Genomic DNA, 71,402 nt, shown 5'->3' on the forward strand with positions numbered 1-71,402 from the left:
TCCATTGCTATCACTATCCCTCCTTTTACTTTCCCTTGTTTTAAATCTGCCCAAACCACATACATAACCCAGGAAGATTGCTGCTCAGCTCCCAGTACTCCATAAATCAAATTTGAAATATTTGCTTTCTAGTTCATCTAACAGAGAAGAAAGATGATGGAGTATAGTCATTATGAGGGTGTACTTTGGAATCAGATCTGAGTAAATATCCTATGGGAATAATTTACAAGTTCCATGATCATGGGCCTCATTGTGCCTCAGTTTCCTCATCTATAAACAAGATTAGTCACTTCTCCCTCAAGGGATTCTTTCAAGGGTTAAATGAGAGGTACTGTCAGGCTATTACATAGTGCCTTGCATATAGCAAAGGCTTGAAATATGCATTTTATACATATAATTATCATAACCACAGCATAGAAGTGATCTTTGTGAATTAGTTCATTACATTCTTGCTATTTACTAATGAAGTTAATGGGGTTAAGAGGATGTTATTTTGCCTAGCAGGATTGCACACTGGTTTGAATGCTTCCCCTTCCCCCAAAATTTCATGTCCACCTGGAACCTCAGAACATGAACTTGTTCAGAAATAGGGTCTTTCAAATGTAACAAGTTGAGATAAGGTCATACTAGATTAGGGTAAGTTCTAAATTCAATGTGACAGTTGTCCTCGTAAGTCCTTGTAAGAAGCGAGGCCATATAAAGACACCAAGACATAGAGGCAGCAGCATGTGTGAAGACAGCAGAGTTGGGGTGATGCTGCTAAGGAACCCCAAGGCTTGCTGAGAACCACCAGAAGCTAAGAGGCTGGGCTGGACCTTCCCCTACGGCCCCTAAAAGGAACCAACCTTGTCAACACTTTGGTTTCAGATTCCCACCCTTCAATAGACAGGGAGAATAAATTTCAATGGACAGGGAGAATATTGTTTTAAGCCCTCCATGTTGTCATTTGTTACAGCAATCCTACAAAACCAACACAGGTTGTCATACAGGGAGAACTTGCATTTTTACTTTTTAATCATTGACTTTCCCAATCAGCAAATAAACATTTATGGAACATTTAGGAAGTCTTCCTACTTGTAAAAAAAAATTGACATGATTCATATTTAGCACTTCTTACTAAGCTGTTGCTTGACCCACGGTTGGTATTTCGTAAATATTTATTGGCAAGTTGATAAAAATAACATATGAAAATGGTATGGTGTTGCCGCGGACCAGCACGCAGTAGACGATGAGGCCACCTCAGGGTTGAGAGAAGCGTGCAGGGTGGTCAGGGCGTCGGTGAAAGAAATGACAAACAGACACACTTCAAGAGTGAAAATCTGAGTGTAATTTTCTTTGAGTTTGTGACCAGTATATATGTTTTCCAAAAGCACAGGAATGAATATCAAAGAAATTAGCTTGCTCATGGGCTCAGTCTATCACCATCAGGGAGGTGATCTACATAACAAACAATGACCATTATAGAAGAAAGGAGGAAGTTTAGAAAGACAGATAAGGGATTAAAGTTTGTAGTTCTAGAAAGACGGGAAAAGATTTTTAGCATTCTTGTAGTGGTTCTTGGTGGTCGTTATCTTTTGATACGCTTCTGCCTTTTCAGGGAACTTCCGCTGCACTTCCTCTGCTTCAGGCTGTTCTCCCCCCGCGAGCTGGTTGCCCAGCCGGATCTAGGGACCTTGGCGAAAGCCATTCCTAAAGATCACTGCGGGGGGAGGTGCAGCAGGTAGGGTTTTGCTGTTCTTCCCCTGCGCGCTGGTTGCCCAGCCGGACCTAGGGCTGGTTAGCCCTAAAGGTCACTGCAGGGGGAGGTGCAGCATGGTGTGTTATACAAATGTAAGATTTTATTTTTTTAAAGATTTATTTATTTATGCATACAATAACTAGGGTGTGGGCCAGAGGTGCAGGGGGTGAGAGGATTCACCAGAGACGGAGTGGGGAGCAGAACAGGAGGATCTTCTGAAATACACTGCTGAGGAGAGCAGCAAGCGAGAGAGGAGAAGTCTGCTGTGCCATGTGGTCCAACTCCCTGGCCAGGGATCGAACTCATGCTGCAGTGGCTGGTGATAGCTTGATAGTGTTGACTTTAACCCCTGTGCCACCAGGGAGGCCCCAAATGTAAAATTTTATTATGAGATTATGAGCCCACTTTCTACCTCTGTGGATAACTTTATACAGACTTTAAATTTATTTATTGCAGAATCACATTTTATATATTGAAGAATCACAAAACTCCAGAACTTTCTCTTGGTGGTGGCTACACTCTGGTCTCCTGGGGTTCAGAAGTCCTGCCTGTTCACTTCCTTCAGGAGTGATGAATTAAAAGGAAAGCAATCTGAATACCCTCAGGACACTGAATCCTACAAAGCAGGATGATCTCATTCTTGCTGGGCCCTCCCACATTCTGGAATGGGCGGTAGGAAACCCAGGGAGTCAGGGGGGCTGGCGGGTTCTGTAAAGGAAGTGGGTAATAGAGCACAGCTCATACCTGGTCAGGGGGGAGTAGAGTGAGTGATGGTGGGTTAACAGCTACAAAGGGAAGCAGGAGGGGGAGGGAGGAGCTGATTCACTAGGACAACTTGGAGTGACTCAGAATGTCTGCAGAAAATAGCCTGCTCTCCCACATCTGCCTCATTGTCAGGCAATGAGGTGCTTCCTCATTGCACACCCATAGGCCGGGCAAAAGGGAGGAGGAGGAAATGGGATTTTTCAAATCCATGGGCCAATTCAAGCACCTAACACTCTTGTGTTTTTAACCATGTTAGGTATCTTCTTTCAAGTCAGCAGTTATTGAGCACCTACTATATGTCTGGCCCTTCACCTTGCCCTGCAGATGGCTAGTCTGCTGAACACAGGGAAAGATGTCTCTCGGAAATTCCATATTTTCTACTTGGTTACTTCAAAAGCACTCGTGCTGCTGCTGAGTGAGCACTTAGTACAGTCTTGTCCCTCATTGATGGATGATCTTCTACAATGCCCGGGGGCAAGCAGGTGGATGGAGGGTATGGAGCTTATTTCTGGCTGGGTTTGCAGACATCTAGGCCCACTCTCTGGACAGCCCTCCTTGTAAGAATTAGGTGTGTGTATGGGGCCTCCCCGGTGGCGCAGTGGTTGAGCGCTGGGTTGCGAAGCTGCCCGCGGCCTCTGCAGCGCCGGTTCGATCCCCGGCTGCTCCCCGGCCACCGGAGGAGGGTCCCACATGGCGCGCAGACCTCTCCTGCCACCCGCTGCTCCCCTCAGCAGTGTACTTCGGTCCTTCTGCCTGCTCTGCTCCCCGCTCTGGCTCTGGTGAATTCTCCCACCCTCCCGTGCTTCTGACTGTACCCAGTGCATGTATAAACAAAACAAACAAACAAATAAATAAATAAAAAAAGCATGCCTCTATTAAAAAAAAAAAAAAAAAAAAAAAAAGAATTAGGTGTGTGGTGGGGAGAACATGGGACAAAATCTTTTGGAGTCCCACAATTTTGTTGGCTATTCTTTCTTTACCTTTTGCTAGCTCTAGACCTCACTTGATTTCTCTGAATTTCTAACTTCTCACCTATAAAGTGAGTGCAATGATGTTTAAAAGGTTAAGGTAGATTTACCATGCAGTGGTAAAGATTAAATTTCATTGTTTCATATCATTACATGAAAGCGTAAGAGGGTGGTCCCCAGGAAAAGGGGAGGATTCCAGATTCCCTCCACCCAGGGAAGGGTGGAGTTGAGCAGGGAAGAGAAAAAGAAGCTGGAAAAGAGACTAAAGATGGAAGGAGCAGGATGGAGAAACAGGAGACCTGAAGGAGGCACGTGGAGCAGAGACATGTGAAGAAGTTGCACTGGCTTTTTTGGTCATGGACTGGTTGAAAGAGATGTGGGTGAGATATCCATGGGGAGACTACCAATAGCAGCTTTTATCTTGATTTTGATTTTGCTCTTTTCCTCCCAGGCTTGTCTAGTTGTTTCTGACCCTTTTCTATGAGTCCCTGTTGGTAGGTGCTTCAGACTTGAGGCAGGTTTTCACACCATTTTGGGGGCCAACCTGTTTGGCTAGATTTTTACCCATGAAGGGATGGGTAACTTCAGGTGCTTGATTTGGAAACTATATTCTTTGTCTCTTCTGTATCACACACTAATTGTATTAAAGTTCCTTTCCATTAAAGGTTTTATGCTTGTCTTGATGCGGTGAATGGCAGAACCTATTTAGTGCAGGCAGGTTTGGGGGTTCTGGGGTGGCCCTCTCCCTGTCCTGTAACAAAAGTACCTAGCACAGTGATGGCATGAGGCATATGGCTTTTCTTCCCTCAAATCTCTCTATAATTGCAGACTAACCACATCCCACCACTATACTATACAGACCTGAAGTCAGGACTGTATCTGCCTAGAGGACTGTGTCTGTCTAGGTGAGAACTAGGACCCTAATATTGTCTTAGATAATAATCATTGTTAAAATTAGGAGGGCCTCCCCAGTGGCACAATGGGTTGAGCACAGTGCTGAGAAGCTGTCCACAGCCTCTGCAGCACACATTCGTTTCCCAGACAGCCAGGGAGATTCCCACATGGCCTGGCAGACCTCTCCTGTCTTGCCCACTGCTCCCCTCAGCAGTGCTTTCAGTCTGTCTGCCTGTCCTGCTCCCCACTCTGTCTCTGGTGAATCCTCTCACCCTCCTGCGCCTCTGACCTGTACCCCAGGTATTGCATAAATAACAAATAAATCTTTAAAAAAATAAATAAAATTAGGAATAACGTATTTAAAGCTTGTAACACATTGTTTATGCACTATAGCTGTATGATAAGTATTCTATTTTAAATGTGGTTATTATTATCTTAGCCAGTTGAATCAGTCTGCGAGCTGGAGCACAGTCTACCTGACCTGAGTCTAGAACCCTTGACTTCAGGAGGAATGCAAGCAGGGGTGTATGCGCTCCCTCCCTTGGGTTATTTGGTTCTGGAATGGATTGCCTGCAGCAGCAAGGTCTGCATTCTTGTGTTCACTAGCAGGGACAGGCATTTCTCGCACCCTCTACACTGTCCTTTGTTCCAGCTTCGCTGCAAACGCTATTGTTCCACTCTCCAACTGGCCAAGGACACACACACAAAGCCCCCTCATCTCAGTGAGCACCACGTGGAAAAACCTTGACACCCAAATTTTCAATTATTCCAATTTTCTCAAGAGGGCAGGTCGGTCTGGGTACTGCTCCCCGGGTGCCACCCGGTGTCCCCAGGGGCTCCAGAGCCGCTCTTCGCCTCCTGCGCGCACCGTGAACAAGAAGGGAGTCTGGGGGCCCCCCTCTGCGCCCCAGTGCCTCGGGCACCACACCCGCAGCGCCCCAGAAAGAGCAGGGAAGCCACGTTCTACCTGCCTTCCACGCTGACTCTAAGCTAGACACCAATTTATTTCTTCCCGAACACCACCGCGGATGGAGTGAAATGTCAACGTGCCCACCCATCAGCGCGGCCCCCCGAAGCCCGCCCCGCGGGGAAAGCGCGACGCGCCCGCCGGGTCCAGCCCAGACCCCGCGCAAGACGGGGACAGCGGCGGGCGGCTGGGTGGGGGGGGCGGGAGGGAGCTTCCCGGCGGAAGTGACGCGCGCCCATCCCCGCTCGGCTCTCCCCAAACAAAAGGGATCTTGGGGCCCCGGGAGGAGCCTGAATGACATTGGAGAAGCCCCACCCCCCGCCGGCGCGGATTGGCGCAGGCGCTGGGCAGGCGCGGTGGCGATTGGCCCTGGGGAGTGCCCATCTCGCCGCGGCGGCGGGGGCGGGGCCGCGCGGGGCCGGGGATGCGCGGGCGGCGGAGGCGGCGGGCGGCGGGAGCGGACCCGGAGCCGGGAGAGGTAGGAGCCGCGGGGCGGGTGGGCGCTGGCCCGAGGCCGGTGCGCGAGGGACAGCGAGGGCAGAGCCGGCGCCGTGCCCCGCCGCGGTCCCAGCGGCCCCCCGCGCCCGTCCCTGAGGGGGCGGGGCCGTGTCCGCGCCCCGGGGGTTCCCTGAGGAGGCGGCTCGTCCCGCCGGTCCCCGCTGCCTCGGCGCCCCTCAGTCCCCCGCCCGGCGCGGGCCCTGCCCACCTGACACCCCACTCCCAGGCCCCCGGCCGGCGCCTCCGCCTGGGGGAGGGCCCCCGGGTCCCCATTCCATGGGCTGTCGCCCCCACCCCCATTGTGCACCCCGCGGGGCCAGACACCCCTCCCGACACCTGTCCCTGCTCGCTCGGGGGCGCCGGAGCCGGGTTCCTCGGGAGGTGAAATCGGGGTGTTCCAAAAAAGAGGGATGGGGGCGAGGCAGGAATCAAAGACCCAAGCCAGACAGCCAGGTCCACCCACGGCCCCAGCGGGCCCCCCTTCTTCGGTCCCCCCACCCCACCATCCCATCCCCATCCCCACCCCCACCCCCAGTCCGCAGCCTCGTCCCTGCAGCCCCTCAGAGCTGTTCTGTTGGGGGGCCTGGAACTGCCCTACTTCAGATGCTTTTAAGCTGGAGGAAGGAGAAATAGTTGCTCTCTTCACCCCACCCCCCCAATACCCATTGTACCCCCACTCTGTTCTTTGGGGGAGAAACCAACTTGTAAGGGTTTTTCAGATCTGAGTTGCTTTTCATTTTTGCTTTTGTTTCTTGCCCGAAACTTGATGGAAAACCATCCTTTTTGTATTTTGCAGTGAGGTGGGTGTGTTGGCTCTCTGCAGAGTTGACCTGTGTGGGTTGGAATGCCTGTATATTGTTTGACTGTCTGTGAATAACAGCATTTTTCAGATGAAGTGGTATAGATAAGTAAAGAAAGGACCTTAGATTAGGAATGAGTGCCTCCCGGTCTAGGGTGCGCTGGTCTGCTGCTCAGAGAGACTGCAGTTAACCTTGAAGGTACAGTTCTGTTGAAACAAAAGACAGGAAAGGAAGTGTTTGAAGAAAATCCAGGATCCGTTGTTGTCTAGGTTTATGATTAATCTGGTCCTGTGGCCTTTGATTGCTCGCAGGCCTTGATTTGCTCTTCCCGGAGAAGCTGATGCTTATAGGATGTTGTCGGTTGGTATTAAAAGATCAACCTCATCTATCAAAATTTAGGGGATGAAAAGTAAGGACAAGTTTTGAACCTCAGAGATAAGGATGAATAAAAGCAAGGTTAACTCCAGCTGTTCACACGTGTGAGTACCACAGTGTCTCTAGAGTGTGCGCACAAAGACTTTGTCCAGTTGGCCTTCGTTTCAGCAACAACAAAATATTGATGACTTTGCCCTGATATCAATGACATTGAATCCCCAGTGATCATCTGTTGTTAGCACTTCCATATATTAAAATTCGCCAAGTGTTTTAGCTTTGTTTCTTTGGTTTTCAACCTGAAGAGTGTCTTGCTGCTGTTAGCTGTGGATAGCTGCAAGGGGTTAGAATCACAGAGGGCAGTTGGAATAGCTGTTGTCTTTTACCTTCCTGATTAGACTTCCTGTAGGTGGTTGCTTTTGAATAGTTGAACTCAGAAGTTTTCAGAGCCATTCTTGCTGCTTACAGATCTGCTCAGTGATTGTTTCCAGAGCTCCTATAAAAAGCACAAAGAAGAAACTGTGTGGAGGGTCTCCGCAGCAAACACAAAGTGTATTGCCATAGGAGGGTAAAACATGGGCCCCAGCAATAGCAGCAGAAAAAAACTAAAAGCAGAACAGGAAATCCCAAGAAGATATATCTTATTACATGAGTGAGGAATAGAAAATAAAACAAGGTAAGAGACTATGGAAACCAAAGTGCCAGGACCTTACTGAGCAGAGAGGAAAAACCAAATACTGCTCTTTGATTACTTGGCGCAGTAAGCAAGGCACACGTTTGGGTCTTGGAAATCTTTCCTCTAACTTTTTCAACACCTGTTTGGTCATCTTACATGAATAAAACATTGTCTACAGAGCATGTTTTATCTTAATATTCTAGTCTAGCTCATTAAATTATATAAATTTAATTAAATTCCATGGGAGCAGGTAGTAACCCCACTGTATAGTTTGACTTAATGGGTGTATGTTAAATTTAGTTTGAAGCTATCATCTTAGGATAGATTAGAAAGATAATGTATGGATAAGACATAGCATATCTTGTTAGTATAAACAGTCTTCTTTCTGTTTTGATTTTACCTTATTTTCCCTATCTGATAGCTAAAACTCCAATATCTTAAATGACTGAAATATTTAATTTACTATCAGAAAAGTATCTGCTGGTTAGACATGTAATTTTGCTATAATGAAATTTAAACCAGACTTATAAATGTTATCAGTGCTAGTCATTTTAGGATTTAATTTTTCTAAGAATCTGACCCTGATAGGAATGAAGTGAATGTAGAAGAACACACTAGAAACTTCTAGATTGTTTGCTATTTTCTGTTTAAGAGTGGTTTCTAAGTGTTTCGTTTTAACAAGTTACTGATCTACTTTGGGATTTTCTTTAATAAACTTTTGGTTGAGTTTGTGCTTTTCTAAACTAGCAATAAATTCATAAACGGGCACGAACAGCGTTGGGTCCTGAATGGAATCATACAGACTGAGTACAGTGGGCATAATGTGCTTCATCCACGATAGATTTGTGTCTTGGCAGAATTAGGTTTGCAGTGCTACCAGTTAATTTGCAGAACAGGATTGGAATTTTTGGCTTTTTTGAATAGAGCAGGAGGTGTTTCTAGGGGTTGCCACTGAACAAGTATTTGGTGGTATGAGTTGAGAAGTAGAGATTTATTTTAGAGGAAATCTGCCCATCTGTGGTGATTGACCCTAGAAATGGCTTGTCAGCCTATTTCTAAGGCCCATTTTTTCTTATTTCCTGAATTTTTGCTTCTAATAACTAAAAGTCAAGTCTCCCAAGTTTTAGTTCAAAGCCTTTCAGTGAGAAAATGGCCTATTTGTCGTGTGGTAATTTACAGCACAGGCTTTACAAGCAAACCTTGGTTTGTTCTCCAGGGCAAGAGCAATATTCTGTCTTCATCATGTTCTAGTTTCCTCAGTTGTGACATAGAAAAAACTTTTAGAGTTTTTGTGTCTAAGGATTATATGAACTAATCTATATCTAAATCACAAAACAAGGTACCTAGCTTGTAAGAAATAACTGATAATGTGTAGGTCTGCTGCCACAAATATTAGCAGCTGTGCATATGAATTTTAAAAGTATCCATTTCAAGTTATTGGTTTGTTTTGTTTTACATTTATCAATGGAGCTAAGAATTTTTTTTTTTTTAAGATTTATTTATTTGTTTATACAAGTACTGGGTATAGTCAGAAGCGCGGGAGGGCGAGAGAATTCACCAGAGCCAGAGCAGGGAGCAGAGCAGGCAGAAGGACCGAAGTATACTGCTGAGGGGAGCAGCGGGCGGCAGGAGAGGTCTGCGCACCATGCGGGACCCTCCTCTGGTGGCCTGGGAGCAGCCGGGGTTCGAACTGGCGCTACAGAGGCTGCGGGCAGCTTTGCAACCCAGCGCTCAACCGCTGCGCCACCAGGGAGGCCCTAGAGCTAAGATTCTTAAGTTGAGAGGAGCAAAGCTTGCTTATGTCCTGCCCTCAGACACCTGATAGAGTGATTTCTTAAGAGACCATGTGTTCTGTCTTATAGTGTGTTTTGTAATGTCATGCAAATCATCTTTCTTGAATTTTTTGACTGAAAAAAAAGACAAGGGACTCAACCATCTGATGCCTTCTTTCTAAATTACCAGTTGCTCCACTCCAAACTCCACTATCTTAAGTACCTCCATCCTGAGTGTGATATAAATGGTTTTGAGGCATTAAGACTATTAAAAGTGATTTTTGTGTTTTAAAGACAACTCTCCTACTACTCCAAAAATAAGGAGCAATCATAGGAACAATATAAATGGGTAAGATGAAGCCCTGTGCAGGGAGTTAGGATTGGAGCTGGGGTTGTCGAAAACAGGGGTTTGTGGGTTGAGGAAAACTGGGCTACAAGCTGGCATTGAAGTAAACAAAGAATGCCATAAATCGTAAATCATTCCTCCCTGCAGCCTACTTCCAAACTCTGTATTTCAGGTACAAAGCCAAAGCTTCCAATCTAAATGTATCTTTTGCTTCTAAATGAATCCTTTCTGACTTCTGGAGTCACAGAGACTATAATCCTTAATTGTTAGCTGAGTTTAAAGAGTATAATCCTTAATTGTTACTGAGTTCGATAGAAACTAGAAAGGAAAATAGAAATGCATGTGACGAAGTTAGAGACAAGACTCCTTCCCTGAGCCTCAGGAAGCATCTGCATAGATCTTCTGTGCAAAGCCGCTGGGAAGACTGGACTCAGGTGTACTCTGGGGTGGCTCAAAGGGAGCGCCCATGAGGAAGAAGCACAGAACAAACAAGAAGGATGTGTTGTTTTAACGAGACGTGCACTGTAAGTTTCAAAGGAAAGGAGAATGAAGGGTAACTGATAGGTAAGTTGTAGGAAAAAGGGGGAAGCACTAGCTTTGGTTTTTTATGGGGAGAGTGGTGCCCCAGTACTTAATTTCTACTGATTAGTACTTTTTTGTCACAGCCCATTTTACATGAGTAACAACAGAACCAATCTGGTTTTTAACTGATTAATACTTGAGGCTACCAAAATGATCTGATCATTCCCTCTTGTTCTTAAACTGAAGGCACAGAAGAAATTTTCTGAAAAGGCTGTAAAGACTTTAAGACTTTGGGAGTCTAAAGACTCCTTAACCTTTTGCCATCACCATGCCGACTGACTCTCGACATGTTCCTCTTAGGGGTTTAATTACTTCTCATTCAGCATGTCTCACGTCACAGTCATTATTTCCCCCCGAAAATCAGTTCCTTTTCTAACATCCCTGTTTCTGTTAATGGCATCTCCATTCTGGTCCATCTTAAATCCCCAGCTGGTCTGGGATGATTTCCCCCTTACTGAATGGAACGATTACCAAGTTACTGTAAGTTCCTTCTAAAGTCTCTTCCATTAGTCATTTTTTTTTCCATTCTTCTTGCCACCATGCTAGTTCACACTTACTGCCTCCTGCCTCTACTGTTCAAGTTTGCTTCCAACTGCCCGCCCCTTCTGCTTCCAGTTTCTCTACAGTCACATCAGTTCTGTAGTGCTGGCTTAACCTTCCTAAAACGGTGCTTTCATTACGATACTCGCCTCTTTAAAATGTTTAATGGCTTCTCATTTCCTAAAAGATAAAGTCCAGTTTTGTTGGCTGTAATTTAAGGAAGCCACTTTCTTTGAGCATCCCTTTGAACCAGACTGCTTGGGTGGCGCTAAATTTAATCAAGTTGAGTAAGAGAGTATTTGTCAGCAGGAGCTCAGAGTCTTGTGAGAGAGAACACAGAAATGTAAACAGATGAACTGATACATCAGAACATGTTTCTGCTCCTGGGTTTTGAATGTAAATACATATCCATTATGCATTTAATAGAGCACAAAAAATAACTGATGTTTTTAAAAAAAATCATTTCTCAGTCTTGATTAAAAGCTTTAGAATACTCCGTCGAAGCAAAGGCATACTTACACTTGTCTGCTAAAGTCGCAGAAAGCTGGTGTAGGCAGAAGAATGTCCTCCTGTTGGCCCAAGTAACCTGCAGGTGTTGAAGCCTGAGCAGCTCTGTCCCTAAGCCAGCTTTCCCAGCACCGGCCAGGCCATCTCCTCCTTGGGGCAGGTTGGCCTGTCAAGTCAGAAGAAGTGCATGTGTTTTCATTTCTAAATTAGACATGTGAATGATAACTCATGACAACTCAAGAAAATGTCAATTTGTTGGAAAAAGGAAAATGTCGTTATCCAAGCAGAGGAAGCCAAACGTGTTCTCCAGGGAGAAGTAGGAAAGCCAGCCAGTCACCTACTCATTTAAACTGCACAGAGGCTTCCATGAAATTTTTGTAGTTCAAGGAGAGTAAGTTATGGGCTATGCTGAGACACAGCTGCTCTGGTCTTCTGGGGAGTCTCCTCCACCCAGATAGAATCAAGGGCTTCATTCTACATTAACACTTTGAAGGTTTTTTTTTTTTAAGGATTTACTTATTTATGTATACAAGAGCTGGGGTACAGGCCAGAGGTGTGTGTGGGGGAGTAAGAGGATTCACCAGAGTGGGGAACAGAACAGGTAGACTGACTGAAATATACTGCTGAGGAGAACAGTGGGCAAGTCAGGAGGGGTCTGCTGCGCCATGTGGGTAGCTCCCTGGCCAGGGATCGAACTCGTGCTGCAGAGGTTGCGGATAGCTTCATAGGTTGTGTCTTAACCCCTTGCACCACAAGGGAGGCCCAACGCTTGAAGGGTTTTTATATCCCAAGCTGCCTATAGAATTATGGTCCAGTAATCATTTTATAGGATATACAATGTATATGTCATTGTTCCCTCATTGTGGTATTTTACAAATCATGGAAAAGCAATAATTTAGGGGGAGGATGGACAGATAAGATGATCAATAACATGTTTCAGTGAAATTATGTTAATATTTCATTTAAAGTGAATAAATTAGCCCACTGACAAAATACTTGCAATAGTTCATACTTCTGATAATTTTCTGACATTAAAAGGTGTCTTTGCCTATTTTAATAAAAAATATTAATGTAAGAACTGTCATTCGTTTTCATTAACAGACATTCCAGTTGCTTAACTAGTGTAGTTCTGGTTTGGTCTTGACTCAGATGAAAATACTTGAAAGGGTGTAAACAGATAGCCGAGTAGACAGACCTGTTTTTAATAGCGCTGTGCTAAATGTCCTCATTTTGGGGGAGAGATGTTTGAATGTTTGTTTGTGGGCATGAGGCAACTTCCTCCTTCTCTCCAGTATGCATATAAATCTTGTCAAGACAGAGGAGAGACAATGAGAGAAACAGGAATATACACCTAATGAGAGACACACCACACATACACAGACACACCAGAGGTGCTGGAGTCTTGTTTGAGCTAAACAAAACAAAAACCTGATACCCATCACAGTGTCCAGGAAAGTGGATTAGACATCTTAAAAAGACATGAGTTTTACTACTTAACTATTTAACCGTGCTTTTCAGTAGTGCACACAACTCTGGCCTCAGTTTTCCTCTGTAAAATGATTTCTGGAGTCCCTTTCAGCTTTGGACTCACATTTTTAGCTGAGATTTTTTCCCCATGCAATCCCAAAGGCTGATAAAATGAGATCAGATGGAAACAGTAGTTACTAAGGAAGCTTTTGAAGTCATTACCTGGACTCAAATCCATTTCTGCTAAATACTAGCTGTGAGATTTGCAGCAAGTTATTCTGCCTCTCTGCCTTAGTTTTCCCATCTGTAAAGTGTGTGTGTGGGGGGGGTGATGCTTTGCTGTTGTTATCTCAAAATAATTTAATTATCAGGAAAATGGGGACAAGGATAATGATGAAGTCATTGGTAATGGTTATGGCATTTCTCACCTAAGGTGGTGAGAATTTAATTAATACATGTTCACTGCCTGGAACATCAATGAATTTCGCCTTTTCCATTATTACTTTTATTGCTTGAATTCTTAGAAAAGTATGCCATAAAACTGAGGTGGTGGTATGTTGATAAGATCAGTTATCTCATTATTTCTATAACTAAACAAATTCAGAACATCTGGTATGCTGGAATCTGCCTTGAGTGGAGTACTATTTGACTAGATTCCTGGATGTATATGAAGGGTTGACTTTATTTTTTTTTTTTTTTTTTTTTTTTTTATAGAGGCATGCTTTATTTTATTTTATTTTACTGTTTGTACATGCACTGGGTACAGTCTGCCTGCTGAGTGGATGTACTCCTGTGGTGCAGATAGAGGTCACGGGCAGCTTCGCAACCCAGCGCTCAACCGCTGCGCCACCGGGGAGGCCCTGAAGGGTTGACTTTAAAGAGTACTAGCTTTATTATAGAACTGCTTTCTTGAGATCTCTTTCTAAAGTCTGTAATTGACAGTAGTAGATAAACAGGTACCTCCATCCATTTGCACTATTGTAATTTCTTTGTGCTGTATTCATGACATTTCATGACCCTGAAATTTAAAATTTCTGAAACTTCACAATCTTCAAGACTGCTTCAAAACCATGCTCTTCTATATAGCAGGATCTATCGTGTTTGTGTCCAGATTTCCTCTGCTTATAAGGATACCAGTCATATTAGGTCAGGACCCACTAATGACCTCATTTTTACTTAATTGCCTCTTTAAAAAGCCTGTCTTCAAACACAGTCACATTCTGAGGTGTAAGGGATTAGGATTCAACATGTGAATTTTGAGGGGACGTAATAAAATACTATAACATGTAGACACATGAGAATCCTAGTCCAGTAATATCTTTTACTTTCAGCTGAAAGAAGGTTGATTGGACATTTATAGTGAAGTTATATTGTTAAGTATTGTAGAACTCAGAAAAATGAGTTCATTTTTGTACCTTGGTTTTTGAATCTTTATAAATAATGACAAAAAAAAAAACCCTTTTTGTTAAGTGTACAAAAGATCTACTTTCATGATCAGGAAATTATTTTCTAATAGTATTTTATATGTTTTTATTCCCTAACCTAATCCTAAAATGCCAAAGTGGGGTATAGTTTGGAATGTTGTCACGCTTTTACCCCAAATGCATAAACAGCCCTTCTGAAAAACCAGAAGTGCCAGAGAGTAAGGAAACTGGAATCTTTTGAGAGAGTCAAGGTAATGAATCAACACCTTCCACCTGATGTAGGTTGCTTTGAAATACATTTTTTAAATAGCAGTGCACTTTTATCCATAGATTTAGTATTTGTGTGATTTTTTTAATTCCATATGTACTGGTTTTTTTTTTTTTTTTTAAAGATTTATTTATTTATTTCATTTTATTTATTTATACATGCACTGGGTACAGTCAGAAGTGCGGGAGGGTGAGAGAATTCACCAGAGCCAGAGCGGGGAGCAGAGCAGGCAGAAGGACCGAAGTACACTGCTGAGGGGAGCAGCAGGCGGCAGGAGAGGTCTGCGCGCCATGTGGGACCCTCCTCCAGTGGCCTGGGAGCAGCCTGGGATCGAACCGGCGCTGCAGAGGCTGCGGGCAGCTTCGCAACCCAGCGCTCAACCGCTGCGCCACCGGGGAGGCCCTGTACTGGGTTTTTAAGGAAGTAAATTATGTAGTGGAAAACAGTCAAAAACACCCATTTTATGTCAGAGGTGGCTCTCTGAATTTTAAGAATTAACTGACCTCTTGTATTTTGGTTCTGCTTATATGTATATGAAAGTGTCTTTATGTAATTGGAGCAAATTTGCTTTATATGTTTGCTCATGTCATTACCAATACTAAAAACTTACTGAATGACCTGAAATCACAGTTATAGCCAATAAAAGTGTAAATTTCTTAAATTTAACATCGGAGTGTATAATAAAGAAGTGATTTTTATCCAATTTTGCAAGAGTGATCTTGTGGGTAGCAGTTATTTTTCATAGCTAGTTGATTTTTTAATTTTTGCCAGACTTTTTTTTTTAAGATTTATTTATTCATTTATGCATAGAAGAACTGGGGGGTAAGCCAGAGGTGCGGGGTGGGGGGGTGGCGGGTGAGAGTATTCACCAGAGATAGAGTGGGAAGCAGAACAGGCAGATTGACCGAAGTACACTGCTGAGGGGAGCAACAGGTGAGACAGGAGAGGTCTGCTGTGCCATGTGGGTTAGCTCACCTGCCAGGGATCTAACTCAGGCAGCAGCAGTGATAGTATGACAGCTATCACCCCTAGGCCACCCAAGTTGGAATACTTAGGGCGTCCTTGGGGAGGAGGCCCCCAGGTTGATTTTTAAAAAATATATATGTAGTTTAAAAAATATATATATATGTAGGTTTTTTTTTTTTTTAGTTGTTTCTGTATCAGGAAATATCTAAGACTTATCTGAAAATGGTGCTTACCCTCTTCATATGCTCTATCACCTACCACTTAGAAAGAAATAAAGCCTTTAGTTCTATATGCGTAAGACATACACACCCCAGATACGAGATAGACAGGTACCTTGTTTGTACCCCACCCTGCCCTACTGCCTACATAGTTACAGAAGCTGTTTGGGGTGTTTCTTTTTCTGCCACCTAATCTTTATGTGGCAAAAGGCAACAATGCCTTCTGTCATGTACAATTTATTTAGAGTTCCAGATTCTAGAACTTAAGAAGGAAAAGGCACAACCAGAAACAGAATGAGTGGAACTTGAGTATTACCAGAGAAGGAAAAAGGTTGGAATAAAATGGATAGAACCCAGCCCGCAGCCACAGACTTCCTAGGCAGAATCAATAGGGCCATTTAGGAGTTGGGGGAGGTGCCCTTCTTGATACTCGTAACTCTTGTGACTGTTGGTTGGCACACGAAAGTTTCTTTTAGGAAAGACTTATTCTATCCTGGTCGTTGGCACTGGCTGGCCTGCCTTGGTAGGAAGTGGCATGTAAATAGACAAAAGGTTTGAAATCACTTAGTGACAACCTAAAAATAAATTTTGTACTTAAGTTATAAACAGGCTTATTTTTAAGAGTATAAAACATGAACAATTTTAAATATGTACAAAATTTATTTGTATGCATTTTTAATTGAGAAAATTGTTAAGTTTAATATAGCTACAGCTTGTTATTCCACAGTGTATGATGTGTCCAGACACATTGTCTACAAGTGGTTTTTATTTCAAATTTATAGACTGTAGCATTCCTTAGACAGAAATATCTGTGTCTAAACTCTAAGGAAAGTTGGGTCTTAGAGAGTCTAATAGAAGGAATGAGCTGAGCATCTGGTTGAAATGATCTTGTCTTTCAGAGTTACTTAATGGATGATGACAATGACAAGTAACAGCTCATTTAGAAAATAAGGAGAGAATGAATCTGTAGACTACAGTATGTGCGGCTGAAAATCTGGCAGTCACATTTATGATCAGGAAAATGATGCTAGAAATAGCCTTTTTTTTTTAAATCTTAAGCCACCTAGTTTATATATTGAGCAGAAATTGCTGGAGGAACTTATTTAATGATTTGCCTATGATGGTTCTATATTTTTATTACTACCTGCACAACAAACTCACTTCCTCCCCTAAATGGAGAGATTCCTGAGTAGTTAAATGATTGAGTCTCGGTTGAATGAAACAAGCACTTATTGCAGCAGTGTTTCTCTTTTGACGCTGGCCCTATTTGCCTGTTAGGTTTTAGCTATTCAATAGGTTTTCAGACTTGGTGCCTTAGAATACAAGACAAAAAAAATGTTTCATCAACTAAAATTTAAAACCTATCTTTACGAAAAAGGGTTTTCTGAGTCTTATCCACTGTTGGGAAAACATGAACCAGAATTTGCATGTAATTCAACATTTACTATTTGAAAATAAATGGGGAAAAGTAGAAGTGAGGGAGGAATAATCAGTCTTAGTGATCAGAGTTGAGATGGAGACAGGGTGATTGATTGATTGACTAGCAGGAGATGTAGGGATGAGGATTTCTCTTACATGATTTTGACAGTTTGAAAGTTCAGTTCTAATTATGTATTTTTCTGAGCTCATTGTGCATAAGCCATGGGGATGTGATTCAAGCAAATGGGTTATCACCGATTCAGGTAAAGTCAGCCTCTTGTGACGTTTATAAGTTAGTCCCTGAGAGGCAGCAGGCAAAGTCAAAGAGATTTTGAAAGGCCTCACCTTTCCTGATTATAATTATACAAGGAAAGTCAAATTCCTGGTAATTTTTCTATATTGCTTAGCTTCAAGTTGAAGAAGTGGCTATTTTCTCCTTTCTTGTCTGTATCAACCTACAGCTGTCTGGCCTCATCAGCTCTTGACAGTTGACATTCATGGGATTTGCCAAATTATTTATAGTATGAGCACATAGACAATAAATTTCTTATTATTTTGCAGCCTTGGACACTTTTCCATCATGCTGACGGCATTTTAGATACATTTGTCAATTTTCCCAAATTTTAACTGAAGAAAACCTAAAGAGTTTGAAGATAAAGTGTGACCAACTGGTTATCAGGTCAGTATCACTCCAATCCCCATTTCCACCCCCAGGAATGCCACTGCCATTCTAGAACATAATGCAATTTTTACTAACTTTCATTTATATTTTAGACAACAGTGTATTACAGTTGTGTATTGATTAGATTCAAATGCTGAGTTTTAATATTTGCAGAGAAAGGTTATTGAAATATGCACAGTTGTTAGTTTTGTTATTGTTGTTTTTCTCCTAACATTTCACACCCTTGTTTCATTTATTTTTTTAGACCTTTTGGTTTTTGAATTACACAACTATATCCCATTTTCTCCTCTTGTGCCATATTTGTTATTTACTGTATTCTTTTCATGTAGATACTAAGCTAAATGAATTAGTATATATTATTACAGTGTTGCAGATATAAAAATTGAAAATGGTTTACAGATGTAGAGGTAACAGGAATACTGTTCTTTATGTCATTGACAAAGACTGGAATTTTTTTTTTTTTTTGCTTATGCCAGTCTTCTTTATAATTAAAGTGACTCTAAAGATTGTTTCCATTTTACTTTTACGAGAATGTATTTCACAACAGATCAAGGACTGATTTAGGGACAGTCTCTTAGATTTTTATATATTTACCTCTTTTATTTAATTGGATTCTTTAACAAATAGTTTTACCCACAGAACCTTAGAATGGAACCAAGAAGGATGTCAGAGCTTTTCTAGTTTATTTTATTTTACCTGTGCCAAAGCCATCAGGTAAATTTTTTCTCAAGTCTGTTGGGTGGCAGAGCTGAGCCTGAAATTCTGCTCTCCTCACTTCCATGCTGTTATGTTTTACTCACATCACACAGCTTGTTCAAGCCACAGTTTTAGATACCTAAATAAGAATATTTAAGGACTATAAAATGCTGAATGAAAACGAATAACATGTGCGAACATACCATGTTAGCTCTACTCCGCCCTCCTAGCTCGGCTTGCTCAGCACAGTCGGCGTTTGTGGAGTCCTTTACTGTGGACTGCTGTTCTGCTTAACATGTTGTGAGGCGAGGAGGGGGCATAAAACACTGGCACTTCCCCTTGCCATATAATCTCTCTGAAAGAGATAAAAACACAAAACCATCAAGGAAAGGGGATAGGGTTTCATCTAAGAAACTGGTAGTTTCTACTCAACTACTTGTTTAAATTCCTCACCATTCTTCACCCCAAGACACTGTCCATTCTTCATTTGTGGGCCCCAGCTGCAAAAGGACAGCTGGAGGTGTGTCTGAGGTCCCTGATCTCGACTGTCCCCACTTTGGTACTGCCTTTCTTAGAATTAATTTGGAAAATGAGAGAGGGTAGTAGTTACCGATAATTAAACCTTGTTTAGCCTGTGTCAGGAACTTGGTTGCACCCCTGTGAGTAGAAACCATCCCCCTTTCACAGATAAGAAAACTGAGAATGGGCCTCCCCGGTGGCGCAGCGGTTGAGCGCTGGGTTGCGAAGCTGCCCGCGGCCTCTGCAGCGCCAGTTCGATCCCTGGCTGCTCCCCGGCCACCGGAGGAGGGTCCCACATGGCGCGCAGACCTCTCCTGCCGCCCACTGCTCCCTTCAGCAGTGTACTTCGGTCCTTCTGCCTGCTCTGCTCTGGTGAATTCTCTCACCCTCCCATGCTTCTGACTGTACCCAGTGCTTGCATAAATAAATAAATAAATAAATATTTTTAAAAAAAAGAGAATTGAAGCAATAAAGAATCACTTATAAAAAAAAAAAAGAAAGAAAGAAAACTGAGAATGGGCCTCCCCTCGTAGCGCAGTGGTTGAGCACTGGGCTGTGAAGCGCGACAGACCTCTCCTGCCACGCCCACTGCTCCCCCAGCAGTGTATTTCGTCAGTCTGCCTGCTCTGCTCCCCGCTCTGGCTCTGGTGAATTCTCTCACCCTCCTGCACTTCTGACTGTACCCAGTGCTTGTATAAATAAATAAATAAATCTTTAAAAAAAAAAAAAGAAAGAAAACAGAATAGAAAACTTACCCAAGGTCACATCCACTAAGATGTCCCACAAACTATACATCTTCTAGCTACAGCCATATCTGTGTCTTCCTACTACATCCGTGCACCAGCTGCATCTGTGTGATGCAAAGCCATGCACTCTCTCTAATATACTACCTTATATTGCGTATAACTTTATATCAGGTTTGTTGTTTAGGTATTTTTAGGATAATGATGAGGTAGCTCTCTAATAGTGAAATGTGAGTCACTTAATAGTGGCTAAAATTCTCTAGTTAGAAAGTTAGCAGTTAGAGCTGAAGTTTCATATTGAACTTATTTTACTTTTGGCAAAAGATTTGTACAGCACGTCCTGAGCACAGTAACAGCAGAGTGCAGTGAAGGTTTTCCTCACTGAAAGGCAGTAGCTCTGGGAGGGATCAATGACTCTTTTGTGCGCCTCCTAAAATTTAATGCTCTCATAGAGTTGGGAATTACTAGAGGATGTGTGAACAGGCCGTGTGGTAAACTCACTTGAAAGAAAACTATATGAGCGCAGCAATTTGGAAGTAAAAAGTGGGAGAGGGAAAACAGTATTTGCTCTACTTTGGAAGTCATAAAATGTATCTTACCATACAGGCTGGTCTCTCTTCTATCAATGTGAGGTTTGTGAGAAGTTAATCTATGGAGTTATGCCAAGCAGTTTGCCATTTAACCTATTTCAGAAGATACATGGTCTTCTAGAAATGTGAACTTGTTAAATCAAATTCAATTTGCAGTAGCCAGGCCCATTAAGATGTTTAAACAATATATTTTAAGAAGTCATTCAAAAACATGTAAGTCCATTTTACTACATGAAATATAAATATTGTGATAGATGTACTCTGTGGAGAATTTAAAAAGAAAAATTTCTTCCCTACTCCCACTGAACATTATCTTTGCTTAAATTTCATTTCCCTAACTTCAGAGGGATGCCAGGATGTTTTACATATGGTTTTGGAATTTGATTATTTAAAACTGGGAAATCTTTCCATAGTCTAACAATTTCTAGGGAGCAAATTAATGGCTAAGTCCTTCTGCTACCTTCTAGGATGTCTGAAAATATGCTTGAGGGAAAAATTAATGAAAAAGTGTTTTTTGTGAGTGGTCGTGAAATCAATAATTAAAGTGAATTTTATTTTCCTTAATGCTTGGTTTGTGACTAGCATCAGAAAATTCTTGTTTTCCTATTTAATAGTAATCTGTCCTTTGTTAAAACATTTTATTCCATAGTTGTTGCTCCTCTTTATCTGTCTCACTTTTTCTTTAATAATATCAAATTAGGGCCTCCCCGGTGGCGCAGCAATTGAGCGCTGGGCTGCGAAGCTGCCCGCAGCCTCTGCAGCGCCGAATCAATCCCCAGCCACCGGGTGAGGGTCCCACATGGTGCGCAGACCTCTCCTGCCGCCCGCTGCTCCCCTCAGCAGTGTACTTCGGTCCTTCTGCCTGCTCTGCTCTTTGCTCTGACTCTGGTGAATTCTCTCACCCTCCCGTGCTTCTGACTGTACCCATTGCTTGCATGCATGCATAAATAAATTGTAAAAAATAATATAATATCAAATTAACTCTGTTTTCTGAAGACTGACTGTCTTTTGTCTTTGCTTTAGGCTTTCAGGATGAATCTGGAAAAACTCAGCAAGCCTGAGCTCCTAACACTCTTCAGTATTCTTGAAGGGGAGCTCGAAGCAAGGGACCTTGTTATCGAAGCTTTAAAGGTATTTTTAGGAAATAAAGATTGTTTGGGTAGTCTTTTCTTGGATTACTCTGAAATCATAACTGTGATTAAAAATAAAATCTAAACCTAGTAGATCTATATGCTGTTAAATTAATGTGACATTAATTGCTGTTTTGAGGCATACAGAAAAAGACTGACATTTCTGCCTCAGGGTAGTTTATCAATGAAAACTATTGCTTTTTTTTTGTTTTTCCTTTGTAGCTTGCACTGTCTGATAAGTAATTTCCATTGGTTTCATTTCTCCAGAGTGTGAGACATTTCACTTCCTATATGGGGGGGACGGAGTCTGGCTTATTTTCTTCCTTTTCCTGCTTTCCACCGTCTGGTCTTACATGGCTTCTCTCAGGATCGTTTGTTTATGTTTGACACATGCCTAGGCACTAATGTTAAAATTCACTACTTGAGTCTTTGCCTGTCATGCCACGAAGCATCACACTGACCTCGGTCAAGTCATTCAGCATGTCTGGAATAAAGCTTCCTTATCTCTAATAAGAATAAATGTTTAGTAACTAGCACTTGTGTTAACACTTCACAATTTGCATGGCATTGCAAATATGCCCAGCATCTTGCCCTTTATTTGTGTCCTATCAGTACATATCACGTCCAGTCATTGGTGGCTGTCATTTGAATGAATGTCTCTGGTGTGCCCTCCACAGTGTTTAATTTTGTAATGACTCTCCTGTCAGCAGATATTACAGTGTGCACTCTGGATGGTGACTCATTTCTGCCACATCCACAGACCTTCCCCTTTTGTTATTATTGATGGTTTCTCTTCCTTTCCCTGAGTGTTCTGAAAATTATTGTTTTCCATAACCCCATCCCACTATTACCAGCAGTCCTAACCTGTTTAAACTCGGGTCATTCTCTCATTTCTTATCCCACGTATATCTAATCAATGAAAAGAGAAGAAAAAGGATTGGGGAGAGTTTTAGCTCTCCCCTAATCCTCACTCCTAATGTTACTGGTTTCCCCACTTCATTGCCCTGTCCTCCTCTGAGACCTCTGACTCTCCTCTCCTTTGGGGCAATCAGCTTAGAACTGCCTAGGCTGAACCAAGAACTTTGTAGTGATTCCTTTTAGAACTCAGAAAACATTTTCCAGGAGTAGCAGCATTATCCGTAGCAATCAGATTTTATAAAACTACGATAGTTTGGCAATGTGTTAAGTAGACTCATCTGAGGATCTATCCCTATTTGCACAAGGACACCAGGAAGCAGCTTCCCATCAATATCACAGTTGACTTATCCAAACACTTAGAGACCTCAACCCACTCGTAGTTGGGCTAGGCACAGGGGATGACTGCCTCTCATGCAAAAGCCAAAGAGTGAATGACCCTTTTTTCACTTTGCTTTTCAGCCTTAGAAACCCTACAAGTCTGTAAAACTTTGTGTGTCTATTTTGCTAATCCTATCCTTAAGCACCCAGCAAAGTGCCTAGCATATAGCTGCTCAGTAAATATTTGAACAGATGAAATGAGTGTGTCATTGTGGTGTGTTGTTTTACAAGACTGCCATAATATTTCAAAGTGAATGTTGTAAATCATGAAATCTCACAGCCTGTTCTCGCGTGCTGCGCTTACTGCCGTCGGGTTTAATGGTAACAGATGCTTAGGTGCTGTTGCACATGTTTTCCTAAAATATTTTTTTTCTGCATGAATCCAATTTTAGTAACTTTAGGCAGTTTCTGACAAGTTGAAAGAGCAGCTTGAGATCAAGAGCTATAATTAAGAGAGCATTTTGATATAAGATACCCTTCAGAATCAGGCACAAGTGTTGTATTTAGTTTGCATACAGCCTGTAGGTGATAGTCATCTTCTGCGGCTTAAGCTAATATGCAGTTTAGGTGAAATGAATAGCTTCTCCAGAAGTGATACATCTTTAGACAGTCTATTGTTAGATAAAATAAGTAGCAGCTGGGATCAAAATTGTTTCACTCCTTGGAGAAAACCAACTGCTCTACCAGATCCTCAAAATTAAAATGAAATTTTGTTTTATCTGTGGAGTGGTTTTTTGTTTTTTCGTGTATTTGGTTTTTTTTTTTTTGTTGTTGTTGTTATTGTTGCTATCTTTGTTTTGGTTCTGTAGGATATCAAGATTTTCCTACAATATTTCTATAGCTCTATTGGGCTTCTTGGACTAATGTCACTGCCTGTTAATTTTCTTCCTTTTAGTTTACTTTTTTAAAATTCATGGGTAGTAGGCTGAAAAGGGTTTTTGGTCTTTGTCCTAAATAACTTTGTTTTTTCCTATCTGTTTAAGTGAAAAAAGCCTTATCTTTTTTCCTCCTTGCCTTCAAAATAGAATTTTTTTCTTAGTTATAAAATCTATTTCAACCTTGCATCTCTAAACAAAACCATATGGTTCGCTGTTGCTGCATATAAATAAATAAATATCACATTGGCAAGGATTGGGTCTGTATAGTGATATTTTATAAAGTCCTCATAGTCTGTAAGTAGATCCTACCTATGGAACTGTAATTATAAAAGAGCTTCATTCGTTTTCCAGAAGTTCTGCAAAGTGCCAGGTTACAATTGTACCCTTCTAGAGACCCCACAATTAGGTTCTTTTTCTCCCCAGTATATAAAAACCTCCTCATTCTTCTACTGCAGCCAAGATATGTTTGGCATGGAACCAGCAGAGCCAATAGAAAATAAATATAATACTCAGTCTTCTGATTATTTGAAGTCTAATTGTTATAGAAGCCATTTACACTGTCTTTGGTCCTAACTGTGTTATAGTGAAGATATTCTTTATGAAAGTCTTTCCCTTTGACCATTCTATTGTCGTGAATGAGAACACCACAGGAATCCCCTCTATAGAGAAAGTTACATTGCTCAGGAACTGTCCTGGGGGGGGTTAGGGTGGAACCACACAGTTCAAGAAGAGAGCCTCCTTACTTTCAAGCACATCAAGGAGATGGTTTTCTCTGATACACCAAAGGAAGATCAGGGAACCTTAATCAAAAGCCATTTTTTAAAAGTTGGAAAATAGACTTGATTGCTAGTAAAAGTTAGTTTATATTTGAGTCTTCCACATTGGATATATTCTGTCCACATGTCTTAGATCTGATGCAAAGTCACTTTTAGCTATGACTAAGAACTTACCCTGTATTTAATAGCATCATTTTATTTTAAAGCATTCTTTAAATTGCTTCTACAGTAATAAATGGTAAAATATTACAGTTTTCTTGTAGAATTAGCTTAAGGAGTCTTGAATTCCTTTTCACTGATGCCTTAACCATAAAACAGGTATAACTCTTTTAAAGTCTAGGATAGAATTTTGTTGATTTTGGCCAAAGGCCATTGCAGAATTCCCTAAGCAAAATTTGCAGACAAAAATGTTGAAGACAAGAGTAAGTTAGAAATATATTTAGCATATGAGACTGTAATATGTCACGGTATTCATTTAACTATTATGAATTTTTTAAGTAGTCAGGGTTAAAAATAAAAAAAGTCTAACCATTACATATGTCTGTGTTGAAACAATAAATGATTTACTTTTGCTAAAATATTCTTAAAATAATTGTAAGGGTCTTATGAATGCCAAATATAAAAAACAAAAGCGATCATGGAAGGAAGGTACTGTGGCACAAGAAAATCACAAGTACTAGTTCACTATAAGTCAAACTTGACGTCTGCTTTTGCTCATGTTTTTGTGCCTCTTAGGGAAGCAGATTATTATAAAGGCTGGTCTGAAATAAGGAAGATAAAATTCAATTTAGCAGTCACCATATGGCATCCTATACTAGGAAGCCTGTCAGGAGTGTTTACATTAAAAGACAAAAATCAGGTATTAACTTACTTAATAGATTGGTGAATATACTTAAATGGGCTCAAAGTTTAAGCATTCTTTGGCACCCACTAGTCTGAATCTAATAGTTCTTTGGCCAAAAATGATCCCATTTGGATAGGTTATTTTTAGGATAGAAGTAGGATCTTTGGTAAAGGTCACATGAACATAAGTTTGATTTCTGCCTGGATAAGAACTGGGATATTAGGAAGTAATCAGAGCCTTATTTGGGGAATTGAATTATAAGCTTTTTAGTTTTCCATTCAGGACATTTACTATGAAATATCTTCTAGAAGGAATTAATCAGTAGCCATTTTTAGCCATATTTTGCTGTGTTTTTTACAGCAAAAAATAGCTGGTTTTTATATTCCTATTTTCTGAGTAAATATAAGCCTACCTTTAAAAAAACAGAAAGATAGGGGGCCTCCCTGGTGGCGCAAGGGGTTAAGATGCAACCTATGAAGCTGTCCGCAGCCACTACAGCACAAGTTCGATCCCCAGCCAGCCAGGGAGCATCCCATATGGCACAGCAGACCTCTCCTGACTCGCCTGCTGCTCCCCTCAGCAGTGTACTTTGGTCATTCTGCCTGTTCTGTTCCTCACTCTGTCTCCGGTGAATCCTCTTACCACCCCCCCCCCACTCCTGTGGCCTGTACCCAAGCTCTTCTATGTATGCATAAATAAATAAATCTTTTAAAAAAAAAAAACAAAAAAACAGAAAGATAGGGCCTCCCCGGTGGCGCAGCAGTTGAGCACTGGGTTGCAAAGCTGCCCACCGGTTCAATCCCCGGCCGCAGGGTGAGGGTCCCGCATGGCACGCAGACCTCTCCTGCTGCCCACTGCTCCCCTCAGCAGTGTGCTTAATCAGTCTGCCTGTTCTGTTCCCCACTCTGGCTCTGGTGAATTCTCTCACCCTCCTGTGCTTCTGACTGTACCCAGTGCTTGTATAAATAAATAAATAAATCTTTAAAAAAAAATTAGAAAGATAATTACTAGGTAGTCTACAAAACTATTACTTAGAATATTCAATTAAGTGTAGCTGTTAGGAGAATGAATTTTCAAATCAGACCAACCTAGATTTGGACTCTCATGTATTGTTGCATGGTCTACGTTATCTGTAAAACAGTTTATTCTCTGTGCAGATTAAATGAAATAGCAAATGCTAATCAAGGTGTTCAGTGCTCTTTTTACTGTCAGTGTTAGAACATCCATTTAGTACCAGAGGTATACTCATAAAGCAAGAAATACTGATAATATACTGTCTCCTGTAAGAAAGATGAATCTTTAAATCCTATCAGGTGATTTACCCTTTAGCTTATTTTCCTTATGGGAAATGATGCTTTTGAGTGTCACCACTGCCCCCCTCCCCCACCCCCACACACAACCAAAAACATATATTTTGAAACAGCTCAGGAGGGTTAAGTGTGTACTCTAGGGCATGGAACAGATGTTATGTTATCTTCCCCATTCTCTCCCTATAATGAAAACAGGAAGTACAGGGACAATGTGGAAGCTTTTTTAGTACAATTGATTTTTTCCATTGACTTCTTGGTGTAGTTCTCTATTGTTTGATTTGGCATATTATATTTTGTTTTTTAACAGCATTATTGCTGTATAACTGACAAACAATAAGCTGCATGTATTTAATATGCACATATTTGATGTATACAGATTGATATTTTAATATGTATTCCCCCATGAAACCATTACTATAATCAAGGTCTGGCCTCCCCGGTGGCGCAGCGGTTGAGCGCTGGGTTGCGAAGCTGCCCGCAGCCTCTGCAGAGCCGGTTCGATCCCCGGCTGCTCCCCGGCCACCGTTGGAGGGTCCCGCATGGCGCGCAGACCTCTCCTGCCGCCCACTGTTCCCCGCAGCAGTGTACCTCGGTCCTTCTGCCTGCTCTGCTCCCCGCTCTGGCTCTGGTGAATTCTCTCACCCTCCTGCGCTTCTGACTGTACCCAGTGCTTGTATAAATAAATAAATAAATCTTTAAAAAAAAATAAATCTTAAAAAAAAACAAAACAAAACATGGTCACCCCCCAAATTTTCTTGTATCCCCTTTGTAGCCCATTCCTTAACCTTCTCCACTCTTACCTACTTTCCCCCCAAAACCCAAACCGCTGATCTACCAGACATTAGTTTACATTTCCTGATACTTTATGTAAGTGAAATACACAGAATGCATCTTTTTTTTCTTTTTTCTTTGGCATCTGGGTGGGAGGTTCCTTGTTCTTTCGTGAATCTCAAGTGATTCATCCATGAATTGCTGTATTGGCAGTTCATTCCTATTATTACTGAGCAGTATTCCATTATATGTGTGAACGGTGATTCGTTTTTTCCCTTCATCTCACTGTTTCCAGTTTTAAATAATTATAGCTAAAGCCACTATGAATGTTCATATACAGGACTTTGTATGGGCATTTGCTTTCATTTATTTTGGATCAATGCCTAGGAGAGGAATGGCATTTACATGGTAGGTGTTTAACTTATTAAGAAATAGCCAAACTGTTTTCCAAAGTAGCTGTGCCATGTTATATTCCCACCAGCGTGTGTAAGAGTTCCAGTTGCTCCACATCCTCACCAACACTGGGTGTGGCCAGTCTTTTTTAGTCTTTTAATAGGTGTATAATAGCTTGTTGCAGTTTTAATTTGTTTTTTCCTATTAACTAATGATGTTGAGTATCTTTTCATGTGCTAATTTACCATCCATGTTGTTTTCTTTGATGAAGTATTTAATTTTTTTTGCCCATTTTTTAAATTGAGTTGTTTTCTTACTAGTGAATTTTCAGTATTCCTTTTTATCTGCCTACAAGTCCATTGCTAGATATATGCCATGCGGATATTTTCTTCCAGTCTGTGGCTCAACATTTCATTCTCTTAACTATCTTTCAAGGAGCAAGTTTTTCATTTTGATGCAGTTGTGTATTTGATTGCATAGGTGACGTATACAATCATACACTGATGACATTAAACGCTTGATCAAGATTTCTTTCATGAACTTTGCTTTTAGTGTCCCTTATTTAAAAAAAAAAAATCATTGCCAAACCAACTGAAAAAAAGTTTTCTCCTATGTTTTTTCTATAAGTTTTATAGTTTTAAATTTTACCCATCAATCTGTGATACAACTGAATTTTGTTATGAATCAAAATCTCCCCTTTTTTTGTATATGGACATCTATTTGTTCTAACACCATTTGTTGAAGGCTGTCCTTCCACGGTAGAATGGCCTTTTATACTTTTATCACAATCAGTTTTCTGTATATTTGTTGGTTTATTTCTGAACTCTGTTCCATTCCATTCACCTGTTGGTCTACATTGATCTCAATACCAGATTGTCTTGATTACTGTTGCCGTCTAATAAATTAAAAGTTCGGGTTGTGTTCATCTTCCAACTTGTATTGTTTTGCTTATTCATAGACCTTGGCATTTCCAAATGAATTTTAGAATCAGCTTGTCATTTTCTCCAAAAATCCTACTGGAATTCTGTTTGAGATTTTCATTGAATGTGTAAATGAATTTGGGAAGAGTTGATATCCTAATATTATATTACACTTGTTATTTATCTTTTTGTAGGACTCTCAGCAGCGCTTTGTTGTTTTCAATATACATGGCTTTCATATTGTTTGTCAGATTTGCCACCAAGTGTTTCATATATTTTATGATCTTACAAATGGTATTGTGTTTAAATATTATTTTCCGATATATGGAAATTAAATTGATTTTAAAGATTGATCTTGCAGCCTTGCTAAACTCACTAGTTCTGCTACCTACTTTATAAATTCCATTGGATTTTGTACTATCTTGTCTGCAAATAAAGACAGTTTTAAGCTTTCTAATCTGAATTTCTTTTATTTCTTTTCCTTGCCATATTGTGTTGACTAAAACATCCATGCAATGTCAGATAGATAATGGTGAAGATATTTTTGTCTTGTTCCTGATCTTAAGAGAAAAACAGTCTTTCATCGTAAGATAGGATGGTGGTTATAGGTTTTTCACAGATGTTTGTCATCAGATTGAGGAAGTTTTCTCTTATTTATAGTTTGTTGTGAGTTTTTATCAGAAATGGCTATTGGATTTTGTCATCTGCTTTTTCTGTATCTATGGAGAGCATAGGTATTGTTCTATGCCTTTTTTCCCAAAAAGGAAAAAAAAAGTCTTTTTGACTTCTTAGATCACATAGAATTATACGGAGTAGCTTTTTCCACTTTGTTCTGCTACTTTTTAGAAACTGGAATTCTGTATTTTAATTTTGTAAATTTTGCCACGTAGAATTTAGTAATTATTTCCTCAATGGTAAAACTTAATTAACTGTTCTTTAAAGCCAATTTTATTCTTTGTCTTTATTAATTTTAATAGTTTACTGGCTTCTTATGATAAATAAAGTTTTCCAAAGAGGAAGAAACAAACATGTAAATTTTTTCACATTGTGATATAATATTATTGCATCTTTCCTAAGAGTGAAATATTGACTATATGAAACAAGTTCAAAAATTATCTTATTTTTGACTTCACTCACCTTTTATTTAAGAAATTTTTATAATAATAAAAAAAATTATAAAAAAATAAAAAAAAAATTAAAAAAAAATTATCTTATTGTTTTAAACCATTTAAATTTACTCTAGCATATCAGTCTTATCACCAGCCAGGAAATAGACATGAAAATGTAGCGTTCCTGTATTATTTCCTAGAAAGCATTATTTTTCTCATCATTAATTTCGACCACTGAAGATCATTCATTTTAAAAGGGGCTTTTGTTTTTGGTTAATACCTCCTCTATCTGAACCTGCTCCAGAGTCAGTTTTTGCAGAATAGGAAACTTAGTACTACTTCTCTGTTTTGCTTTTTTTTTATAAAAAAAAAAAGAAAGAAAGAAAAGATTTATTTATTTATTTATACAAGCACTGGGTACAGTCAGAAGTGCGGAAGGGTGAGAGAATTCACCCGAGCCAGAGCAGGGAGCAGAGCAGGCAGAAGGACCAAAGTACACTGCTGAGGGGAGTAGCGGGCAGCAGGAGAGGGCTGAGCACCATGTGGGACCCGGGGATCAAACCGGCACTGCAGAGGCTGCGGACAGCTTCGCAACCCAGCACTCAACCGCTGCGCCACCTGGGAGGCCATTCTCTGTTATGCTTTTGATAACAGTGTTGATTCCTTTTTTTTGCTACTCTCAGGACACCATTCATGGAAGAAAGTTGTTAAATTTTGAGCAGTTTTTTGTAAAAATCTATTTCCAAAGAAACATTTTCCTTAAGTTACTTCCAGTCACCCCCAAATAGTCCTGTGATAACATAGTTACATATTAATCTAGTTCTATAACCTTGTAATAAGTATGAAATCATTCTTTATAAAAAATAAACCCTCAGTTAATGGCCTTATGAATTGGCTGTCACATCCACACGATGGACTATTATGTTTTAAAATACCATGCATTGCATATGAACAAATTTTAGTGACATGGTAACGTTTACAAGCAGGTTGTGACATGAAATGTCCTTTAATCTCAGTTAGAAATATATACATAGAAAAAAGACTCAAGCAAATAGATCAAAATTTGAAGTTTGCTAATAGTAGTTATCCCTGGAAAATGGAATAATGTGTGCATTTTAATATCTTTCTTCAAAATTTTGTATTATATGTAAATTACTTATAAATCAGAAGTACTTTTTAAGCAGCAATAATCTTGTCCAACTGATTGTTCAAGTTCCTTTTTATTAACACTGCTGTCCTAAGGAGATAATTTAGGATAATTTAGGAAAAGATATAAGAGTTGAATTAGAGTTAAAGGTTTCCCTTTTGTTCTTCCTGATAATAAGTTAATATTGTTCTGTTCCAACCCACCCTAAATAACCTCACTGTGCTTAAAAAACCAACCTGAAATCCCAAATTACCCAATAAAAAGATCAGAGTTCAGGGAAAGAAAGTTTTTTCCAATCAAACTAGAATCTTAAAGAAGTAGCTTTCAGCATTTTTGAAATGCATTTCACTGTTTTGCCATAATCCAGGACACACATACACACCCACATACCAGCTATTAACTGAAACAAAAATTTCACTGAAATGTATTCTAATTTCATTTACTGTACTATAATAATTATACTATACCGCATTACTTTTTCTTTTGTACTTTATTTTTCTTCAAATGCTGGTTGTGACCCCACTAACCTATTGTCATGATCTACTGATGGGCTATGACCCACAGTTTGAAAAGCACTGGTATAAAGCATGTAACTTAATTTGCTACGTCGGTCTAGATTTCACCTTTGATTCATCTTGCTCGATCCTGACACCAGACAACAATATTTGGGTGCATTCCTGAAAAAATTTCAAAAGAATTTTGCTAAGCTGTGGCATTATGAACTGTCCCTCCAAAGCTTATTCCTTCAAAAAAAAAAAAAAAGCTAGCATTTTGTATAGCTCTCTCTAGTTTTCAAAACAGTTTCTGCATGTGACATCTTGTTAAATTCCATCTTTGTGAAATAGTTACTATAACTCCCATTTTTGCACAGATACTGGAGCTTATTTTGTGTGACTCCAAATATTATTTTTCAGATAAATTGTGCTTAGCTAAATGAACTATAGACTCTGACCCAAAAAGGTAAAATACATGTTTTTCAAAAGATCTGTACTGGCGAAGGTGAAAAGAAACTCACTCATGGTTATCTTCAACTTTTTAAGGGGAGTTTAAAAAGTTTAACTATGTAGAATGATAACATCTGTCAAATAGGTGCAATATCAGTTAGGTAAAGTAATTCTACTTCTAGAAATGTATGCCACACATATACTTAGGCCTATCCAATAAAGTTTATGAGTAAGGATATTTATTGCAGCATTGTTTATAGAAGTAAAATGCTAGAGTACCTTGCATGTCTATTAGGATTCTGGCCAATTGATATGACATGATTGACAGTGGAATACTATGCAACCATTAATGAGGATGAGAGAGAGATCGTTCTGTATAATTATCTTAAAAATAAGATACAGAACAGAGTGCATAGTAAAACAAAACAGAAACAGTACTAAGCTGCAGCTGGTGAGGCCAGAGATAACATCTCTCGCTGCCTTCCCCTTGCCTTGGTCCCCTTGAGAATGGTAGCAGCTCCCGAAATGGCCTGTCCTGGGTAGGGAGGAACTGAAATCAGTGAGAGGGAATTACCAGATTCAGTGGCACCATAATCTGCAGAAAACAGCCAAAAGAAGCAGGAAAGGCTGGTCCTCTGTGTGTGCTGTTCATAAATTGCGTCGTTATTAAAAAGTCTGCCTTCTTAAGTGATTATGCATCTTTATTCCCTTATAAAAAGCATTGAGCCCCATGTACAGTAGCTAACTCTTTAAAATAACTGTCTGGTATCAGATTGGCTGTATAATCTTTTGTTAAACATCATCATTCACGTTAGAAAGTGTGGCATGTAGGGGTTCAAGAGTGAAAGTACCGGAAAAATAAGCATATTTCTCATTTTTAAGCGGCAGCTTCCTGTAGGGTCTGTTTTCCTTATCTCTTTGAGGAAAGAAAGGGGAAATTCAGCTTGTAAAATGCTACCTACTTAGGGAACACACAGTTCCCTGGCAGTTGGGGAAGGACTTCAGAAAAGGTTACAGCAGGGGGAATTTCATTGCACTTATTCAGCCTGAAACTAAAACATATAAAAAAAAAAAAAGGAAACAGCTTATTCCTGTTATTTTGACTTCCTCTTATTGTGTCTTCCATGCATGTGTTAGCCTTGTGATTTGAGATTAATCAGAAGTTATTTCTATTTCTTTCACAAAGAGAAGAGATGACAAGGAGGGCACTTCCAAAATTAAAGCCTGTGGCCCATCACAGTATTTTAGTTCAACCAGCTATAAGAATGATTTGAAAGATAAGAAGCCATCTTGTATGCCTGCAGAAAATCCTTACAGAAGTGGGGCATTGCAGAAGGAAGCTGCAAATGTTATTATATAGGGAATTACTTCCTCAGCAAAGCATAGTAATGTAGATTGGCCACCAAACTACTGTCCACCAAACTACAGGATGCTCTTTGCAGTATTGTTTAATACTATTCTAAATGTCTACCTATAAAATACAGCTGTATAAAATGGGTACCTCCTTAATATAGACTATCACATAATTACTTTTTTTAAAAAAGAGTTATTCTGGGCCTCCCCTGCCCTGGTGGCACAGTGGTTGAGTGCTGGTTGCCTCTGCAGTGCCAGTTCGATCCCTGGCCACCGGCAAGAGTCCCACCCAAAAAAAAAAAATTATTCCCTTATTGTAAGATTTTTACTTAGTTTGCGTAGAACTGGGGTATAGGCCAGAGGTACAGGAGGTGAGAGGAGTGGGGAGCAGAACAGGCAGAGCTACTGAAATATACTGCTTAGGGAAGCAGCAGGCGAGACAGGAAAGGTCTGCTCCGCCATGTGGGTCAGCTCCCTGGCCGGGGATCGAACTCAGGCAAGGCCATTGTGATGGGCCCTTGTGCTGAGACTTAACCCCTAGGCCATCAAGGTGGCCTACTTTTTTTTTTTTTAACAAGGGAAAAAGCTATGTCATGACTTAGAAAGATCTCTAAGACCTCAAGTGAAAACAAGTTGTAAAACCATTTCATAGAGTAATCATATCTTTGTAATTTTATGGTTACCCATACATACACACAGAGATGCACAAGTGTATATGCTGCAAAGAGGCCTGGGAGGATTCCCATCAGGCGAAGAACTTTTAGAAAGGAAAGAGCAATGAGGTTGTATTTCAGAAGCATTTCAGCTTTTGCTATAAAGTTAAAATTTTTGTGAGAAAATAATTTACTAGTGGTAAAATTAAAAATTATATTTGTAAGAAATACATCTGAGCAATGGCATGACAAGGAGTTAAGAACACGTTGACTTTTTTTTTTACTATCTTCGAGGTAGTTTGGACCTCTCACATCAATCTTTGTTAGTCCTAAATATAGTTAAGCAGTGGAGCAAGCAGAAGCATGCCTGGGCAGACTTAAGTTTGTTACTTTCATAGCCCTGATTTTATCCCAAAAGAGTGTAGGTAAGTTTCTCACTAATTTTCAAATTCTGGTATTATACAGGATACCTAAAAGTTACTCTTTCAAAGCAGATTCTTTCACAGGTCATGGACCCAAACTCAGGCTGACAGCGTATGTGTGGGTTCCTACATTATTAAAATTTCAAGAAATTTTATTATCCTAATAGGAGCCCACAAACCTTCAAGTTATTTTCCTTTCTGCAGTTTCACCTATGCGGTTCCTATTTCATTGTTTAAACAGTAACAAAAAGTATTTTCTGCCTCGGAGTGCCAACTCTATTCAGTAAGATAGATAGGCATCACTTCAAAAAAAATTTTTAATCAAATTCAGTACCTAAAACGTTTTGTGTCAACAAAAACTGGTAGAAATGAGTATGTGATTATGTTTATTAAAAAGTGTCTGTTCTTACTGATTGGAAACTTCATACCCAGAGCATCTCATAATAGTATGCCAAGTAAATTCTTGCAGAATTGCATAATGTGAGTGTTCTTTTTCTCTGTCTGTACAGAATTTGTGATAATACAAGAATGTATCTATTCATTCTGATAAGCATTCTGGATTATAAAGATTTTTCTGTTTTATGTCTGTTTTTTGTTTTTGTTTTTTCATTAAATGTAAACTCCAGAAGGGACAGGTACTTAATTTTGTTCAGCACTGTACACCAAATACCTAGAATCTAGTAAGTTTTTCATGAATATTTATCACATGAGAGATTAAGTTCAGGCCCTGTAAGTCTGACTTGAAGGCACGCAAGGCTCAAAACAGTTGGTCATTTATTAGTTCTTATTTTTGAGAAGAGAGGCTTAACTGTAGTAATATAATTTCATAACTTTTGCTGTTGTTAGTAATTCCCTACTCAGTGACATTATTTACATTTCATCCTGTGCTAAGAACAATTTGTTCTTCGGTCAGGAAATCATTACTTTCGTTTCCAAATTTGTAGTGTAAAAGATACCAAATCATGGAGAAATGTACCTTTGTTCACTTGTCTTTGTACCTTTAAAAAAAATCAGTGTCAATCGAAACTAATCATCTTAATAGTTTTCAACTAACATTTTATCTCAGCACCCTTTCTATCAAATTGGGATGAGGTCATTTGCATTCCCTGGCTGCTTAATGGGAACTTTGTGAGCATCAGAGAAAATAGTTTTTTTGAGCTTTTTTTTAAGAATACAGCAGGGCCTCCCTGGTGGTGCAGGGATTAAGATGCAATTTTTGAAGCAATCCACAACCACTGCAGCACAAGTTCGATTCCTGGCCGGCCAGGGAGAAACTCACATGGCGGGACAGACCTCTCCTGTCTCGCCCGCTGCTCCCCTCAGCAGTGTATTTCAGTCAGTCTGCCTGTTCTGTTCCCTGCTCTGTCTCTGGTGAATCCTCTTACCCCCCACATCTCTGGCCTGTATCCCAATTCTTGTATAAAAATAAATAAATCTTTAAAAAAAAAGAATACAGCATTGTCTTTCTTCATCTGTCTGCATACCTACAAATATTATGATTTCCCAAACTTTTCAGTTGAGAATCTCTATGGGCCTCTGCCTGAAGTACCTGTGTCCTCTCTGTCAGAATGTATTTGCTTATTTCATTTCTCCAGTGATTTTTTAATTTTGTTTCACAAAATCTTCATCATCCCACCCCTTTCTGTTTGCTTTCCAGACTGTAACTCTGAATTCTTTTCTCTCTACAGTCTTCCTTTCAGTCCCTTGTACTTCCTTTCTTGGTAGTATCGTGCATCCGGGGGACAAATGATTGTCTTTTTCACATCAGCCCTAGAAATCATTAGAGGAAAGGAGTGAAGAAAGTCCTAGAGGCTTAGAATAGAGCCCGCTTGCTTATTGCTTATGGGACTAAAATGGGAGAAGGGTCTTGGTTATTCTTTCTTGAGGCTGGTGACACTTAAAGTTTCCTCATGGTGTTGCCATTCTTAAGCATAAAATGGAAGGGCTCATGTATCTCGGAACAAAGGCCATTCCTGTGCCCCCGTCCAGGCCTGTTTGTTCCCCTGAAGTTGGAATTAGTGGTGGAAGTGCTCAGCGGCTCCACCTCGCCGTCTATCCAGGCCCTTACTGTAGTGATGAACATTGTCAGTTCACATTTAAAGTGATCAAATTAAATGCCCTGTCATTATAGCTTGCCTTTTACTTCGTGGTCTTGCTTTACCCCCCCCCCCATTAGATTTTCTGAAGAGAAATAGTGCGTCCCTAACTTAAGTTCAGATTTATCTGTACGGAAAAAGACAAAACTTGCAAGCTGACCATAGATCCAAGGCATCCAGCAGGGAAGGGGGGGCAATGGGGGTCAAAATAGGGGAGAGAAGAGCACCAGGGACTGTGGTGATGGGCCCTAGGGCCTAGGGCGGTGGGAGAGCTACAAGGACTAAACCTGAGGGGAGAAATCAATTATTGTACAAAAATAAACAACAATGTAAGAAAATAAATTTTAAAAATTAAAATTGATTTAAAAATTGCAAAAAACAAGTTTTCTGTACAACTGCTCTTTGATCCTGGATAGCTGGCTATCATGTCCACTCAAGGCTTGCAGTAACAGTAGAAGTTGCCACCTTTTCATCTGACCTGTGACGTGGACTTGTTCTTAGCATGTCCTGATAGTTGTCCTGTTCTCCCTTCAGTCAGTGGGGTGCATAATTAGCATTCTTGCAGATTCCTTTTTCTTCCTATCCTGACAGTAAAATTACCCACATACCCTTGGGTGCCCCCCCAAACTTCTATTCCTGTTTACTTGATAAACTTTTTTTTTAATTTAAATTTTATTTTTATGTTCCCCATACAATTACAACCCCCTTATTTTGACCCCAGTCCCTCCTTTCCCCGCCCCCCACCCCCCATAAAGTGTCTCTGGTTCATAATTGTTTGTTGATTTTGATATTTTCTTTCTTATAGTTATTCTTTTTCCTGGTTCCTTATTTAGGTTTTCTAGATTCCTGCTATGAGTGAGACCATCCGGTATTTTTCTTTTTCTTTCTGGCTTATTTCGCTGAGCATGATCCCTTCCAGCGCCATCCATGTTGCTGCAAACTGCATGTGTTTATCTGTTTTGAATGCTGAGTAATATTCCATGGTGTATATGTACCACATCTTCTTGTTCAACATCACTTGTAATCAGGGAAATGCAAATCAAAACTACCATGAGATACCATCTCACACCAGTGAGAATGGCACATATTAAAAAAACTAGCAACAACAAATGTTGGCGAGGATGTGGAGAAAAAGGAACTCTCCTGCACTGTTGGTGGGAGTACAAACTGGTCCAGCCACTATGGAGAGCTGCATGGAGATTTCTTGACCTAAACATAGAGCTTCCATATGATCCAGCAACTCCACTCCTAGGTATTTACCCAAAGGACACAAGCATCAATTCCAAAGAGCACCTGCACCCCTATGTTTATAGCAGCACTGTTTACAATAGCTAAGCTTTAGAAACAACCCAAATGCCCAAAAATAGATGACTGGATCAAGAAGATGTGGTCCATATACACCATGGAATATTACTCAGCATTCAAAAAAAAAAAGATAAACTTTTAATTATAAGCATTTTCTACATCTCAGCCAGGCAAAAGACCTTCCTTCCAGGGCCTTACACTTGAGCAGCTAGTTTCTTGCTGTGTCCCCTCCAGGGTCAGTTTCTATGTAACTTTAGAATCTTGCTTTAAACAGATTTTTAGAGTTAATGTGCAGCCCACAATCATACAGCTTTTCAAACCCTCCCTCCATAGAATCCCCTAACTGGAGGAAAAGGAAGCTAACCCTTTCCAATCTTGTTTGGTGAGCTCTTTTCTGATATTTTAACCTTGAAGTTAAGTTTCATACAATGTCATTCTTACCGAATGAAAGACACCGAGCACATCCCTAATAAAGAAGCTTTTCAAGGACCTCTCTGGTGGCACAAGAGGGTAAGACACAACCTATGAAGCTGTCTGCAGCCACTGCAGCATAAGTTCGAGCCCCGACCAGGGAGGTACCCACATGGCGCAGCAGACCTCGCCTGACTTGCCCACTGCTCCCCTCAGCAGTCAGTATATTTTAGTCAATTCACCTGTTCTGTTCCCCACTCTGTCTCTGGTGAATCCTCTCACCCCCCACACTCTGGCCTGTACCCCAGTTCTTGTATGCATAAATAAATAAATCTTTGAAAAAGAAAAGAAGAAGCTTTTCAAGTTCGTAGAGTCATTTAACGTATCACACAGTTATAGTCTCTGCAGGCTGGGTCTCCTTGCGTAATAGTTCACAGTTTGGGGATTGGGTGCCCCCCTCAACCTAGTGGCGTTTCCTGTGATTCATTAAAGTCCTGAGAGTCTCGTTTGTCTGCCAGAACCCGCCCACTTCCAGGGCTGGCCTTTTCCTTCCTATTACTTATAAGGTCTGAGTCTTAGAAAGTTCTGATCAAATAAATTGTACTCGATGTTCCTCTAAACATTAATGATGTTGTTTAGAAAGCATTTCAGTCAGCAGAGGCTGCTTACTCATTGCTGCTGTTAGGCCTTAAACTTATCTGGCAAATTTTAAGTTCCTTAAGAGCTAGTCCAATCTTATCCCCCATATCACCCATGCCACTTTTCAGACTTTTCCAATGCTATTTTGGTTATCTAACCCTGATAACACAGAGATGTTTCGTTTTTGATTTTTTACATTTTGGGTATTTGACTTCCGGTTTGTAGAGTTTTATGACATTTGTTGGTTCAAAACAAAACAGTCATGCTGATGGCTTATCATTTCTTTTAGAATTTACATATTATAGCTTAAACTGAAATGATAGATTTGGTTGGGCATTTTAGTCTAGTGTTTTTCAGACTAGTTCTAGTGTTTTTCATGGTGGAAAACTATATTGTGATCTGGGAGCACACCAAAGCATGTACACATACACACGTCTGTGTTTTTTTTTTTTTTAGATTTATTTATGCATACAAGAGCTGGGGTACAGGCCAGAGATGCGGGGGGTGAGAGGATTCACCAGAGACAGAGTGGGGAGCAGAACACGTGGACTGACTGAAATACACTGCTGAGGGGAGCAGCAGGTGAGACAGGAGAGGTCTGCTGCGCCATGTGGGTTGCTACCTGGCCGGCCAGGGATCGAACTCGTGCTGCAGAGGCTGCAGATTGCTTCATAGTGTGGCACTTAACCCCTTGGACCACCACCACGTCTGTGTTCTTATGCCAGAAGAAGAGTTTCTAGAAACAGTACTTGCCTTACAACCTTCAGTGCTCTGTGATGTTTTCTGTTCTGCTCCATTTCATCTTTTAAGTTTGCTGTTCAAGATTACCTAAGTTGACATTCATTCCTACAAACTCCTAGGGATTATCTGTTTATGTATTATTCATTCATCTAACATAATCAGCACTTACAATATGCTACTTACTTTTCTCCTTTACTTCACTGACTTTTTGACCTTGGGAAAGTTACGTGTTAATATTCAATTTCTTGTGTAAAATAGAGATATAGTGATGTTTGACTCATGAGGAATGTTGTTCATACCGCCTTTGTTGTTTGTTATTAAAACACTACTTGGTTTTGAATTTCCCATCTGGTTATGAAACACTATATAGAAAGCATATACTAGATACATAAAACTTAAATTTTCCTTTAGCTCATTTATATATGTACCTATATGTATGTATGTACACTTTGAAACTAGAGGTATAATTTAGATATAGTGAAATGAAATGCACCGATCTTAGTTGTTGGATTCAGTCAGTCTAGACAAATGCACAGTCATTTGGCCTACACCCACATCAAGATACAGAAGATCCTCATCACCCTAGAAAGTTTTCTGCCCCTTCCCGGTTAATCATCTCCCTATCCCCAGAGACAACTGCTGTTCTGATTTTGTTCACCATAGATTAGTTTTATGTGTTAAAGTGTTTCTAGTAGCAGTAGAGGGTAGCTTATTGTTTTAATTTACATCTTCCTGATCACTCATGAGTTGAGCACTTTTTCGTGTGCTTTTTGGCCATTCAAAAGGTCTGTGCTCTGTTACCTGTACGTCTATGATCCACTCCTGTTTCCTTGTGTGTTATTTTAAGGTAAACTTGACTCATTATATTTTAAGAGATGTATGGTCTCCTGAAAAAAAGTGATTAGGTTCTAATGCATCATTTAAAAGTATACTTTAAAATCCTTAACGTATGTTCAGATCTTGTGTGTGTTCAGTACTTCTTGAATCCCTGTATACATTTTCTTCCCCTGCAGAGCCGTATTCTACAGTTCAGAGTGTATGTGTGGCTTGTTTTAACCACATATATAGACTAAAAAATAAAGTGGAACAAAGAACAAAAAAAGTTCAACACTATTTCAGTTTCATTAGGGGTTTTCACAGAACTTTTTGGAATCTGAATGTTGAAGCGGCTGCATTGTGCTGTTTACTCATAATCTTATTCTATCAACAAAGCAGCCTACTAGCTAAAAGTACCACACTTATAGCTATTTGTACTAGGCGTACCATTTTTAGTCTTCAATAGAATTTAGTATACTTTAGTCCAAGTAATAATAAATGATCATCTGTCCTTATGTAAATAATTGCTTTTATAAATATCTGTGGTTGCAAATTGATTGCAAAGGGCATTTTTGAGGCTCATTCTACTTCAAAGTCAGTTTGCTAACTTTGAATGATTATACTAAGTAAATTGTAGCTTTTACTAACAGCAAAATAAAACATTGACATCACTAAAATGATGAGAGTGACGAGAGGCCGAGACATCAGGGAAGAGGCTGGAAAGTAAATGTCTGTTGAGTGTCTTGGAATAAAGACAGAATATAGGATCTAGAAAGAAGATGACATATGAAAAGTGCTTCTACTTTTGAGTCACTTACAGTCTAGGTAGGAAGAAAAAAAGAGACAAAAATGGGAAGTGTTTAATAATGCGCGAAATACAGTAGATCCCTGCTTTACAACAGGTCAACTATACGATCACATCACTCTAGGATGAGTCCTTCCTTGTTAAAATACCACTTTACGATTTAATATTCACATTACAATTGCCGCCAACTAGACCATGGGGGTTGGGCATAACTGTTAGCGTGTGAGCCAACATGGTCTTTTTATCATTTTGACGGGTCCACAGTCTTTTTAGTAAAGTACAGAAATGTTTTAATTTTCAGTCATGGATGCTTTCATGCTAAAACTGATAACACAGAGATGTTTTGTTTTTGATTTTTTACATTTGGGGTATTTGACTTCTGGTTTGTAGAGTTTTATAACATTTGTTGGTTCCCAAAGAGCATGTTGAAAAGAGAGTTTCAATCAAGTTGTAACAAGAAGTCATAAAAAAACAGTCATGGTAAAAAAGTTAGGGGGTTGGTATGAAAATTTGGTTTTTCCCATCTACTCCACTAGCAAATTCTGAGTGATTGTTAAATAACTGTTACCAGTTTAAGTTACTTATTTTTAATTTCATCTTTTTAATGTTAATAAAAATGAAATTCAGTATTTTTTGGTTTTAGTGTATAAATCAGTCTTATATAAGCTTAACAGTGTGCCAAATTTTTCAAATCATGCCATCTTAGAATGAATTATGCAATATCAGTGTATTATTGGGTTCACATTCCAGTATTTTCACCGTACAATCCTGTCTGTAGAACAAATTAGTATTGTAAAGCAGAATCTACTCTAAATACCAGTGGACTACATCACATAAAATGTCAATAGTAGTTCAGGATCAGTTGCTAAGTGAGCAGTATAGATTGCATTATTGGTTATCCATCCTTTTAAGTGATGTATTACTTTGGAGTTATCTGGGGATGGAAAACCTTGTTTTATTTTAGTGAAGATTTCCTGAACCAATCCAGTTTTATAGGATCTTAAATCTTCAGGGATAGGCTTAGTCATTGGGTCTAAAATTTTAAAAAGCTGATAATCTAATTTGGCTATTGAAAAGTTAATTCATTACTTACTATGTTCCAGGTAATACAGGAAATGTTTTATAATATTCGTTTAATTTTTACAACAACCTATAGGTAGATTATTTCTCTCAAAGGACTCTTGAGTCACAGAGAAGTTAAGTGAGCTGATGAATGTAACACAGATATAAAGTAGATAAAATACAGCCCTGTTAGACTTCTAAAGCCAAAAAAAAAAATTAAAGATAATAAATGTATAAGAAAGGCTGGAACGGAGAATATAGAATTTGTGATTAAGTAGAAGGAGTACCAAATTTTTAGTACTGTATTAGACTATTTCTTAAATCATGAAGTTTTACCTCTTTATCCCCATGTTAAATTTTGTACCATTTTCCAAAAACTAAATTTTAAAACAAATAAGGCTAAATCTACTCTTATAACAATATTGACAAATAGGCCCTCCCTGGTGGCACAAAGGGGTTAAGTGTCAGCATTATGAAGCTATCAACAGCCACTGCAGCGTGAATTCAATCCCTGGCCAGGGAGCTACCCACATGGTGCAGCAGACCTCTCCTGTCTTGCCCGCTGCTCCCCTCATAAGTGTATTTCAGTCAGTCTACCTGTTCTGTTCCCCACTCTGTCTCTGGTGAATCACCCCCTACAACTCTGGCCTGTACCCCAGCTCTTGTATGCATAAACAAATAAATCTTTTAAAAAAAAGTATTGGCAAATAATAAATATCAGTTTTCCTTCAGCAAGTGAAAAGGAACTTCCAGAACAAAGGGCATATACTTAAAATGTTATCATCATTATCCAGAATGGTCACTATTTCCCGTTGCTCAAGCGGCTATTTATAGCCCATCAGGAACTCCAGAGTGTACATTATTTGAAGATTAGATTCAGCTTGTATATGAAAAGAATTGTTTTTAACAGACTTTGGTAGATAATTAAAAACCATCTTAGAATCATGTTCTTTGTCTTTCTTATCCCTGGTAGGGAGGTGTTTAGATATTTTTGAAGGCACAATGTTTACATTGCTGACTGCTTTTAAAAGTACCACTTCACAATTGGCAAACACAGCAAAGAGGCAAAGGTTCGTCCTGCGCTGGTTGTGGTACCAGCTTGAGTCTTGAAAATAAAGCTTTGTATTTGAATATAAAACCCTAGTTAGAAGGGCCTTCCTTAGATTTGGAATCATTTTTCATTATTATTTAAAAAAAAACAGATTTCCTACTTTAAGAATGAAATATACACTTAGCTGTAGGAAATAGCATTTATACTTTCATGTATATATTTTATTATCATACTCTTTATATTACTATACATTTTATACATACACATAATTAACATAAATTATACTGGGGAGGGGACAGAAGATGAATGAATCATTTCTTTTTGAAGCTAATTACAGGCAAGCTGAAATTTTGGAGAGCAAGCATAGCAGACTTCAAGAGTATTATGTGATTTTCAGATTTCAGTAGTAGTTGATTTTATCCAGCCCATGACAGTAAAAATGAGTAGTAGATGACCATGTGTTTTTCCTGCTGTATATGCTCTATCTTGAATCTGTCTAGCCAGCCAATTATTTTCCTGTTGTCTGAAATTAAAAACTATCACATTGTCTGGCAATGTAGGAATATCTGTTCAGTACAGTATATGGTTATTGAAGTGAAAGTAATAAAAGTGCAAGAAAAGGATGATTTGGGGGCCTCCCTGGTGGCACAACAGGTTAAGACACAACCTGTGAAGCTGTCCGCAACCTCTGCAGCACGAGTTTGATACCTGGCCGGCCAGGGAGCAACCCACATGGAGAGGCAGACCTCTCCTGTCTCGCCTGCTGCTCCCCTCAGCAATGTACTTTGGTCAATCTGCCTGTTCTGTTCCCCACTCTGTCTCTGGTGAGTCCTCTCACCCCCCGCACCTCTGGCCTGTACCCCAGCTCTTGTATGCATAAATAAATCAATCTTTAAAAAAAAAAAGAAATGGATGATTTTAACTATATTACAGAACTTCTCCCCCAAAAAGTCAAATCCAGATCATTTAAATTTTTTATGAAGTAGCTGAAACATCACCAAAGTATTAAAACCCAGCCTTGGCAGTTTTTGGTATTGATACTCAGTCTAGAGACTTAGATCTCTCTAAGATGGCCCCAACGATCCCGCCTCCTGAAACTCACACCCTTGTATCACCCTTCCCATGTTTACTGAGGTCAATTTGTGTGGCCATCAGAATACATCAGAAGTGATAATGTGCCGTTTCAAGGTTAAGTTATAAAAGACACTAGGACTCGCGTCTTGGCAGGTGTGTCTGCTTCCCTCTTGCATGTGAGGGCACGTTCTGTGGGAAGCAGCACATGCTCAGTATCAAGGCTATGCCCGCAGCCACGTGAGCCAGCTTGGAAATGACTCCATCAGACCTAGTTGTGCCTTCAAATGACTGAGCCCTCACCACAGACTTGACTGCTGCCTCATGAGACACGGGGCCAGCTCAGAGTCAAGCGAAAACTGACAGCTTAACCACTGTTCTCAGAGAAGGCGAGACCTTCCCAGTTCCTCAGAAATACGTTCTGTGAGATTAAAAACATGTTTACTGTTGAAGCTATTAAATTTTGGACTAACGTGTTACGTAGGAATTGATAACCAGTCTGCACTGCCGCTTAAGCGTTCCTTCTTCAAGTCTTACCCATTTTTGGTGGTTATTATTTGTGCTGTTAGACCTGTCATCCATACAATTCACCTGAGTCATTAAGCTGGTTAGAAAATACCTTATCCCACCTCCCATTTTTTCAGTCTACTGTTCGGTATGATAAATACTGACTGAAATCATTTTTCCCATATGTGGGTCCCATATTAGAATGTACTTAAAAGGATTGTTTTTGTAACTGGGAGCCTTTTTTAGATTATTCCACAGCTTCTTTTCATTTATGTGCAAAGCCACCAATTTTGTATAACCTGTAATTACTATGCAAGTGATTATGGAATTACTGTAAAGTACTTCAAGAGAAAACAGACAGCTTAACCACTGTTGTCAGAGAAGGCTGAGACCTTACCTAAGAAGCTCCTCATCTATTATTTGTAACTCTCTGATGCTTATTAATTATACAAGGTAATCACAGTATCGGTTTTAAAGAGTCATATTTTTAAAGATTAGTTAACTATATATTTAACCTGAGGGACAGCTTCTCAGCAGACCAGATGTCAAGGTCATGAATGTACTCCCAGCTCCTGCTGTCCCATCCTGCTTTCTTCATGGTGTTCTGAAAGGGAAAAGGTGATAAAGTGTTCAGAGTTACTTTTTCTGCTTCTTTTGCCTTATTCAATCTATTTTAGTGTCAAATTATTAGTCCTTTATCATTGCTAATCATGCAAAAATGGTTATCATGGATAAGAAGAAAAGTGGAATTTCAAACTCTTAAAAAGAGATTTTTTGACTTAATTTGCCCTAACACATTAATAGCTTCAAGTAAATACCATCAATGGGTCCTGGGTTAGCAAGCTCATGCAGTGATACCGAGCTTAAAGAAACAGGCTCTTAATGAGGAGAACACTGATTAGTCTCATGTTGTTTGTCATGATTGCCTTTAAATTGTAACTGAAAGCTAGTTTTATTCCCATGATTTTAAAAAATAAAACAGCCAATTAAGAATAGACCTAGGGACTATTTGAAATTTTATTAAGAATTTAGTTTTTAATTTAGAGCTGAAAAAAAGTAGGATTTTTGTCTTAGACTCGCTCAAGTCCCTTTCCTTATAATTCATGCTCCCTGGTGCACACACATGCTTATGTCAGGGTTAGGAGATGGTTATCTGTAACTTAAAGGAACAAACTGTTTCGCTCGTCTTATTTCCAGTGTACAAATTATATAGTTATGACAATTCTCCAATAATGTCATCGCACAAGATGGTTGTAGACAAGCCAGAAGTAAAAGCCAAGGCTTCCAACTCTGCTTTGAACAATTGCCAGCTGATAGCAACACAAATCAGTAGCGTAAGGCTCAGTGATTCCTGGATCTTGAACTTGGATAGTCTAATGAATAAGGAGACATCAGATTTTCAACACTGAAAAAGATTTCTGTGTTATAGAAACTACACGTTTGCTTTAATTTCCTGTGGGTTTTTCTTTTACGCATTGCAATTAAACTGTGAATTTCCCTTTCCTTTCAAGTTGGCTTCCTATTTATAGACTGTGGTGGTAAGAAAATAGCTCCTAATAATTTTTTTAAATTGATACATGACAATTTCCATAACTAGATTTCATTTGAAACCATGTATTATATAGTAATTTGCCATGCTTTTTTAAAATTGAGCTAACATTGGTTTACAACACTGTGAGTCAGAGGAATAGGGTCACACCCCTCTGATGTATATCACCACACCGCAGCAAACACTCCTAGTCTTCCACCATAGTCCATTTGAGAATGTTTCCTCAATGCTAAATTAACAGGGCTTTTTTTAATTATAAAATGTCTCAGGAAACTTTTCAGTGTAGTGAAATAATTGTTAATGTCACTCTGTCCTTTCGCACATAATACGTGGTGCTCATGAAGTGCCACCTGTAAGGTGCTTCCTAGGAGCAACTGGAGACGAGGAAGCCTGAGTGTCTCCCCACTGCCCGCCTGCACGGGCCCACATTCCCTGCTCCTCCTCTCTCTCTCTCATCCGCCAAACTCCCTGAGCCCTGACGGGAGCAGAAAGGAGAGTGGGAGGTAGCCACGGAACAGACTAGAAGAGTGTGGAAGTTAGCAGCAGGTAGAAGGGATTTTGTCTCCTGTAGTTGGGACCACTTCTACCCTGACCCCACCAAGAACTGAGTGAGGTTCTGCATGTACTAGTCACAGATCATCCTGTGTTACATTATGGAAATACTTCTTTCATATCCTTTATAGCCACCTGGTTAGATGTCTGAATATATAAACTCAAAATTATCACGCTAACGGTATTTTAGAAATTCAGATGCCATAACAGAAAAGATAAAAATATTAAGTAGAAGCAGTAAACGTCGTGGTTAAGGACACAGACTTTAGAAGCAGGCTGCGTGGGTTTAAATCCCAGTGCTGACAGCTTCTGGATGACTAACCTGGAAAAAGTTACTTGACCTCTTTGTGAATAATTTTCTCATTTGCAAAGTGGAGATGACAGCACTGCCTTTAGGGTTGTAACATTTAAATAAGTTAATATAAATATGAATGCTTAGAACCGAAAGAGTGCTGGGGGGGGGCTATAAGGGTCAAGGACAGTGGCCAGGTGGAGGACAAGTCACTGTGGGTTCTCACCCACGCACACAATTGCAAGACCACTGACGCTCAGGGAACAACAATAATGGGGTTTATTTAGCAAACAGGGGAAACAAAGCGTTCTAAGGCCACAGGCAGCCATTTATCTCACCCCAGATAGTGTCCACAGTGTCCAGAAGTCCTAAACAAAAGTTGCTGTCACACCAGTGAGGGCCTAGAGCTTGAGGCAGCCGGCAGGCAGAGGCCAGGATCCAGCTCCCCTCAGCTGGAGGTGCTCACAGGTGGAGCTGCTGAGATGACGCTGCAGCAGCCACAGCCTGGAGATGGGACTTGATAGCACTGGACGCTGGGCCAGACAGCAAATGAGGCAGCAGCACTAGGAGGCGGTGCAGACTATCAGGAGCAGTTAACAGCTCTTAGAGGTGACCGGACACAGTGCCAGTCACCTGTCAACAGTGCTGGCCACCACCAGCCACCAGTGTCAGAAACATCGTGTTAAAATTCTTTGTGAGTTGTTGGCCCACACCAGCAACCAACAGCCCTTTGAGACACCAGGCCCAGGGCCTCTGGTGCTCCTTTCAGGTGGTGTCAGAGGCAGGGCCAGACGGCAGTGACCCCCAGCCTCTGCAAAGCTTTTCGGCTTCTCTTTGGCTTTTCTGCCTTCTCGGCTGCTTGTCCTTTCACCTTCTGTCTTTGGAGGCCAGAACAGCGCCCCTCAGAGAGTCAGTCAGAGCCTAGTTTGTTCTAGGCTGGTTCCTGCCCTGCCTTATATACTCTTTCAGGGGCCCCCACCTGACTGGGCCATTTTCAATCCCGTGGCTGATTGGGCCATAGCACCAGTAAGCTCATAGCTTGCACCTGATGGGTCCATTCTGCGATCCAGGCACGAAATCCACAGGCCTCTCTACAGGCTGCAGCTGGAGGAGCCACAGCACTGGAGCTGGCCCATGGGGGCTGTGCTTCTCCCGGCAGCCCTGAGCCAGGGGCTGTACGCCCTGGGGTGACATGGTAGAGGCCTCAAGCCATCCACCATCACAGCTGGCCTCTACCTGCAGCCTGGGCCCCAGTGGTAGCAGGCGGTAAAATGCCCACCACCCGCTGCCACTTGCACTGCCCGCAAGGAGCTTTTGGGGCCCGGCACAAAACCACCACTGCTTTACCAGTGGCAAAGAGCCAGTCTTCACCTCAGCTTGTGCTGCAGGGCCCTGGCTTCACAACAATGTCTCATACATGGTTAGCACAGTCTGCGTATTTGTTCTCTTGCTCTATCATGCCACCTTTCTGATGTTTTCTGTATGTAAATGATCGATCTGATTTGTAGTTCACAGGTTACATTCCTACAACACCACCTTTAATTTATAATCACTAGTAGATCCCCCTGCTCGATAATTTTAATAAGCAAAATGCTTATTTTTCCTCTTTCCAGGCCCAACACAGAGATACTTTCATTGAAGAACGCTATGGAAAATATAACATCAGTGATCCTTTAATGGCCCTACAGAGAGACTTTGAGACACTGAAGGAGAAAAATGATGGCGAAAAGCAGCCAGTCTGCACAAACCCCCTCTCCATTCTCAAGGTGGTGATGAAGCAATGCAAAAACATGCAGGAGCGCATGCTGTCCCAGCTGGCCGCCGCTGAGAGCAGACACCGCAAGGTATGTGGCGATTTGATAAATAAGGCCTAGTACTTACTTGGCAGCTGCCAGTGTTCACATGAATTCAGCTGGAAGGTCTCAGATGTCAAAAAGCCCAGTAGCTTACCTAGGAGCGTGAAGACAAAAAACACAGGTTACTGCAAATGTTAACTTTAGGGAGTGTGCCAGACACACTATCTAAGATGGCATTCCTTCTTGATAGGACACTCAGGAATATTTGGTATGTTTCTTCAGCTCTTAATCATCCAGACTTTGGCGACAAGTGGGGGTTTGACCAAACTAATAGCTGAGCAGAGCATTTCCTTTTTGTTTACCCAAATGATAAATAGAAAGATTAACAGGTATTTAGGGAATGCTATGTGAGAGAGAGAAAAAAAGAGAATTTTCCTGTCTATAAACAAACCAGCCAATAGATTAATGTATTCCTAGTTTTGAGTTTCATTTCATTCACTTCTCAGGAAACCATAAACAATCCCTGGGGTTGTTTAAAGCTGTTCTCCCTTATTCAGGAAGAGAGAGAGAGAGTTTCCAGGTCTTGCAACCCCTAAGTTAGGAAGGCAAACCTGTGCGTTCCTCCACCTCATCTCATTGGAATTCTGGTGCTTGTGATTTTATTCCACTACTTGCCATTTACTGGCCTATAAAAGGTGTTTAGCTAAAATCTACATTTTTTTAAACTATCAGTTTACATTTATACCAAAAAAGAGAGTGCATTTTGTTGAAAACATTTGATTCTAAAAAATTGGATTAGCAGCTGCAGTTTAATGGACCATCATTTGCTTTTCTGGTTACCTGCATTGGAGCACCATCTGCTTAAAACACCTTGGACAGATTGCTTAGGGTTTTTTCATGCAAGATTTTTCTTTCCCTGCACCAATTCAAATGAAAGGCCAGAATGGAGGTTATTAACCATGGATGAGACACAGATATTCCGTGATACTCCAGAAAATACATAGAATGCCAAAAGCTTATGCATTTTTGTAAAAAATGAATTGTTTTCTTACTTTTAATTGAGTTCTCCAAATTTTCTAATACCCAGAAAAGTTTAACATCTGGTCTAGAATGAGTAATCTGAAGGTGTCTGTGGGTTGGAATTAGTAGCTGAAATTTGGGATCCTTTAAGAAAATCTCCACAACATCCTTGAGAGGCGAGCCTTCCGCTCACAGGTGAGTTACTCTGCACACTGGCTGGCGTGCCCACAGGACGTGTGGTGTTGGTGTCATGTGTGGCTCTAGGTAATTGGGGCGACGGAGAAGTTAAAAGAATTCAAAATTCCTCAAACTCACTGTGGCATTGAGGGCAGGTGCAGTCCACACCCAAAGGGCTCCCCCCTCCACTTGGGGTGAGTTGTGGAGAAGAGGGAGCAGCAGCTGCCTCCCCTGAGCATCTGTTCCCTCAAAAAAAAAAAATTCCTTAACCTGTATTTCCATGTAAGATTCTATGAGTGTTAAATTTTCTTAACCAACTGCCTTCTGTTAAGTGTTTTGCCAAAGCGGAAGTGACTTTGTTAGACGTCAAGTAGCTGGTGGCGGGTTATATGAGGGTGCTCTAGTCCCAGTTTGCCCGAGTCCCGGCTGATGCCCACTGCTTGGTGTAGTTACTAACTCTGCCCCTTGGACTCTCAGAAGTGCGGTGGTTTGAACAGAAAATTACATGATTCCTTTGCTTGTTTATGAAAAATACAGAGAGTTCCCTAGTTCTTCTTCCCAATCCCTCTTCTCCCCAACACTCGGGAACTACTGTTTTCTTCTTTTTTAAAAAAGATTTATTTATTTATACACGCACTGGGTACAGTCAGAAGCGCGGGAGGGCGAGAGAATTCACCAGAGCCAGAGCGGGGAGCAGAGCAGGCAGAAGGACCGAAGTACACTGCTGAGGGGAGCAGTGGGCGAGACAGGAGAGGTCTGCTGCTCCATGTGGGTTGCTCCCTGGCCAGGGATTGAACTCATGCTGCAGAGGCTGCTGCTAGCTTCATAATGCTAAGAATTAACCCCTTGTGCCACCAGGAAGGGCCCCTCATTCTGTTTCTTCGGGGGAGAAACATCTGGCTTAGGCCTGGACAGTAGGTGGTGGCTGCTGACAGTCTATGGGCAGGAATCAAGTTGAGGGGCCAAGGAACTAATTCCTGTGTAACGGCAGGATGACACAGGGCAGGATCTCTATAACCCGAGCAGACAGGGTAAAGGAGAAGAGTCCTAGAGCCCTCGGTGGCTTTTGCAGGCTTCTATTGGTATTTACCAGGTACCTGGCTGGCAAGGGGTACTGGGGGCCGGGAGGCTGGCAGGCCTCCCGGCCCCCAGCAAGTCTTCATGCTTTCTCTGCTCTCCGGCGTTCTCTGGTGGTCTCTGCTTCTCTGCTCCTTTCACTCTTTCATTCTCTTCTGCTCTCTGCTCTACTCACGTCCCTGTGACGCCGCCCTTATAAGCCCAGTCTCTTAGCCCAGGTGTACCTACTTACGCATACCCACACTCTGCCGCAGGTGCCCACCATCAGGCATGCATTCAGGACCGCAGATCCATCACCAATCCTAATGACGGGAGGGCAGAAAAGCCTGAAAATCACTTACCGTACACTCTGCAAGGACAGACTTTGAGTCAGTGCCCTTACTTTCGTCCCTCTTCGTCCTCTCTGCTGCAGTGTCTGCCTCCTCTGGGTTCCACATCTCGTTGGGGCCCAGGAAGCACAGTAGCTTCCTCCCACAGGCTGAAGTGTAATAGTTACCTCTAATCCAGCCTTTTCCTTCTTCAAATGTTTTGTTTTTTTTTTTAAAGATTTATTTATTTATGCATACAAGAGCTGCGGTACAGGCCAGAGATGCAGGAGGGTGAGAGGATTCACCAGAGACAGAGTGGGGAACAGAACAGGCAGATTGACCAAAGTACACTGCTGAGGGGAGCAGCGGGCGAGCCAGGAGAGGTCTGCCTTGCCATGTGGATGGGTTGCTCCCTGGCTGGCCGGGGATCGAACTCGTGCTGCAGAGGCTGTGGATTGCTTCATGGTGCAGTGCTTAATCCCTTGTGCCACCAGGGAGGCCCCCTCTTTCAAATGTTATCAGCACTTTGTGCTTACTGCGTTTTTATTCTTTTCATTCTATTTCTGTAATTTGAGAGGTTTTCAGAAGAAAGAGGTGATGATCTACAATTGTCTTTCTATTAAATTGAAAAATTAGTTGTTTTTTAAAAACTGGAAGTACATGAAAATGTTGGGGGGGGGGTTGTTCGTTTTTTTTGTGTGTGTGTGTGAGAAATTCATGACCCAGGAGATTTCCTCTCTCCATTCGTAAAAGATGTTTGTAGAGAAAAAATAATGAGAAATGGCCGCTGGGATGACAGGGCTCCTCTGAAGCCTGAGCACAGCTACTAAGAAAGTCATTGCCCTTTGGAATATGGGAACAAGTTGTAGGCAGGGTCAGATGGAAATGCCTCTTAAATTTGTAGTTTCCTTTAACTTGGGCTTCATCCTTTGGCGCCAGGAGAAGTGGAATGGGGCCTTTCAACGTGCGGGATGAAGAGTCTTTACTTCTCGTCACTCCCTACGTGCAGAGCGCGTGTTACTGATTGGGCAGGCGCAGTTAGGACGTCATCTATTTGAAATGTTTGCTTTCAGGCTCCCTCTTGGTGCCTCCAGTGACTTGAGGATTGTGGGGACACCCTCAGCTTTCAGCTTCCTGCGGCCCTGTCTTCCTTCACCCCCCTCATCTGTCTCCCGCAGGGTCCTGGACCTATTAATTCTCTGAAGCTTCTCAACCCCTGCAGCCAATTAGTTGCCCCCATCTCTGTGTACAGGCCATTTTGTGCTTAGCTCAAGTAAAGCAGACACCTGACCATTCCCTAGCACGTAGCTGCGTGTCTTTCACCCTGCTGGACAGTGTGCTCCGTGGTGGCCCTGACTGGGGGTTTATTTATCTATTTCTAGAACTATCTTAGGTGCTTCATAGGCACTTCGTATTTAATTGTATTGTACGTGATTTTTTGATATTTGGAAGTGACTTTTTTCCCTTTAAATTCATTAAAGGTGATCCTCGACCTTGAGGAAGAAAGGCAAAGGCACGCACAGGACACAGCCGAGGGAGATGACGTGACCTACATGCTAGAGAAGGAGAGAGAGCGGCTGACTCAGCAGGTGATTCAGGCGGCGGGCTCCTGGCAGCGTTCACCTAGAAACGCATTTCTCAAAGAGTGTTCTGCAGGATGTTAGTGTTGCTCAAAAAAGGATTTTGCAGTCAAATAAGTCTAGGGACAGCTGGATTGAACAAAGTTTTTAACAGGTTTCTAGCCTCCATTTGTTAGGCCCTTTCGTATGCTTCAGGAGAAGCACATAGTGAGTCTTCAGGAACAAGTAGTATTCTGTGTTTAGCAAATATGTTTTCATAAAATCTGGTTTTGACATAGTCACTAAAATACTTTAGGGAATACTAACTTCAAGTTTTCGTGTTTTCTTGACACAGGACACCCAGTGAGAATCCTTTTTGCATCACAACCCAGTCTGTAGCCACACATGCACACATGCCTGGAATAGCAATCTCCTGACATCAGCCAAGCCCTTACCCTTACATCGATGTTTTCTGTTTCATTTCTTTTTTTCTTTTTCTGTTTTTTTTGTTGGTGTTGTTTTTTGGGGGTTTTTTTTGCTTAGAAAACTGGGACATAGGGCAGAGGTGTGGGGGTGAGAGGATTCACAGGACATACAGTAGGGAGCAGAGCTGGCAGATTTTTACTGAAATACACTGCTGAGGGGAGCAGCGCCTTGTGGGTCACCACCCTGGCCGGGAATTCAACTCAGGCCTTAATGGTGATAGCGCTGAGACTTAACCCCAGGCCACCAGGGGTTTCATTTCTTAACAGTTCTTGGCTTTCTAATTATTTTCCCCCCGTCCATTAATAGGGCTCCGGGCTTGAGAACTTTTGATTAGAAGGGCTCCTTCAGCCCTCGCCCTCTCACTCAGAATCTCTGCGCCTGAAACAGGGTTGGGATGATGATTAAAACAGACTGCATTTGTGTAAAAAGTATGATTCAGATGCAACTATTTATGTTTGTTTCTAAGACCAGATGGAATTATTACTGAATTTTTTAAAGTTTTGTTTTCAGCAGCATTCATGACAGAATTTGGTTTGTATAGCTTTCTGTTTTAATTCTAGCTCTAATCCTGGAGCCTAAAACACAGTGAGGGTTCACGTTCCCACTGTTAACTCTGAGACAGTTGAAGGACTAGAAGAGAAAAGCGCAGCGTGCACATCTTTGGGTTAGGTGTGCACCTGCTTCGGGGAGATGCCCTGAGCGCCGAGGCATGCGCCGTCACCCAGGGGCAGTCAGCCAGGAGACACCACTGGATGAGTCCGGCAGTATATCCCTTTGTATTCTTACTCTAATCAAGATGTGCGCTGGCTTTTTTTCCAGCTGGAATTTGAAAAGTCCCAGGTGAAGAAGTTTGAAAAGGAGCAGAAGAAGCTGTCCAGTCAGCTGGAAGAGGAGCGCGCCCGCCACAAGCAGCTCTCCTCCATGCTGGTGCTCGAGTGCAAGAAGGCCACCAGCAAGGCGGCCGAGGAGGGCCAGAAGGCAGGGGAACTGAGCCTGAAGCTGGAGAAGGAGAAGAGCCGCGTGAGCAAGCTGGAGGAAGAGCTGGCGGCGGAGAGGAAGCGAGGCTTGCAGACGGAGGCCCAGGTGGAGAAGCAGTTGTCTGAGTTTGACATCGAAAGGGAACAGCTGCGAGCAAAGCTGAACCGGGAGGAGAACCGGACGAAGACTCTGAAGACAGAGATGGAGAGTCTGAAGAAGAGAGTGAAGGACCTGGAGGCCTCTCCCCAGCACAGCAGCCCCAGGGAGCTGTCGAGGAAACTGGTCTCCGTGGCCAAAGGCACAGCGACTGAGCCTCCTGTGCTGGTGTCCGTGTTTTGCCAAACGGAGAGTTTTCAGGCCGAAAGAACCCAGGGGAGCAACATAGCCAAGGGGACAGCCTCCGGGCCGCCTGGTCCCACCACTCCTGCCTACTGTTACGCAAAAGCCAATGGCCATTTTGACCCAGAGATCCAAACTTCCAAGGAGCCGACTGCAGGCAGCAGTGTAGAACACCAAGTGCCTCCACGAGAGAAGCCCGGGGCCCAGGAGAAAGCGGTGGAGAACGGCGGGTGCCCCCTGGGCGTGGACACCCCAGTCCCAGGGCCCAGTCATCTCCCCTCCAGCGGGAGCTCCCTCTCTCCCAGCAGCACTGCCTCCTCCTCACTCACGTCCTCTCCTTGCTCTTCCCCAGTGCTAAATAAGCGCTTGCTGGGCTCCTCCGCCAGCAGCCCCGGCTACCAGTCGTCCTACCAAGTAGGGGTCAACCAGCGGTTCCACGCGGCTCGGCACAAATTCCAGTCCCAGGCAGATCAGGAGCAGCAGGCCAGTGGTCTGCAGAGCCCCCCGTCCAGGGATCTGTCCCCCACCCTCATGGACAACTCTGCTGCCAAGCAGTTGGCCCGAAACACAGTCACTCAGGTGCTCTCCAGATTCACTAGCCAACAAGGGCCCATCAAGCCCGTCTCTCCCAACAGCTCTCCCTTCGGCACAGACTATCGGAATCTGGCCAGCTCTGCCAACCCGAGAAGCGACGCCAGCCATTCACCTACTCCAGGGAAAGTGTCCAGTCCTCTGAGCCCCCTGTCTCCGGGGATCAAGTCCCCGACCATCCCCCGAGCTGAGAGAGGAAATCCTCCACCCATCCCACCCAAAAAACCCGGCCTCACCCCTTCTCCGTCCACTGCCGCGCCACTGACCAAAACTCACACCCCGGCGTCCTCTCTGAGCGCCGCCGAAGACCTCGCCGGCAGCTGCTCTTCCAATGCCGTCGTGGCCAACGGCAAGGACGTTGAGATCCTTTTGCCGACCAGCAGCTAGTCCCCAGAGGGGCTGCTCCGCACTTGACATTCCGTCAGATTTCATCCGAGAGCTCAGCGTCAAACCGTCGAGTCAGATCATGTTATTTATTTTGATAGTAGCGGAAACCATCTGTATAATACAGTTAGTGTAATTCAACTTTTTGTATTTTTTTAAGTAGACACTGAGTAGTTTGGGTTTTTATGACTCCCATCTTTGTACTAAAGCTAGAGAGGCACCTCAGAGACATCTCGAGCTCGACCTTCGCCATCGTGTTGCGATAGAAAAAGCTGGTGGAGCACCAGGTGGTGATTTGCTGTCTATTTTGGGACTAGAATCACTCAACACTCATTTTGAATTATGCAGACGTGGTTCATGCAGATTTTTATTCCAGATGAACATGTTTAAAAAGTGCCTGAAATAAGACTGCCATATGAATGTGATTCTGCAGCAAAAACACAAAACAGATCATTTTATTGCAGAAAATTAGATCCTCTGTGAATCCTGAATGTTAAAATCCAACACTGCTTTGAGTCCTCTTTTCTTCTGTTTAGCCCAAGCCTTGAGTTGAGAAGCAAGGCTGAGGGAGAGGCACCCGCGAGGGCGCCGTGGGAGCGCGCTCATCCCGGAACTAGCTTTCTAGTGCCCTTGAAAACCCTCCTGACAATGAAGCAGTTGGGGTGCTGATTTTTTTGTACTTTTGAGAATTTGTTACCCCAAGTTTCCTGCCTAAGTTCTTGAATAGAGGGAAGTCACATCTCCATTCAAAAATGTCTTCAGGCATCTACTGTTGTGTAAGGAACTTCTGATTCCGATCGCTATTACTTGAATAGGAAATGGTTATTCGTTCTGTATAAAAGTTTTGCCACAGAATGAGATCTTTATTCTGTAATCTAAAAAGCAATAACATAAAATTCACTCTCCTTGTAATATTATAAGTCAGAATCACATAGGTTTTACTAAACTGTTATACTTAACTCTCCAAGCTGCCAGCACTTGGTGTCTATATCTGTGGAACCAAATTAACTTTTGCCTAAGTGGAAGTATAAATATATCTGTATAGATACACAACCCTTTGCGTGTTTAACATACACACTTAAACACATAAATATTAGTGTGATTATATCTTTGGAGTTTGCAATAGAGCATAAAGGATGAGTAGAAATGCACCTTCAGATTACCTACCAAAGCAGCCAGATGTGCTGGGGACCCAATCACTCAAAAGAGGACTCTTGTGCACAGGGAGGGGGCAAATTCCAAATAAAGTCAGGTCTTTGGCATCGTGAAAAGGAAGGGCCACTCCCTCCAGTGTCACAAAACTCACTGGTCGTAACAGTGAGTAAAACTCAACTGGGAGTGGCAGAAGCTGCAACAAGCTGTAGTGCCCAAGCCCCCCTGAGAAGGGACGCATGCTGTTCAGCCCCAGCCGCTGCTGCCGTGCACGAGCTCTAGGCCAGGGCTGCTCACATTTTTATGAAACACAAATTTTCATGAAAAACATGAAATTTTTAAATGTCAAGAACTGATTCAAAAAATTTTAAACTTCTGGTTAAACAAACACTTCTACAGCTGGATATAGCTCATGAGCTGCCAAGTTGCAAAATCCTCCATTCTAGAATCTTCTCCCTTTGGCACAGACTGTCGAAGTCGAGCCAACCCTGCCAACCCATTTCCATCATAGTGAGTGTGTGAGGACAAAAGCCTCCAGGCTTTGCAAGTTACAGGCTAGTACAAAGTGCTTAGAACATGGCGACTGACCCCTCTTCTACACTGCACAGCCCACAGCCCAGTGTAGACATGGTGGCTAAGTGGTCATGTGTCCACAGTGATACAATCAAGTAAAGGATAGAGAAGGCCTCCTGCTGTCATTTAAATCTATTTCCTCTTAATCCAACATGGGTTGACGAGAGGAAGGCAGGTGATAGAAGTTGGTTCTCTAGATCACAGTGGAGGATATTGGTATCTCCATAGTTTATGATTTCATCCAGGTCAATACATAAAAAATTAAATTCTGCTCTGCCCCAGGGGTGTCTGCCAACATGGTGAAGATGGCATCTTAAACAGTCCAAACCAATCATACATTAAACTACTTCACACATGGCCAACAAGAGAACTGGCTATAGTCCCAGCGTAGTATTACCTCTCTTGCTTTAAATGGTAATCTTAAAAGTTGCATTGTGCTCTCCCTTTGTTTTGGCATAGATATATATATAGAGAGAGATTATAAGGAAGTTTATTTCTTAGGAAGTGCACTGAATAATGTATTTCTTTTACAGTGTAATATGGGGGTGGGGAAATGCAAAAAAAATGTGTATTTTTGCTAGTTGCCTATCTTCTGAGATAAATAAGCACAATACTGCAATGGATCCAATAATCCAGTTAGGTATTAGAGATTAGTATTTAAGTTTGCTGTAGATTGTGTGTGTGCTAAGTAAAAAGTTCCATGATTCACAATTTTGGTATTAACTCATGTTACGAAAGCTATGTTACCGTGTTACTGGACAACAGGTTATAATGATGTGCAACCTAACACAAGCATTAAGTAGTTAACATTTGTAAAGCCAGATGTACCATGCAGAAGTCTTCATCCATTTTTATAGCAGACTACATTAAAACAAGTTAAATCCCATCGCATGGGGAAGAAATAGTCTTGTTTGTGCAAAGCACCGGGGGCCTGTTTTCTTGGGCAGCACCAGATGGTGCTGAAGGGCGCACTCGTGACTGTAAAGAAATCAAGCCAGTGACCCATCCAGGTCAGACCCCAAAAGGAGCCAAGACGTTGGTCTTCTTTAGAATCTTAGCACTGGAAGCGGCTTTCACAGTAATCTGGCCTGTGATTTGATTTTTTTTTTTTAAGATTTATTTATTTATGCATACAAGAGCTGGGGTATAGACCAGAGATGCGGGGGTGGGGGGTGGTGGGTGGGGGGTGATAGGATTCACCAGAGACAGAGTGTGGAACAGAACACAGCCTGCCATCTTAAACCACGCGGGGGCTTTGGACCTTTTGAGAATCTGAAGAGATGCCAGGCTAACTCAACCCCTTCCCCCGCCCCCCAATGAATATGTTTCTATGCAAAATTTGGTTGCTGGCTTCACGGGACCCAAAGACCCTGAAGACACCTGTGATTCCTCTACTGTAGTTCAAGGAGCCCAACCTTGGCCTGCTCCCTCATTTTACAAACGGCTAATGCCTCCGTGCCTTCTAGTCCAGCGCTGCCCTGTTGCGCTGTTAGCAAATGGAAGTTGTGGCCAGACAAAAGCACTTGGAAATCCTTTCATGCACAAAAGATGTTCAAACTGTGACTGTTTATATAGCTTTAGTTTCCAGCATTTAAGCCAATTAATGATCGTTTCAACAAACACTGGGTATTTCTGTTTTCCCGTAACAGCCTCCCGTCAGCAACGCTGCCTTGTCCATTTGCGCGTGTGATTTCCAAGCGCACTTCTGGCGCTTCGTCCTTGAAACAGAACGTCACATGTCTTGAAAATGGCTTCAGAATAGGACGTTTCTTCATCACGATGGGGCAGAGGGAAGTGGTGAATACTGTCCTGAGGAGTAGTTCATATAATTGCTATAAAACTAGTTGGGAAAACGTGAGCGCCCGTCCACCACCACCTGCTGCGTGGCGCTGACCGATGAGTTGGTGCAAGCAAAGGAAGAAAAGAGCAGGTCGTGGTTCTCGAACTTGATGCGTAAATAACCTGAGGAGCCTGTTAAAACTGAGGCTTCCTGGGGATTGGGCCTAGGGACCCGTTGGTGCCTGGGGTTTGAGGATCACATTTTGAGAAAGTGTTTCCTGGCACCCCTGAACCTGGTTTCTGAAAGTCAGCGATACTCGAAGTAACGCGTGTGTGCTCGGGCGCAAGCACCGTGCTGCTGATGTCACGTGCGTTACCTGACCGAGCTTCACAGGGGGGTGTACAGATGAGGGAGGACCAGGGCGGGCGAGGGCCCTCAGTACAGAACCAGGGTTCAAACCCCACTGGTCTGCTGTTTCCTAAACGAAACCCCGAGGCATTTGTGGCTGCTCTTCTGCCGACCAAGGCCGGGCTTGAGAAAACGCTTCCTGGGATTCTTAACCTGGATCCGGTTTAATCCCCGCAGGTTTGCCATGAGGCTCCTCCCGCTCACCCTGACCGCCCCCCGCCCAGGAGTGGGTTATCAGACCTAACCTATGCCAGGAAACCTTCATCAGGTCAGATAAACTCAACAAAAATAAAGCCTTATTCCCCTCCAGCAGCAGATGTTTCTTAAATACCTAAGAGGAGCCCGAAACCCAGAGGGCTACAGACAACACGAGTTCCCTGCCCCCAGGTGACGCCGTCTGATGGGGGAAGCAAAATGTTAACCAAAAACATGAGCAGAAACAACGGGAAAAACAGGAGCGGTGAAAATGCCAAATAAGGTTATCGAAAGTGGTGCCAGCGAAAGCTCGAGGGGAAAACAGAGGTGACAGCTCTGGACAGGCCGGGAAAAGTTAGAGCAAACGTCTCCTGTCTCCGAGGCATTCGCCACCGAGAATCCTGCCGTCTCCATGTTGGCGTTGCGTTCCCGCTGGCCTGTCTCGCTCTAGGATGAGGTCAGAGACGGGCGCTGGAATTCCGCTAGCCTGCCTGCCGCCAGGGGGCTGGGGTGCTGCCCCGGCTGGGGCTGCTGTGAGACCCGGCGGGGGCCTCTGAGGGTAGAGGGCCCTCCGCTGCCAGCCCCTGGGGGAGTTGCCTTAACTGGACCGACACCACCTCGCCCGTGGACAGCTCGCCCGATGCGCCTCTTGTCCTGGGCCTCTTGCCCCAAGTCAGGAGGACGCTGCAGGGGCACCCCGGTTTCAGAGTCCTGCAGCGTTGACTCGAGCTCCCTACTGTGACTGTGGACGCTCCAGCTCAACTCTTCCCTCCCTTCTCTTCCAGCCGTGGGGCTCCCGAGGGCACCCCCTAGAAGCCTCCAGCACCCCAACCTCCATCCCAGACGCCTCCTTTGGGCCATGACCAAGTCCTGTAAAGGAGGGTGGAGGCATTTTCTTCCCGAGTATTTCATGTGGCCCCAAGTGTGCGGGTTTTTTACAATTACTACATTGCACCATTGCAAGTGCGAAACGGGGTGGGTTCCCACTTGACCCACAGGTCATGAAAGCTACCAAGGCAGACGCTTGCCCGGCGTCCCGCAGCAGGGCAGCCTGGGGTCCCCCCTTCATCCGTGTGGCCTTCGAGTCCGTGCCCCGCGCCTGACCACGCTGCAGCCAGGGCAGGAGCAACACACTGGAGGCGTAAGCCCGGGAGCTTGCGGCCTGGCGTGTCACCCGAGGAGGCATCCACTGCTGAGCTCGCTCCTGAGGCTTCCAGCTCGGACGGATGCCGAAGGAGTCGGGGCTTGGGTGGACGGAAGGAGAGGGGCGGGTGGCCCGCGCGGGGAGTCGTCCCACGTGACTCCAGGAGAACGAAGCCCAGAAGAGCGAGACGACGCCCGAGCTGACCTGTCTGCTGGACGGCGGAGCCCAAACTGCCAAACCCGTTGGGCCTTCTGCCTGAGATGACCTTGGGCCCAGAACCCTGGCCCAGCCCGCCTGCTCCCTCAGGCTTCCTCCCTCCCTCACCTGCTCTGATCTCGTCCCCGGCCGCCCTATATTCCAGGCCCTGCCCTCTGCCGGCTGGCCTGCGGCGCCGGCCGGCCCTGTTGCCACAGAAATCCTCTTGTCCCGTCTCGGAACCGGTTTGACAGCGGACGTGACTCCGGGACTGGGGCGGGTGGTGGCGCTCCCGCCCGGCCTGCGTCCTCCTGTCTAGCAGCCACCCCGGTGCACTGACTCACGCGGGCCGGCCCTCAGGTGTGTCAGAGCCGCTGCCGCCCTGAGCCTCCGCCCCTCCCTGCTGAGTCTGACCTGCCACGCCCGCGTGGGGGGAGCTGGGGGGCGGCTGAGACACCCGCTCCGGCCTCCTTCCCTAGCCGAGAGGCAGCAGAAAGGGCCTTTTGCTTCCCTGCAGCGCCAGCCCTCCCTCCCTGCTCCCCCATCCCGCCCAACTCACACCAAGGCCTGTGGAGCTGTCTGGGCCCCGGAGCAGACAGGGGTGGTAGGGTGGTTTGGGGGTGTGCCCGCAGCATACAAGCCCCTTCTTCATCCCCGGCGTGTTTTCCCTCCCGGAGTCCTGGTGAGTCAGCACCGCAGGGCCACACACAAGGCTCCCATTCAGGGCGCCCTTTCCTGCTGCTGCAGCTCAGCTCTCACTCGCCCCCTTCCTGGGGCTCTATGTGGGCCTCCTCCTCGCCCTGGGAAAGCGCTGCTCCCTGCGCTGCGCCGCCAGCTTCCACCCGCACCCCTGCACACACACACACACACACACACACACCCCGGCTGTGCCCACCCTACACACACACACACCGGCTGTGCCCACCCTACACACACACACACCGGCTGTGCCCACCCTACACACACACACACCCCGGCTGTGCCCACCCTACACACACACACACACACACACGCCCGCTGTGCCCACCCTACACACACACACGACCGCTGTGCCCACCCTACACACACACACACGCCCGCTGTGCCCACCCTACACACACACACGACCGCTGTGCCCACCCTACACACACACACACGACCGCTGTGCCCACCCTACACACACACACACACGCCCGCTGTGCCCACCCTACACACACACACACACACACGCCCGCTGTACCCACCCTACACACACACACACACGCCCGCTGTGCCCACCCTACACACACACACACACACACGCCCGCTGTGCCCACCCTACACACACACACACACACACACGCCCGCTGTACCCACCCTACACACACACACACACACACGCCCGCTGTGCCCACCCTGCTCTGCCCAGCGCTGCGTGTCAAGCCTCAGGCACTGACACTCCCAGAGGCGGCATCTCAGGGCAGCGCGGGGCAGGACGCAGCCCAGCCGAGCCCCAGGGGAGCGCCCAGCACCTCAGACCCTCAGCGAGGGTGGCTCTGGGCTGAGGCTGGAGACGCCCGGGATCCGCCACCAGGGCGGGCTGGGGGTGCGCGCCGGAGGGGCGCGTGCACGCGCGCCCGGGCCCGGGGTGCCCAAGCGGGGAAGGTGGTTCAGTGGTTCCCCGCGTGAGCCTGGGGGCCAGCTGCCCTCCGCGGCGGCCGTCCCCGCGGCAGGGAAAAGATCCCAGAACCTCGTTTTTTAGGGTTTTGCGGCAGTGGAATAGATGGTGCCACGAGCGCCTGGGATGGGGGGGCTCCCCCGGCCGCGCCCCCGGGCGGAAAGCTGGGCCGCTCGCGCCCCCTGCTGTCGCGGCCGCCGGCGGCTGCTGCTCAGGGACAGGCCACACCGCCCCCTCCCGGGCTGCGGCGGGAGGGCCCGCTTTGGGGGTGCGGCGGGGGGGGGCAGCCCCACCGCTCCATCACCCCCATAGGGAAGCCGGGGCGCAGGGACCCAGGACGGTGCCGGCCTAGACGCGGGTGGAAACGCAGCCTGAGCCCAAGGGGGTGGCTGCTCTCGGGGTGCTGTGCGTCAGGCTCAGATCACGCAGGACACCAGCCAGCGCGGGGCCAGCACCCCCAGCTCCTCCTCGAAAGTGGATGACACGGAGTGTGTGGGTGACAAGCGCCTGCTTGTTAAACTGGGGTGACTATCCAGTTAGTCAGCCCTTCCTTTGGTTAAGCGTCACAAACGTCCTGCTGCTCCTACACTGCGGGTGCTGGAGAGAAAGAGAAAGAGGGGACAGGAGAGAAGCAGGAAAGAAAACATGGAAAAATAGGCAAAAGCCGACCCTCTGGGAGGAAAACAAAGAGATTTCATTCGAGCAAACCTCGTACAACAGGCCTTGCCGGCTGCTCGGCACTGACTTGGGCACCTGGGTAGAGAGAGAAAGAGCTGCAGGCCCCCTAAGGGCCTTCAGATGCTGAAAGAAACCAGCACCCAACATCTGGTTGTGTGGACTGGAGCAAAATGAAGAACAGGCTGTGGGGGCAGAGTTAGTCCGCAGTGGGCTCGGGATGGCCCCTCCCAGGAAATGGCGCTTGTCCTGGTCTTGAAGGAGTGGAGGCTTCCAGGTGGTGCAGGAGACATGATTTGCTCACCTTTAAATCTTTATGCCTAGGGGCCTCCCTGGTGGCACAAGGGGCTAAGTCCCAGCGCTATGAGGCGGTCCGCAACCTCTACAGCTCGAGTTCAATTCCCGGCCAGGGAGCTACCCTTATGGCGCAGCAGACCTCTCCTGCCTCACCTGCTGCCCCCCTCAGCAGTGTGTTTCAGTAGATCCGCCTGTTCTGCTCCCCACTCTGTCTCTAGTGAATCCTCTCACCCCCACACCTCTGGCCTGTACCCCAGCTCTTGTATGCATAAATAAACAAATCTTTAAAATATATAATAGATGAGGGACAAAAGCATCCACAATGACTCAGAAACTGACAGTGACACCTGGATCGTGGGGGAGACTGAACCCCCAGGAGCTGTTTGTCCAGGGTGGACCGACAATGTCAGTGACTTGCTTGATGGGGTTCCCAATCCTAATTCCTGAAGAAAGGAAACTGCCCTTGGCCAAATTCAGTTTTCTTGGCTGTGGCAAGAGAAATTAACCTTCACACAAGCAAAATAAATATCAAAGTTACTAAATCAAGAGTGTGACCATTGCATGATGAAAAACCAGGCTGCTTTACAGGAACAAGAGAAAGATTTCATCAGAAAGAGCTCTGACTCGAGAATGTCCTCCAGTCCTCCAGCAATCATGTCCTGCACACTTGCTGCTCAGGATTTGTGACTCTTTCCTGCTATTTAGGAAGACAAGAGGGGCAAGTGTCCCGTTACTAAATAATTTTGCACAACAGGGAAACACGGTTTCCTGCGCATTAATTCCACGGAGTGACTTCCCCTGGAGGGGTGATGGTCCTGTTGACAAGACCTGGTGTTGAAAGGGCAGCTGATGGGGAAGGGGGCCGGTTAACAGACATGATCAGAGAACTCAGGTGTCACAGTTAGGAGTTTCCAGTTGAGGGTCTAGGATCGCAGCAATGAGGCAGTAGCTAAGGCCACCGTTCTCAGACAGGCCCCTGGCAGTACTAAGGTACAATTTGCCCTTCTCACCATCATTCTCTCACAAGTATACAGAGATTATATTACAGACAAGTAATATCAAAACAGCTTGAAGGCAGAAGCAGTTGTGAGCATCCTACTATCAAGCCAGACCTTAAAGATATTTGCAAAAATGGGGCCTCCCCGGTGGCGCAGCGGTGGAGCGCTGGGTTGCGAAGCTGCCCGCAGCCTCTGCAGCACAGGTTCGATCCCCAGCTGCTCCCCGGCCACCAGAGGAGGCTCCTGCATGGCGCGCAGACCTCTCCTGCCGCCCGCTGCTCCCCTCAGCAGTGTCCTTCGGTCCTTCTGCCTGCTCTGCTCCCCGCTCTGGCTCTGGTGAATTCTCTCACCCTCCCGCGCTTCTGACTGTACCCAGTGCATGTATAAATAAATAAATAAATCTTAAAAAAAAAAAAGATATTTGCAAAAATGTTACATTTCCATTATTTCTGTTTTGGAAATTAGAGTTATTTTTTGATATAACATGGTATTAACATTAAATGCATTATTTACTATAAGTCAATTGTTAACTGTAGGTCAATTAGAGATAAATTTTAATTAAACTCTTTTAAAATAAAATATATTTGGGGGCCTTCCCGGTGGTGCAAGGGGTTGAGACGCAACCTATGAAGCTGTTCGCAGTCACTGCAGCACGAGTTTGATCCCCGGCCAAGGGGCTACCCACAAGGCGCAGCAGACCTCTCCTGTCTCGCCCGCTGCTCCCCTCAGCAGTGTGTTTCAGTCGATCTGCCTGTTCTGTTCCCCACTCTGTCTCTGGTGGATCCTCTCACCCCACACACCTCTGGCCTGTACCCCAGTTCTTGTATGCATAAATAAATAAATATTTAAAAAATAAAATATATTTTAAGAATAGCTTTAGATTTACAGAAAAATTAGTAAGATAATACAAAGCGTCCATATACGCAACACCCTGTTTTTTCTGTTAACATCTTACTTATATTACAAATGTAGGGTGTATTTGTCACAACGGATGTGGCAATATTGATACATTATAGTTACTGAATCCATACTTTATTCAGATTTCCCTTAAAGTTCTTTTTCTTCTCCAGGATCCTGTGCAGGATGCACGACATTTGTCATATTTCCTTAAGGTGCCTCTTGGCTGTGACTTTCTCAGACTTTCCTTGTTTGGGGGATGACCTCGCAGTTGTGAGCCATGTTGGTCAGATTTTTTTTGAATGTCTCTCATTTGTCTGATGTTTTTCTTATGATGAGACTGAGGTTATGGAGAGGAAACCACAGAGGTGAAGTGTCCTCCGAGTCACATCATCTGAGGGTCTGGCCAACACGACTTACCGTTATGGGTGTCGACCTTGACCCCTGACTGAGGGAATTTTTTTAGGTTTCTCCACAGTGAAGTTACCCTTCCTCATCCCCTGCTCTTTGTAAGGCAGCCCCAGCCCGGAGCCCACACTTAGGGAGCAGCAGTTATATTTTACCTCCCTAAGGCAAAGCATCTGCAGTAGTTATGTGGAATTCAGGGGAGCTTGTCTCTGCCCGCCATAGAGTCATTCCATCTCTTATTTCTATCCCTATGGATTCAGGCGCATATATTTTATACGTTGGGTTATACTCCAAGGCCGCTTTATTTTACTGCTCACCCTGGACGATGCTGGAAGCACTTTCGGTTGGCTCCCATGTTCGTTTGAATTTGTAATATGGATAAATACAACCCACTAAACAAAACTTCCCTGGGGTTCTTGACTTTTTCTTTTTAAAGATTTATTTATTTATGCGTACAAGAACTGGGCCAGAGATGTGGGGTGAAAGGATTCACCAGAGTCAGAGTGGGGAGCAGAACAGGCAGACTGACCGAAGTACACTGCTGAGGGGAGCCGCGGGCAATCAGGAGAGGTCTGCCGCGCCGTGTGGGTAGCTCCCTGGCCGGCCAAGGCTGGAACTCGTGCTGTAGCGGCTGCGGACAGCCTCATAGGTTGCGTCTTAACCCCTTGTGGCACCAGGGAGGCCCAAAACCTTCGAGAACCCCAACTCTAAAGGGCCGGGTCCCAGCACCAGGCCCCCACGCGGTCTCTGGGGGGCGCGGCTGCGGGCCGGGGCACCCGCTTCTGGGGCCGCGCGCGCCCCCCAAGGCCGCCTCCGGGTCTGAACCGCGGCCGAGCTCGCCCTGCCTTTCCCGCAAGCGCCGCGGCGGGGCGCGCGGCCTCGGGGAGCCAAACCGGGGCCGGCGGGGCCCGGCCTGGCCTGAGCCGCGGGGCCCGCGCGCCGGGCACGGGGGCCGGTTCTCCCCGGGCCCGCGGGGACCCCGCGCCCGCAGCCGCCGCCCCGCTCCCCTGGCGGGCGCGCCCGGGGCCTCACCTGCCCGCCCCGCCGACCGCCCGACAGCCCCGGCCGCCCGCGCCTCCCCCGCCGCGCCGGCCGCGCGCACCGGCTGCAGCTGGAGGCCGCGCTAATTGATACAATAAGTTCTGTAATTGCCTCGAAAATAAGGTAATGATTTGGCAGCGGGAATGCTTTGATCTTACCGGCCAAGAGCGCCCTCTCCAAAGGAAACTGCGCAGGGGGGCCGCGCCCCCGACCAGGAGTGTGAAGCCGGCGCGGCCCTGCCCGACGCCGCAGCCGGCGGGGCGAGCTGGAGGGCGCAGGCCTGGGCGCCGGGCAGGAGGCGCGGGTGCTGCGCCCGCAGAAGCAGGAGGGCGCCTGAGACGTTTCTCCAGCCTCAGGGCGGCTTTGGGAAGGGGCTGGGGCCGACTGGGCTCAGGAGAACCCCGACGTGGTGCAAGCCTGACTAGGAGCCTCATCCCCCGAGGGCTGCTGGTTTGGGCTTTACTGGTAGGAAGGGGTAGCAGGAGGACCTTGGGTGTCCTGCCTTCTCGAAGGATCTGCACGCACAAGCGTGCACACACACACACACACACACACACACCCTCTCGCTCTGCGCTGTGGGTGTCCCTGCCTGGCAGAGGCCCCAGCACAGAGGATTAGAGAGATGAGCTAATCTGGTTTGTATCCCAGACATGGCCCCAGAAAGGGACCCTGCCTACCCTGATGTTAAGGGGGTGAAGCAGAGAGGAGTCTTCCTTTTGGGGCCTGCTGGCTGACAGGATCCGAGACTCCTCCCCACTGGGGTCTGAAATGTGCTGGATTCCAAATATGATGGGTCCAATTTAGGGAGCAGAGAAACAGAGGCAGCGAGGAGCCGGGGCTGTGCTGGGAGCAACAGAGGCACAAAGAGGCACCACTCGGGGAACAGGCCGAGGTCGCCACCTCCCTGTCAGCAGCAAGAAAACTGAGGCCAGGCCTGGGAGGGTGACTTCAGAGTTACACAAATAGCGCACAGCAGGGGTGATGCAGGGGTGCTGATCTCCTCCAGCCCAGTGCCATGCACTGTAGGGGCTGCCAGGGAAGGCGTGAGCAGAGGGCGACGAGAAACAAAGATACACACCAAGAAAAATAGAAAATGATAGAGGAGCGATTCATACACAGAACGATGGAGAAAGAGATACCAAGAGACAGAGACAGAGACTGATAGGGAGACAGACAGAAAGGCAGGCAGACATAGACATAAAGAGACAGAGAAGGGGCCTCCCTGGTGGCGCAAGGGGTTAAGACGCAACCTATGAAGCTGTCCGCAGCCTCTGCGGCACGAGTTCGATCCCCAGCCAGGGAGCTACCCACGTGGCGCAGCAGACCTCGCCTGACTCACCCGCTGCTCCCTCAGCAGTGTATTTCAGTCAGTCTGCCTGTTCTGTTCCCCACTCTGTCTCTGGTGAACCCTCTCACCCCCGCACCTCTGGCCTGTACCCCTGTTCTTGAATGCATAAATAAATAAATCTTAAAAAAAGAGAGAGAGACACAGAAGAGACATCGGACACAAGTATGCGCCAGAGGTGGACACAGAGAGGAGGCGTGGGGCAGCAGGGGCAGTGGCCGGAGGGAGGTGGTACCGTGGATGGAGGCGGACAGTGGACTCTGCAAGTTTTTGTCCATGGGCGATCAGTCTCACTTCCAGATCATTCTGGGGCCCACAACAGGTGGTGGGAAGAGAGGGCTCCATGCTATTCCGTGCAGACAGATAGGAAGAGGGGGCCGTGGGGCAGAGCAGGAACCACCCTCCCTTGGGGAGAAGCTGGCCAGTGACCACCCAGGATCCCAGCGCATACCCACTGGCCTCACACAGAACCTGGGCCACCCGCCCAGGATGGCCGGCGGCCCGCCCACGCCTGGCTCCAGCCAGATTACAGGCCAAGTGCTAAAAGGCTCCAGACCCCCGCGTCCCGCCCCCGGGGCCGCCTCCACAGCACCCCCTCCTCCTGCCCCTTCTCCCTGAGCTTCCTCTTTTCCTTTCCCCGGGGCCCCTGGGGGGGCAGTCTGACCTCCTGCGTGGGAGACAGAGGGTCCTGGCTCTAGCCCTGTCCCTCCAAACCTCCCTCCCCGGTCGGGGCTGGATGCGCCTTCACTCCACAGCCCTCTCGGCCTGGCCTCTGGGAGACGCGCTCCACGCCCCTCTGGGAGCTCATAAATACCAGGGAGAGGCCAATCAGGCTGCGTGCAAAGCACGGGCCCCCACCTCACACACACACACCCCCCGCCCCCGTGAAGCCTCTGGGTTCTTCCCAAGCGCCTTTCCCTTCCCTAGACACCTGCGTGGGGCAGGCGGGGCGGGAGAGGCAGAGGTGGGGCGGGGGCGCCGGGGCCTGTGTGGACCTGGCCCCACATCAAATGAGACTTGCCTCTGTTTGCAAAATCTCAGAAAAGGCGTCTCGGGGCCCCTTGTGCAAGCAGCAGGCTCAGGAATTCCTTGACTCCCATCCAAACCTCCCCCCAACCCTTGCTTGGCCTTTCTCTCTGCTTGTTACCATCCACACCACCTCCCACCCACAGAGGAAGAGGGAAGGTCATCGCCCAGGGGCCCTGGGAAGGGGGTGTGGCTCGTAGGGGGGCAGCTGCGGTGGAAGAAGAGCTCTTCACCCCCGCGGAGCTCCCCTGAACGCATCTCCACGCTTGCCCCGGGGCCAGTAAAGTTCAGTGTCCTTTAGCCCCACATGCCTAGCAATAGGGTGAAAGATGCGTCCTGACTCCAGGTAGCCCTGTCGGGGAGCAGGGCAGGGGGTGAGAGGTCAAGCGTGAGAGGACCCTTGTCCCCGGAGCACCTACTTTTGAGAGGGCGGGAGGCTGTGGTGCCCTCTTGAGGAGGCAGGGACAGCTGGCTCTGCTGGCTGGGGAGAAGCGGCCCAGCTGGAGGAGCCCCTGGGAACACCGGGGGGCCTTGGAAGAGGGGCGTCTCTGCTGACACCATCTGCAGTGTGCTGCTGGGAGCCCCGTGTGCCGCCCTCCAGGGCTTTACCCTATTTGCATGAAACCCCCTTGGGGGTAAGACCACGCCCCATGTCATTTACGATGCCCTGACCAGTCCTGAGCATGCAGCAGGTGCCCCATAAATGCTGACCTGACTCCACATGGGGCTCTCCAGGCCAGAAGCCAAGTCCCCAGTCTGTGAGTGCTCCCTGGCCCCCGTAACCCAGAGTGGGGGTGGTGGTGAGCGGGAGGAGCAGGTCAGGCGAGCCTCTGGCCTTGACCCTCTGCCTGGAAGCCCCACAACAGGCCTTTGCGTGAGGAGCTGAGCTCTCCAACAGCATCGAGGACCTTGAGACTGGAAGTTTATTTTGAGATTTGAAGCGCCAAAGTGGCAGATCCCAGAAAACCTCTTCTCTGGCTCTGTATTTGTTCTCTCCTTAAGTGGTTGAGTGCAGCTCTTAGCGTCAGCTGGCTCCTGCCGCCTGGGGTTCCTCCTGGGGAACTGGGGCTCACAGGGGAGGGAAAGAAGACAAGGAAGGCGCAGAGTCTCCTCTTGGCTTGGAGAGAGGTAGCCCCTAAGCGGTGGGGAGAAGGTAGGGGGCCAGAGGAAACCTGTAATCCCCCGGGAGCAGTCTTGACCCCTCACCCGCTTCCTCATGCTTGGAGTTGCTGGTGATTCTGGGGGGGCCCGGCCCTCAGCATCATGCTTTAATAGTTGCGCCTCTACGTGGTGCCAAGACACAGTCCCACTTGACTGCAAAGACGGCTGAAGCCAAAGATGGGGCCTCATCAGTGAGTCTGCGGCCCATGTGGGCGCATCCACCCAAGGTTAGGGTGGATGGGATCATCTCCAGCTCCCCACCCTACAACAACCTCAGGCCCATATGCAGAAAGCAACGCGAGGCCAGAGGCACACCCAGGCCTCAGCACACAGGGGAGTCTGGGAGAGGAGGTGGAGCTGGCGGACGGCCGCCAGGCCTCAGGGTGCGGCTGGGCCGGGGGCAGGAGAAAGGTCCAAGGCAGGGGCCCTGTCCTTGCTCACCTGCCCCTCTCAGGGAAGCCCAGCAGAGTCTGCTGCTTTTTAAGACAATAGAAGG

General features: G+C 44.5%; 1 protein-coding gene and 1 long non-coding RNA gene across 4 annotated transcripts; one reads left to right on the forward strand and one right to left on the reverse strand.

Moving 5' to 3' along the window:
* Positions 1-5,768: 5,768 nt before the first annotated feature.
* CTTNBP2NL (CTTNBP2 N-terminal like) lies at positions 5,769-58,850 on the forward strand. Of its 2 annotated transcripts, none has more exons than XM_054691615.1 (6): positions 5,769-5,810; positions 17,749-17,866; positions 21,441-21,548; positions 48,874-49,104; positions 53,120-53,227; positions 54,503-58,850. In XM_054691615.1, the coding sequence occupies exons 3-6, from the start codon at positions 21,450-21,452 to the stop codon at positions 55,976-55,978; spliced, it is 1,914 nt and encodes a 637-aa protein (XP_054547590.1). In that variant the 5' UTR covers positions 5,769-5,810; positions 17,749-17,866; positions 21,441-21,449; the 3' UTR covers positions 55,979-58,850. The 2 variants fall into 2 exon arrangements, with proteins under 2 accessions (XP_054547590.1, XP_054547589.1); XM_054691614.1 differs by lacking the exon at positions 5,769-5,810 and adding an exon at positions 15,753-16,099.
* On the reverse strand, positions 6,474-49,415 carry LOC119236434 (uncharacterized). 2 transcript variants are annotated; one of them, XR_005123062.1, is made up of 6 exons: positions 49,142-49,415; positions 45,383-45,471; positions 18,769-18,920; positions 11,438-11,591; positions 7,389-7,498; positions 6,474-6,836 (listed from the first exon to the last, which is right to left on the reverse strand). It is a non-coding gene; the product is annotated as an uncharacterized LOC119236434 (long non-coding RNA). The 2 variants fall into 2 exon arrangements; XR_005123061.1 differs by having other exon boundaries at positions 6,474-7,498.
* Positions 58,851-71,402: the final 12,552 nt, after the last annotated feature.

This window comes from Talpa occidentalis, unplaced genomic scaffold (assembly GCF_014898055.3).
Source record: "Talpa occidentalis isolate TD23 unplaced genomic scaffold, MPIMG_talOcc4v2.1 talOcc4.9, whole genome shotgun sequence".
In the NCBI taxonomy this organism is placed as follows: domain Eukaryota; kingdom Metazoa; phylum Chordata; class Mammalia; order Eulipotyphla; family Talpidae; genus Talpa; species Talpa occidentalis.

Excerpts from the sequence above, each read along its gene's own strand:
- CTTNBP2NL (XM_054691615.1), top strand. The coding sequence starts at position 21,450 with ATGAATCTGGAAAAACTCAGCAAGCCTGAGCTCCTAACACTCTTCAGT. Across the intron at positions 21,549-48,873 it reads TTGTTATCGAAGCTTTAAAG|GCCCAACACAGAGATACTTT; the intron begins GTATTTTTAGGA and ends TCCTCTTTCCAG. Across the intron at positions 53,228-54,502 it reads GAGAGCGGCTGACTCAGCAG|CTGGAATTTGAAAAGTCCCA; the intron begins GTGATTCAGGCG and ends CTTTTTTTCCAG.